The sequence below is a fragment of the Solanum lycopersicum genome, chromosome 6 (assembly GCF_036512215.1).
Source record: "Solanum lycopersicum chromosome 6, SLM_r2.1".
NCBI lineage: Eukaryota > Viridiplantae > Streptophyta > Magnoliopsida > Solanales > Solanaceae > Solanum > Solanum lycopersicum.
Window position 1 is genome coordinate 4,832,026 of NC_090805.1, and position 72,089 is coordinate 4,904,114.

Sequence of the window (72,089 nt, forward strand, 5' to 3'; positions counted from 1 at the left end):
AATCACATTATTACTTCTTACAATGTATTATTCTCACCGACATAAAGTTTATTATTTTCACCAACATATAGTCACTTTAATTCACACTAACCGATTGTTGAGTAATAAATTTCTTTTGTTCATTTACTTCAACACCTAATTTATTATTTCTACCATTTTGTATTTATTACAACTATAGTTATATCTATTTGAACATAGACTGAAAGGCCTTCTCTTCATTTACTCTAATAAATTGATATGAAAATTAGGTTGGATAGGCTTAAATGCATAATTATTTATATTCAATCATAAAATCTTGAAGATCCCGTGAAAAGCGTTCTTTCCATTTACTTTAATATATTGATGAAGTGAAAGTTAGGTTGAATTGGCTAAATGCATAATTATTATGCTAAACAAAATTTTTTTAAACATGCAGTGAAAGGTATGTTCTCTATAACTCCAATAAATTGATGCACTGAAAGTTAGGTTGACAGCTTAGTTGGTAGGCTTAAATGCATATTTCTTTATGCTCAACCATAAAACTTTGAAGAGAGAAATAATTATGTGATAATATAGTTCTATATATAAAACAATCCATAGTTATATTCATTTAAACAAAAAAGCAGATGAAATTGACCTAAAAGTCTTCTATCATTTTCAAAGTAAGTTAAATATTCTCTACTCTTTCTATTTTTAATTTGTATGACTAGATTTATAGTTTTTTATAATTTGTTAACTAGATTTAGGAATAGATATAAATTTACTATGTTCATGTATTGCTAGTTACTTTGTTATATTGTTTTAAAAATTAAAATACAATGAAAATTCAATGATTGTGCCTCCACACTTGACAGGGTAAACATAAGCTAAAATTTTAATTAATACTTTGGTGTTCATATGAAATATTTTTTTTTTCAATTTCATGTAAATCAGAGTGAGTATATCAAATACAATTTTTTTATATTATTATTATATTGTAGAAACGAAAAGGAATGAGTAGGCCCCGAGATTCAAATGCTGAAAAATGGTTAGAAGAGGACATATCGTCCCTCAAAGAAGTCTTACATGATCATGAAAGAAAATATGTGTTTAATGGTTATAGAATCAGCGGTCCACGTTGGAGGGTAATCATTGATGAGTTTTGAACTAAAACTGACAAGCAAGACAATTATGATAAAAATCATATTAAGACAAAATATAGGGCATTAAATAAAGATTTAATGGATTTTAAGGACTAGCTTTAGTCTTGTTACGGATATGGTTGAGATTCTGAAACAAACTCAATCACTTGTCCTTCTGATATTTGGAGACACATGTGGCAGTAAGCTTGTTTGATTAGTATTGTGTAGTTTTCTTTTTCACTATGTGACTTTTTTCATAAAATGTGACATTTTACTTTATATCTTTATTAGGAATAAAGAAAAAAATGTTAAAATATTTCCAAGTTCAAATTTAAAGGACTTAATAACTATAAACTATTGGATGAATTTTTTTGAAAATAAATTGTCACATGTAACCAGTACAATGCATGTTTCACAACCAGGAGTAGGTGAACCTGTTGAAGTGGAGGATGAAATATTTTCTTGTGACAAAAATCCTTTTAATAATGAAAAAGTATATCAGCTTATGAGTGTGAATGCCGATAACGATAATTGCAGTGGAGAGCGGACTGCATGTGACGTATCACATCTTCTTGGCGTAAAGTAAAATAGACCGACAACAATCGAAGGCAAATTTAATGATTTGAAGGACCACATTGAAGTGAAAGAGAGATAAAGAGTAAGCAAAATAAAGAGAGAAACGTAAAACGGGAACAAGCACAATCTTCAACATATAATGAGATTAATATCTACTCTGAGCAAGTTGTGATTATTCAACTGCAAAATCTCATAACTAAGCATAATATTGATAAAAGACAATTTTCATTGGTGGTGCCACACTTTCTTAATCTTAATATTACCAAAATTGTCATTCACTTGAAGAATATCAAGTCCAATGGATTGAGGACTTAGGAAAATTCTGATCAACTAGTTATTAATATTTCGTCAAGTGAACTAGTTACAATTTTTTTAATTAAATTTTGTTAGAAGTGTTTAATCAAACTTGTGGGAGCCAATGGTTCGGTTCAGTAGTTAAAAATGATAACTTTTTAAAATTTTGTTATTCTATAATATTTGACTATTGATTTTCTTGTAAATAGTTAGAAGTCAGTGATGTTTGTTAATTTTTATCTTAGTGTATATAATTTCTAAGATAATATTTACTCACTAATGTATGTCTTTTTTGTACTTTATAGGTTATTCGTAAGAGTAGTTAAAACATATGAGCATATCAAGTGCTAGTGAGTCTGATAGCGACATTGAGGATATTATTTTCTGCGTTGCAGCAGTTGAACATATCAAACAAGTCAAACGAGAACATAGGTTATTACGTCGAACACAACAACATACATCTAGGCCTGGTACGGTGTGGATCAATGACTTCTTTGTGGACATTGCATGCATATTATGAATCTATGCGGTTTTATATATCTTGAAATATTTTGTCTGTTTGTTAGTTCGATCAAACAAAATAACTTGTTGTCAATTGTGCATCGGACCACATGAGTTCAAATTGAGGAGGCTTTGGATATTTTTCTAACCATCATTGCATGAAATGATAGTCAATAGTCGACAAGTAAATCTTTTCAACATCACTTGAAATAATTAACCGGCATGTTAAAACGATTGTCGAGGCAATTATCAAGATGATAACAACATTTATACAACCAAAAACTATGGCAGGTGTACATTTCAAATTCGTCATAATACTCGGTTTTGGCCTTGTTTTAATGTAAATTTTTAAACATATTAATAATTTTATTTAATGGCATTAATAAGTGCACATTTACATTTTATGTGTAAGTTATTAGTATTTAGTTACATATTTTCTATCAGCTTTATTTAAAATTGCATTATCTTGGAAGCACTATATCTATTACTCTTATTAACAATATTATTTTTATGAAGTTCATTCTATAATACTTCCAATTTATTTTTATGTTCACTAAATTAATATTGATGTATTTTTTATTTGGTAGGATTGTGTTGGTGCAATTGATAAAACATATATAGAAGGGGACGTTCCTAAAGGAGTGCAACAAGCATATGATAATCGCAAAAGGAAGAACATCACAAAATGTCTTTTGTGCTTGTGATTTTCATATGTGATTTACCTTTGTTGCTACTGGTTGGGAAGGTACAACACATGATAGTAAATTACTTGAGAATGCACTTGTTGAAACAACGTCACAATTTCCATTTTTGCCACATGGTAACTTTGAATTACATCCTTAGAATAAATATTATTTATTTACACAAAGCTCTATCATTTACATCACACACACTTTTGGTAATTCTTTATAAATTGTTTGTTGGTAGACAAAAATTATGTTGTTGATGCTGATTTTCGAAATATCGAAGGACTTTTAGCTCCATAGAATGGACTGCACTATCATTTATAAGATTACCGAGGAAGTGAAAGAGAGACTCAAAATGTCGAAGAACTATTTAATTATAGGTATTCATCTCTGTGCAATGTGATTGAACGGACTTTTGAAGCTTGGAAAAATAGATTTAGAATAATGAAACAAGGCATGAACCATTATGATATTGATATACAAGTGAAAATTGTCATAGCGTGTGCAGTGTTACGTAATTATTTGCGAGAATATCAAAGTATTGATGAAATATTTATGGTCTATGAGCATGAAAATAGAGATACAGATGATATTGACCAACAAATGACTCAAAGTAACAATGTTGGTTCGTCTTCTTGGTCACATGATTGAGAAATGCAAGTTCAACGTGAGGAAATTGTCCGTACTATGAAGAGTATTATATTAAAGGATAGTATACTACAATTTATGTTTATTATTTTAGTTAAATTTAAGTTAGATGAAACAATTACTTAAGTGGAGAAAAAATAACTTTGTAATAATTTATTATGAAATAAGATTGAATAAACAATTTGGGTTATTTTAATAGTTTTACAACTTATGAAATTTTTATTATGAGAAAATATACAACACAAAAATTTTATATCGCGTGTCCCAACTAAACTTAAATTCCATCTCATAATATCATATCATCATACCATACCATGATTCTATATCATGATACAATATCATGATTCCATATCATGACACTATATCGCATTCCAAACAAAACTTCAATTCCATCTCATAATCTCATATCATGATTCTTTATCATGATACTATTGAATTTTAAAAGTGTGAATGGAAAATGAAGAGTTGCGACTTTTATGAAAGGTTGCAACTTTATAAAAAGTTGTGACTTTTATGAAAAGTTTTGACTGTTATGAAAGGTTTTGATCTTTCCTAAAGATTGTAACTTTTTTGAAGGTTCGTGACCTTTCCTGTAAGGCACAATAAGAACCTTTTTACACCATCCTTTGTTTCTATAAATTGAGGAATTTCCTCTCATTTTAAATATAGAATTTCTGGACATCTTCTACTATTACTAAATCTAGTATTCTAAGTATACTTTACTGCCATTGAGTGGCTCGGTGACACCAGCATTTTGGGTATCACTACACTGGTGATTGAGATCATTCTATCCTGGGAGGACATATTCCAAATCAAACATCGGATACTAGAGGGGAACAATTTCTTTAAGGGGACACTGTGCATTCATTGGGCTTGATCTTCTTTCTGTTTTTTTCAGATTTTGGTATATATTACAAATTTTAGATTTGTGCATTAATTTCTGTTCTTCTGTTCTTCAGTGGTTCATTAAACTTTGGTAACTTCGTATTTCTGCAAAGTTTGTTGGAATTAGTTAGATTCTTCAAACACATATTAACAACAATTCTTCTTTAAGAAAAATATTTCATATAATTATTTCTAATTTTTTTCTGATTTTAGATTCTCTACTATTTTTAATTTTCTAGTTGAGAAAATGTTCTTAAAATTTGTTGTTTTACAAAGTTCTTCAAAGTTTTGTTCTAAGTATGTTAAGAATACAAGATGAACAACAATCTTAAGGAAATTATTATATTGTTGGTATTTCTTGTATTCTATTAATTGGTTGGAATATTTTGATTATGAAAGTAGAATATTAATATATTAATTTTCCTCAATTCGGTGTTTTGTTTAGCAAAATCGAAGTGAGAACGTAACATAAATTTTTTTGGTATACCGGTTAAAGATTACTCCAGGTAACTTTCTTATTATTTATTTAAGGAGAAAAATAGTTTCTAGTTCACCATTTTGATTTTTTATCCTGTGTATCTTCGGAAAAATATTTACAAACTATATGTTGTGTGATGAATTTTTCTTGACAAATAGTTTCCCTTTAAAATTATTTAGCTTGCAAAATGAGAGAGATGCACATTTTTGTTTGATAAAATAGTATTGTCAAAATGTTATAGTTGGAAGACTATTTGAAAAGAAAAACATTTCTATGTGATAAATAAATATGTTTATTATGTTTGGAGACTAAAAAACTTTTGTAGTTTTGTAGTTTTTGTGAATTTGATTATGTCTGATTGTTGTGGATGAAAAACTTTTTTAGTTTTCTACTCTGAATAAATTAGACTATGCAATTGATTTGAAGAATATGAAAACTTTACCTACTAAGTTTGTGTTGTACTTTTGATTTCTATAAATTTCACTGTTATATAGAGACATTCTAAATACTAAGTGGTATATCTATTTGTGATAAAGAAAAAAAGACTAGTGACTTAGAGTTGGTGAGTTTGTGCCTCTATAGAATGAACTTTGACATTATGTAAAGATTGTGAAAGAGAATTGAAACTCCATAATTATTTCGTAGAATAATATTTTCAAAAGAGGTTTCATACTGCCAATGACATTTTGATAGTCTGAGTAAATATGTGGAAAATCTATTTTCAAATGCTTGAAAAATATTTTTGAGATCACATTTAAAATGTGGGGGTTCTTTGCTTATGATCAAAATAAAACTAGACTAGGTGTCTAACTTAATTTTGAAGCAAAAGATATGAAATTGAATGATACTTTTTTATTATGTTAGACCCACAAAATTCTTGAAGTATCTTTGGTATTGTGGTTATTGAGTTTCTCTATTATTAATATATGGTGTGACTAGTAAGAAACTACCAAATTATATATACTTGTTCAAAATAATTGTGTTCTTTTATGAAAAAGTATCACTTAAAGCGTTATAATTTTTCATGAAAATATATGTCTATTATAATAAAAGCATTTTCATAGACATGAATGTTGGTGAATAGTCATTTGTTATGTTTTTGTAGAAGAAACATTTGAACTATATTGCCTTTATTGGAACTGATGAAACTTTGTTGATGGGTAAGCTCTATAACAATCAAACTGAAAGTTATGGAAATGTCCTTCTGACAAGGTGATGACTCTAAAAAATGCTTGTATCACACAAAATTGTAAGAAATAGGAACAAAATATTAGTGAAAAAAAAAGTTACCTCGCGAAGAGCTTTTCAAACTCAATATTTTTATTTTTTCTTACATGTTTGAGTCAAAGTTGGTGACATGAGCATTTGGGGCATGTCAATTACAAAGCCTTGTAAGGAAAACTGATCAATTTAGAATATTTGTCTAACTTTTAGTGCAATAAATAATAATGTCAAATTTGTAAGAAATATAAGTTTGTTGAGCATTCTTATAAATCTGTTGAAACGAATTCTAGTCCATTAGAATTAATTTACACTGACATTTGTGATATGAATTCAACACCATCTCATGGTTGGAAAAAGTATCTTGTTACTTTTATTGACAATTGCATTAGAAACGACTATGTCTATTTGCTGAATGGTAAAAATGAAGCAATTGAAATGTCTAGACAATGTAATGTCGAAGTTGAAAATCAATTGGAAAATGATAAGAAGTGATAAGAATGGAGAGTATAAATCTCCTTCTATAGAAATATGTTTGGAAAGTGGAATTATCCATCAAATTGTTGCTCTATTCAACTCAATCTAATGAAAAACCGAACATTAAAAGAAATAATGGATCGGGTTTTACCACAAAACTTATGGAGGAACAATCCTTGCTGCAAAAGGGAACAACAAAAAGTTGTCTTTTTAGAAAGAATTCAAAGTGTGGGGGTGTATATTGATACGCTCAAACTGTACTTCCCTAAAGAAGTATAAGCGGTTGTATCAAGTAAAGAATCCAAATGTTAGGTTGGGGTCGATCCCACGAGGAAAATGGTTTAGACTTATCTTTAATCTACTATTACTTCTATTTAGTCAAGTCCTTTCCGGAAACAAACAATTAAAAGGGGGATTTTATGTAACAAAAGTAATTAATTAAGTCTAAGTAAACAAGTAGCTAGTTCAAATATTTGATGTTTATCAAATGATGAGAGAAACTAGGGTATAATTGCTCCCCGTAGGTTCATAACGCAGTAACCATAGCTATAACAACTCTTTCCTAGTATCATGCATGCAAAGTGGTAAGTTATTTATCCCTAATTCATTGGTCCGGCAACTAGTGAATTTCAATCCGCACCTTGGTCCGGCTACATGTGTGTACTTTACTAAACCTTATCTGATACCTCCTATTAAGCACCATAATCGATGTATGACTTAGTGATTACTTCGCACCAATCGACACTAGCCTATTAGATAGTGTATATTAAATCTACGTTGATAATTCTTTTCTTATTATCTACCTCCTTGGTACGACAAGTAGCAACAAAGCGAATTCTAACGTTGGCCACCGTTAAAAAGACTTCTAAACGAAAGAATTATCAATACATTCAAGACACTATTCTAGAATTGTTATTTAGCTAGTTCTACTTTGTTAGTTACCCATGATTCAGACAACCCTAGTTGTGGATTTAGTTACCTATATTACGAATTAAACAATTCATATTGATTAGACAAGAATTCATGTACTTACTTTAACAAGTTTGAAGAAAATCCAGAAAATCACTTGAATTAATCAAAATATTGTAAGAATCGATTTTAGAAGGGTGTAATATTTTTCAAAACCCAAAGTTCAACAACCAACAATACAAATCTCAAAATTAACAAAGAGTCTAACCCCAAAAATGAGGTTTTTAGTACTATTTATAATAAAAAAAGTCCTATAAATAAAGAGAAACTTAAATAAGGAAAACTTTTGTCCAAGATGCGTCTCGAGTCGACGACCTCACCGACGGACGTCGGCGCCTCCTTTGGTCCATACTTCAACTCTTTTTCAGCTGCTATCTTCTCCATCATTCTATTAGCATCGACGGACCCAAACGATGGTTCCTCAATGGACCTACGGTCCGTCGATAACCTTCGTTGCTCCATACTTAGAATCTTATAAAAATTAGGTACTGGGGCTACATTCTTTTAGCACCAACAGTTTGCCAGGATGGTCCGTCGATGAGACGACGGACCGTCATCCCTTTGATAGCCCCACACTTAGTCAGAATTCCCCGATCTTTTCTTAGAATCATACATCTTCAAACGACAGTTGACACCTTATGGACCGTCGATGGCTTCGTAGGTCATCACTTCTGCAAATTTCAGTACAGTCTTCAACGTTTTTGTTTTGGACAATTTTTCTGAAAACACATATAAAAGTACATTAAAACTACTTCAAAGAGGTGAGAAGCGGCCAATACATGTTCATCAGGGAAAGTATCATCAATTTCAGCCTTTTCACCCAATTCTTGCGTAGCTTTATCCTCTAGTCGGGACAAGTTATCAGCAATTTAATTTTTTCTGTCCCTTTTCTATCTTTCACTTCAAAGTCAAATTCTTGCAACAGTAATACCCAAAGAATCAACCTCGGTTTTGGATCCTTCTTTGTCATCAAATATCTCAAGAAATAATGATCAGTATGCACTATAACTCTTGTGTCAAACAAATAGGAGCGAAATTTCTCGAAAGCAAAGACCACCGCAAGGAGCTCTTGCGCAGTAACAATGTAGTTCTTTTGGGCTTCATTAAGTGCTTTACTGGCATAGTAAATGGGGTAAAGGATTTTATCCCTTCTTTGACCCAAAACTACACCAAGTGCAACCACATTAGCATCACACATCACCTCAAATGGTTTATTCCAATCCGGGGAAATAATAATGGGCGCAGACACCAATTTCTCCTTCAACTCACCAAATGCGTTAAGACATGATTCATCAAACTAAAATCTACACTCTTTCTGAAGTAACTTACATAGACGATGTGCAATTTTTGAAAAATTCTTGATGAACCTCTAGTAGAAACCTGCATGCCCAAGTAAACTCCTCAAACCTTTTACAAAGATGGGTAGATGAAGTCTTTCTATCACCTCGATTTTAGCTCGATAAACATCTATACCCTTCTCTGAAATGTGATGGCCCAATATAATACCCTCTTTCACCATAAAGTGACAATTTTTCCCAATTTAGCACAAGTTTGCAATCTTCACATCTTTTGAGAACTTCGAACAAGTGATTCAAACAATGATCAAATGAGTCACCAACAATAGAGAAAATCATCCATAAATACCTCAATGGTTTCCTCCACCATATCGGAGAACATGGGCATCATACATCTCTGAAAAATAGCCGGTGCATTAGACAACCCGAAGGGCATCCTCGTAAACGCGAAAGTTCTATTAGGACAAGTAAAAGTGGTTTTCTATTGATCTTCTGGTGCAATATAGGTTTGGTTGTAACCTGAATAACCATCAAGAAAACAATACCACCCCTTTCCTACAAGCCTATCCAATATCTAAACCATGAAGGGCATAGAAAATGGTCATTCTCAGTCCATGCATTCAATTTCTGGTAATTCATACACACTCTCCATCCGGTCACCGTCCTCATTGGAACAATCTCATTTTTCTCATTAGGGACCACATTCATTTCCCCTTTCTTGGGAACACACTGAACAGGGCATACCCAACTACTATCATTGATCGGATATATAAATCCGTCATCCAACCACTTAATAATTTCCTTCTTCACTACCTCTTGCATAGGTGGATTTAACGTCTCTGGTGCTCAATATTGGGCTTCTGATCGGGCATAAGTTGGATTTTATGTGAACAAATATCGGGAGGGATCCCAATAATATCCGTAATAGTCCACCCAATAGCTCTTTTGAACCTCTTCAACACTTCAACCAAACACTCTACTTGTTGCATATTCAAATTTGATGCAATAATTACCAGCAAAGTGTCACATTTCCCCAAGAATACATACCTCAGATGAGGTGGTAAAGCCTTAAGCTTCAATTTTTGGTCCTTCTCAATAGATGGTTTCGCGGGTGGAGACTCGCGATACTTCACATCTAAATCCAATTTCTTTGGTTTGAACTGAACATCACCTCGATCAAGTGCCGCAAACAATTACCCATACTCTTCGATACAGTCACTCTCAAAATTCATTATCACTGCCGCTAGTGCCTCAATACCCAGACGCTCTTCTATCTTTACCTCAGACGAACTCTCAAACTTGTAGGATATCGCAGATACCGATTGGAGCTCACCATTCTGCCTCATGGACCTACAAATATTGAAAGTCGCTTCTTCATTGTTCACCGAAACTTCATGTGCCCTTTCTCCATATCAACTAAGGCACGACCGGTAGCAAGGAACGACCTCCCAAGAATAATAGGCACCTCAAAGTCCATCTCATAATCAAGAATCACAAAATCGGTCGAAAAAATAAATGGCTCCACTTTTACTAGCACATCATAGAGTATCCCAATAGGCCTCTTAACCATTTGATCGGCCATCAGTAGCTGCATCGCAGTGGGCTTTGGGTCACCCAAACCTAATTTCTTGTAAATAGAGAGAGGAATGAGATTTACGTTTGCCCCAAGATCACATAATGCTTTAGCAAAGTGTAACAACTTGATTTTACATTGAATAGTGAAAGCACCCAGATCTTCTTTATTTTGCTCAAGAGACCTTGTAGCAATAACACTATAATGTTGCATCCGATCATCATCCTCAAAACTAACCGATCTCTTCTTAGTGACCATATCTTTCATGAACTTGGTATAACCAGGCAATTGTTCAAGAACTTCTATCAAAGGGACATTGATGGAAAGTTATTTCAACATAGTAATAAAACACCGCTATTTACCATCCTTGGACTTTTTCACCAATCTTTGCGGAAATGGAGGTGGTGGTCTAGGAACGGGGGTCACTTTTTGGGGTGTCTCAGCTTCTTTCCCCGATTTTTCTACCAACTCACCACTAACTTCCTCTACCTCATCATCTCCTCTCTTCTCATCTTCGACACTAGACGGCATACGTGGATCCATGGTCTACTATACCCCCTCGAGTGGTGATTGACATACAATGTCCATCATTTTTTGGATTTTGGACAGTATTGTTAGGATGAGTACCCGATTGGCGTGGGTTCACAGTAGAAGATAATTGGGCTATTTTCAACTCAAGATGTTTGATTGAGATTGCATGTGCATCCACCTTTTGCCCAATATTTGCTAAATCACCTCTCAAATCTTTGGCGTGATCATCACTAGTATCAAACCTTCTCATCATTTTCTAAAACATATCCTCAACACGCTCCATACTATCTCAACCATCCCTAGGAGTAACTTCCCGATTTTGAGGTGGAACATAGAGCCCACTCCGATCGTTTTCGTTACCATAGTTACCCGGTTAAAGTTATTGTCGCTGTTTTAGTTGCCATCTCGAACATAGTGATCCTCTCGGTTGTAATTCCCATAGTTCCAAACTTGATTTCCTTGACCTTGGCGCCATTTTCCTGATTGGAGCCTTGGGCGTTCGGCGGAAAACCCCCCGTTTGCTTATTCACCACATAAAAATCTTCTTCATTTTAGTACTCATCAACCGGTGGTGGTGGTGGTGGTTTAGCCAAATAGTTCACCGCATTTACCTTTTCTGCACTCGTGGTGACATGTTTTAACATCAACCCAAGATCAGTTCTCATTTGATCCATCTATTCACGAATCTCATCTGCGGCTGGGTTATGTAAAGCTTGAACTGCAAAAAGTGATTCTCCCAGTACCCAACAACCTAGCGCTCCAAACTTTATATTTTCGGGATATTTTCTCTAAGTTCTCAGCGATCTTTGCATAAGTACACTCCCCATAAGAACCACCCGCAATCGTATCAAGCACTGCTTTATTATTATCATCTTGCCCCCGATAGAAGTACTCTTTCAGTGACTCATCATCAATGCGGTGGTTTGGGACACTTCTCAAGAATGAGGTGAACCTATCCCAAAAACTGCTTACTGACTCCCCTGGTAATTCCACAAAGTTGTTCACCCTATCTTTGTGGTTTAGCTTTTTAGACACCGGGTAATACGTTGCTTAGAACACATCCCTCAATTTCTCCCCAGTATAGATTGAATTGTAGGGCAACTCAATAAATTAAATTGTGGCCTCCCCCGTCAGTGAGAGAGGGAACACCCTTAATCCAATTACATCCATGTCTAAGGCTAGCCTCCCTACACAACTCTTACACACCGATCTTAGTTTGGCGATATGAGCATGTGGATCCTCAGATGGTAGCCCCGAAAACAAACCTCTAGGGCGGTGAGCATCTGCATCAAGCTACTAGTTACCACAAAAGTATGACTATATGGTAGAAGAGCTAGGACAAGTGACCCATCAGAGTCAGTGATGTTAACATTTCCCCTATAGTACTCTTGAGGGCGTAGGGTGGGAGGTTGCCTCCTCGGATTACATTTACTAGGGTTATCAACAACCAGTCGATTGTGAGCATCAATCGGCGGGGGAAGATGAGGGTTGATCGCATCATTGATATAAGCAGGATTGTTTTGAATATTCATTTTGCAAAATATGCGGTTTAGTTCTAGATCAAGTGGAAATATTGGTTCTCCTCGACTCCGTGTACTTGGCATACACTAAAGCTAGACTTGCGAGAGACAAAAAAAAGTAAAATCAGGAAATTATTGACTAAAATTCGGTAATGTGCTTAAAGTTGATCTAAAAGTCACTTTCCCCGGCAGCAGCGCCAAAATTTAATACACTCAACTATATCTCCCTAAAGAAATATAAGCGATCGTATCAAGTAAAGAACTCAAATGTTAAGTTGGGGTCGATTCCATGAGGAAAATGGTTTAGACTTAACTTTAATATACTATTACTTCTATTTAGTCAAGTCCTTTCCGGAAACAACAATCAAAGGGAGATTTTGTGTAACAAAAGTAATTAATTAAGTCTAAGTAAACAAATAGCTAGTTCAAATATTTGATGTTTATCAAATGACGAGAGAAACTAGGGTATAAGTGTTCCCCATAAATTCATAACACAATAACCCTAGCTATAACAAATCTTTCCTAGTATCTTGCATGCAAAGTGGTAAGTTATGTATCCCTAATTCCTTGGTCATGCAACTTGTGAATTTCACTCCGCATCTTTGTCCTGCTACGTGTGTATACTTTATTAAACCTTACCTTTTACCTCATATTAAACACGATAATTGATGTATGACTTAGTGATTACTTCGCACCAATCAACACTAGCCTATTAGATAGTGTATAGTTTATCTACGTTGATAATTCTTTTCTTATTATTTACCTCCTTGGTAGGCGAATTCTAACGTTAACCACCGTTAAAAAGACTTCTGAAAGAAAGAATTATCAATACACGCAAGACACTATTCTAGAATTGTTATTTTAGCTAGTTTTACTTTGTTAGTTACCCATGGTTCCCACAACCCTAGTTGTGGATTTATTTACTTATGTTAAGAATTACACAATTCATATTGAATAGACAAGAATTCATGTACTTACTTTAACAAGTTTGAAGATTATCTAGAAAATCACTTGAATTAATCAAAATATTGTAAGAATCATTTCCGGAAAAGTGAAATATTTTAAAAAATCCAAAGTTCAACAACCAACAATACAAATCTCAAAATTAACAAAGAGTCTAATCCCAAAAATGAGGTTTTTAGTCCTATTTATAATAAAAGAGTCCTAAAAATTTAGGGAAACCTAAATAAGGAAAACTTCTATCCAAAACGCTTCTCGAGTCGACGACCTCACCGACGGACCGTCGACGCCTCTGTTGGTCCACACTTCAACTCTTTTTCAGCTGTTATCTTCTCCATCATTCTGTTACCATCGATTGACCCAAACGACGGTCTGTAAATGGACCTTCGGTGCGTTGATGGCCTTTGTTGCTCCATACTTAGTATCTTTTAAAAATCAGGTACTGGGGCTACATTCTGTTAACACCAATGGTTTGCCTGGACGGTCCGTCGATAAGACGACAGACCGTCCTCCCTTCCGTAGCCCTACACTTAGTCAGAATTCCCCGGTCTTCCCTTAGCAGCATAAATCTTCAAAGGACGGTTGCCACCTACGGACTATCAATGGCTCCGTAGGTTATCACTTCTGCAAATTTCAGTACAGTATTCAGCGTTTTCGTTCTGGTCAGTTTTCCTGCAAACATAGAGAAAAATACATTAAAACTACTTCAAAGAGGCCTTAGACAGACACTAAACTTAAGGAAAAAACATTGAAAGTACCGTGAAACCACGGTACATCATATATCCAAAGTCCATGTTCCTATTCCTAAAATGATTAAAATAGGACCTGAGACTATGGAATTTAAACTTCGACTTGAATAGTTTAGTGAAAGGTGTAAACGACCTTGGAAAAAATAAGAGGAGAATGTACTTACAGAAGAGATTTAGAGGCGTACTAAATGGCAAAGGATATCTACTTCCTTCAAATATGATTTGTAACATTTCTTGTGTCTTATATAGACTCATTCTTTTAAAAAGATGGTGTCAATAGTCAGATTGGTTCAATCTTGAGCAATTCTATTTGAAGTTGGTTAATCTTCCTAAAGGAAATAAACCTTTGGGTTCAAAGTGAATCCTCAAAAGGAAAATGAAAGTCAATAGATTTGTTTACAAATATAAAGCAAGACTTTTTGTCAAAGGTTTTAGGCAAAAACAAGGTCTTGATCTTTTCGACACATACTCATTAGTTACTAGAATTACATTCATTTGGATGTTAATTGTATTAGCTGTGGTATATGAAAATAACCCCCCTCAAACGGAGAAATGGAGGAAGAAATCTACATGGAACAGCTCGAGGGTTTTATAGTTCCTGGTATAAAAGAAAGTGTAAAAACTTGTTAAGTCACATTATGGACTAAAACAAGCACTCAAACAAAGACATAAGAAATTTGGCCAATCCATGTGTTGACCCCCAATTTTGGTCGACCTTCAATCTTTTAGGAATGCTATTCAATTATAATACGTATTTTTTTTAGGTTTAAAATTTTGGTCGATTTCGCAAAAAATTATAAATATTTTAGTATGTTTACTTTATAAAATTATTGTAAATATTATTCAAATGTTCCAAATTTTTAAGTGATTTTGATTATATAAAATATATTACTATATTTATTTAAATTGAATAGCATTTCTTTAAATCTCTCTTAAATCATTTAAATTTCAACTCATTTTCTTCAAATTTATTTCGATTCTAGTCGCTTCAATTTCAATTTTATTTCAATTATAACCATCCTTTGTTTCAATGTAGCCAATTTTATTGCAATTTTACCCATTCTATTCCCAATCCAATTTGTTTTTAAGACTTCATTTTTTAATCTCATATATCCATTTAATTCATTAAATCTAAGATCCAATCTTATCCCTACATCTTAATTGATTCAAAGGGTCTAAATTAAGCCATCCATCTCTTTTCTATTTGGGATAATGCCCAAGTACCCCCTCAGCCTATGTCCAAAATCTCAGAGACACACTTAAGGTCCTATTACCTCCCTGAACTTATTTTATTAATAATTTTTTACCCCTTTTTGACCTACGTGGCACTATCTTGTGGGCTCAACGATGGTTGACTTTTTTTTTAAACTAGTGCCACGTAGGCTAAAAAGGGATAGAAAATTACTTATAAAATAAGTTCAGAGGTAATAGGACCTTAGTATAGCATAAGTGTGTCTCTGGAATTTCGGGCATAAGTTGAGGGGTATTTGTACATTATCCCTTCCTATTTCAAATCTAAAAGGCCAAACCCCTAAAATTTCATTCTTCCTCTCCCTTCTCTTTTAGCAAGAGGCCGCTTCCCCCCCCCCCCCCCCCCGGGCGCCCAGGTTCGAACATCGCCGCCCCTGCTTCGTCTCCATTTCGAGATTGGAGGTGGCGCTATCTCTCCTCTCTATCACCCCTCGCCTCTTCTTCTTTCTCTCCTTCCCTTTCCCCTCGTCCTCTCCTTTTTTTTTCTCAGTGAAACAGCCACCGGGCGAGGCCGGCAGGCGATGTACGCCTATGCTTCTCCCTCCCTCTTTTTTGTTTTCCTTTTCAGGTGAAGCAAACGGCAGCAGCAACTGCTCCGACTAACAGCGCAAACAACAAGTAACCAGGCGAGCCTCCACGACGCAGTGAACGCCGCTCGTCCTTCTCTTCTCCAACGAGAACAGTCGGCAGACAGAATTCAAAGCAGCGGCCTCTTCTTTCTGGCGAGGATGGACAATGCACTCCGGCAAGAACGAAAGACGAATCTATAATAGAACCATCCAGGTACACATTTCTTTTGGCTTTTGACTTTTTGAACATTAAATCTCCATATATGCCACTGGTAAAACTAGATAATGTGCAAGTTAAGTCGTTTATGTATGCATTCTTGACATTTCAAGGCTCTAATCTGTGTGTGGGCTGCTTACTCTTAGGAATTTAGTATTCTTTCTTTATTCAATTTTATAGGTATGATCGATTTTTAAATAAAATCGATAGCATATCTTGGTTGGTATATCAAAAATTTTGTCACTCCTCATGACTTATTGCAACTAATCCTTTATTATTGTTATTATTATATTATATTGTGTTTGTTATTCTATAGGTTCTAAAAGGAAAATTTTCATATTGATATCGTCTTGATTGAATGAGTTTCGTCTAATATGTCTTCCTTCTTCATTGCCCAATGCTTGGATACATACAGTAAGTACAGTGGTTCCATTGCGAAAAGTTGGAATAGTTTTCTCGTCTTGTTGGTTGTTTGTGTTATTTTTAGTGGTATGATTTATTGATTTATAGTAATTTTTGATGATATTCTTTATTAATCGATTTTGGCGAAAAGAGGAAACTGACTAATTAGCTAATTGATTACCTTATTTGGAAGTTTGAGTATTTTCTTATCTGCTCATATTTGGTAAAAATAAATATTGTTGTGTTGATTTTTACTCTCTTTATTTAAGAAGTTAGTGCTGTAAACTAATGATGTCCCTTAGTTATAGTTGGACGGATTCTTGGGTGATTTTGATGGAATATATTTTATTTGATTTGTTGAAAAGAATATCTTCCTGCTTTAATTATGCTATGCAGATTCTTACTTCTTTATTTTTGGTAATTGTGACTTGTTTAATATTCCTTTTTAAGGAAATACAATTTTCATGATTTGCTTAGTTATTCTATTCCTTTTATGGCGAAGGTCTCTTGACTGTATATACAAGACCCCTCACTTTCTCTCATTCATTCACCATCACATTTTCTCATTGCTTATACTTGAATACTAATAATATATTGCTCTCTACTCTTAAAATAATTAAGATTTTAGTAAATTTTCAAGTGTTTTCTCTGCTATTTTTAATGTGTTCGGATCAAAAGTTGAATTACGTTGTCTCCATTAATCTTTATAGCTTAACTGGTTAGTGTTCTTATTTAGAATTTATATTAATCATGCATTCATGTTTATATGAATTTATGGTGATATAGGAAGCATCGAATTTAGTATTTATATCTTTTTTCTCGATGTGTGATCTTATATGTTGAAACTTGTGTGTTGTTTGTGAATAATTCTATGTTTCCGTCTATGTAGTTATGAACCTGTCTTCATTATTTTGGTTAAACAGATTTGAACTTAAAGTTCAAGGCATTGAAGAGTCACGTAAGGATAGGATTTTGGATGAAATTATCTTTGTTTAATAGTTAATTTTTATTGCATATGTGGTCACCTATTATGTCGGTTTTGTATCCTATAACTCTAACTCTCTCTATCTATATGAAATAAATTTGGAGAACCGTCTGGGGATACATGTACTAACCATTTTCGCTTTCCTTTTTATTTTGTGTGCGCGGATGTGCTAAACTAATTAATTATATTGAACATTCGTTATCTAAAACAAACAGTGTGCTTCTGAATCTAATCACCTAAGTTTTCAATCCAAAATAATTAATAACTGTTTAAGCTTGTTCAATTATAGTCTAAATATTTTAACTATCATTCAATTTTCTTATTTGATTTATATGATCGCCTTTTAAACTTTAATAATAATAAATAATGATGTTGCTGTTCTTTGAATAGAAATCATGCCGATTCAATAACTAAGTTAGATATGTTAACTACTGTGATCTTTAGTAATTCATTATTTTAATCATCTTGTTATGCTATAGTACTCATGCGTATAAAATTTCAAATGGATATAGTTTGCAACTGGTTTAGAATTCATGTTCATAGACTTTCTAATAATTTCCAAACTCGTTATAGATAAATAAAATTAACTAATGTGACTATCTTATGCATATTTAAGAGAAAAATCAGCATAGTAATACCTCTTGATTTAAATTGGAACTGTTTTAAGATCTGCTCCTGGTAAAATCTACTTCATAATATATGAATTTCTGCATCTAATAAAATTGACGGTCAAAAAATATTTTTGCATTAATAATAATCTGCTTTCTAATTTAAATTTCTGCATTGTAATTCTTTTCTACTAAAAAATATTTTTTCAGCTTTCATAATCAATTTGTTAAAATTATTCTAAAAAATAATTTTCTGCATTAATCATAAATTTGTTATTGTACTAAAAAATAATTCTCCGCATTAATAATAAATATGCTCTAAAATAATTTTTTTTTCCTGCTTGCTACTTTAAAATAAACTCTACATATAGTCTAATCTACTATTGCATTAACATGTCATTTTCTGTATAATCTCTCCCGCCTTTTTTTTTTGCTATCCTAATAAAGTTTGCTTGAATATTAATTTTAGCATTATTTATAATTGTCTTGTTACTTCTAATCAGCTAATAAATAAATATCTTCAGCATGCTTCATTAATAAAATCTATGTCCATGTCATAATTTTTGCCCTCTTATAATTAAATTTTCTCTTATAATTTTGTATAGTTGTATGTTCACACACTAGCATTAAATCCTTTGCACAAATATGTGTGTTATAGCATGTCTAATAAATTGTAGAGACGAACTTGAAAATTTACGTGTAAAATGTTGTCCAAATATTTTAAAACCCTACTAGTAGTACTCTAATTGTTTAATATTTTTGTCACTTAATCTCGCATGCTTAAATGATTAATTAACATAATAATGTGATCTTAATTATTTAGTTCATATTATCACATAGCATCACATGTTTAATTAATTAAATTAAAAATAATAAAAATAGCCTTAGTTGTTTAATATTACGTTGTCATCTAGTTTCACATGATTAGATAATTGATTAAAATAATAATGTGATCTTAGTTACGTAATGTCGGTTATCACCTAGTAAGCATGTTAATTAAATAAATAATAAATGAAGTGACCTTATTTGCTACTTGTAACTCCCACATAAATTGCATAGAACACTGTTATTAGAGAGATGGTTGAGGCATGACTTATGCAGATCGTTTACTACTGTGGAACCATGTGCCTTCTCGCATAGAATCTCTTTCATGTCTGCGTCAAGCCAATTCTTAGAAATCGTGATTAGGTCATCCATGTTGCATAAGACCTAGGTGGTTTGACCCTTGGTGTTAATCCACATAATTAGTATCCACCCAATCTTTTAAAGAGCACCAACACTCTTTAGACAAATCGCATACTTATGTGTCAATGTAGTCATAATAATTAAATCAAGTCAACTTTGTCAAAATGGAGTTTAGAAGTTGTTTCTTATTTTGTTTATAGAGTCATGGATGATGTCAACTCCTTTAACCCTCAAATGGTCACAGAGGTGAATTACAAACTTAGGATATGGTGGATGGATATAAAGAGAGACCGAGAAAGGTAGATTCATTAGTTGTTGGGTGGTATCACCTTTCTTATCTTCGTCATACCGAACCCTCATCTGACTAGGGTCTTTCTAAAATTTTGGGACCCTGTAAGGATGATTTTTAAATTTGCAGATTGTGACTTGACACCAACAATTGAAAAGATTAGTGGTTTCATCGATTTGCCATACCATGAGTGTGAAATGATGGTACCATATAAGACATCATCAAGGAAATTTCTAGGAAGTCTAGGGATGAATTCTAATCCAACCTTAGTTTCTTTAGACCTTGGGTGGACTCATTAAGACTTTCTATACTCACAATTTGGCCAAGATGATAGCTACTACACTTTTAGCGATGAATTTGAGAGCTCCATTGAAGAATGGGAAAAATATTGCTTTGATGCCTTTGTCATTGCCCTATTAGGATCCTTGGTTTTTCCTAAAATAAGGGAAAAATCGACACATGTTTAAGGTACGTGGTTCGAGACTTAGCTCAAAGAGGGGGCGATCCTATGAAAATCATAGTGCACATGATCCTATTAGAAATAATGAGGAGCTTGTCAACATGTGTCAACGGTAGAATATTTTTCGAGGGGTGCAACCTTCTATTGCAATTATGGGCTATCGAACATTTCCATAGGGGATCTGATGCGGTAGACATCTTTATTGGTCAAGGCAAAAAGATTGATAACCATTCAAGAATAATGGTAAATTTCACCTCACCTATAGGATTTGTAGACTTGCAGATACTTGAGAGCCACTAAATCTAATTGAAGTTCTATTGATTTTCCATGCCTAATGCCAAAGTAAGAAGGGACGAGCAATATTTTATTGAGTTTATTGGCTTAAAGGGTGTTTAACCATATGTGCCTCTTTGAGTGCTTCGCCAATTCGGGCGAACTCTAATTATACCACTCCGATCTGACATGGAGCAATTTAAGTATGAGTTTAGACTAGATAAACCGTAAGACAACAACATACTTCAACGATGGGAACGAGTGTTGACCATTCCTATGGGTGCACGACATGCTTTATGCGCACGTGAGTATTACATATGGATCCTAATATAGTCGAAAGACCCATAATTGAGTGGGGAAGGATACCACAGTCTCACTAATGAAAGGAAAAACATATGGGCACGCAATGTGTTGAACATAAGACAAGAAATCGCTCCCTATACAAAAAGTCAATTGGCTCCGAGCTCTTGGAATCAGAATCTTCAGGATTTCAGAATTTTGGATGATTTTACCCATGTTATCCCTCTTCCCTTAGTTTATTTCAATTTTTATTTTTCAATTATGATGTAAACTTAATAATAAATGAAAGTTGTTTTTCTTCTAATCTAAACTTCAATTGGCAAATAATTCTTGAAGTAATTGTTGTGCATAACTTACGTGTCGCTTAGGCCTACCTCCGGCTCAACAAGGCTCCTTTGCAATTAGGTCATTTATCTTAAAATAATGTGCTTGATATATAAATTTATACAATGTTGTAACTTGGGTTTTGGTTTGCTTTAATTTTTTGTTTACCCTTCTTCAATGGTTGATGTGTAGACCATGGTTTACCACACACGATCAAAAGACTCTCTTCCTTCTCTTCCGACTGAGAATCGCAAAGAAAAGAGGAAAGTGACTAGTGAAAAGGTTATGTGCAAATTATTGAAAAGAAGTGTCTTTCAGACGAGTTGGTATCAAGCCTTGAGCAGAAAATAAAAAAATTAGAAGAAGAGGTGTTGGATATGTGTGAGTGGGACAAGTTGTTACTCTCCGCCAATCCTACTTTGGAGATAAACACAGATATGTCACCTTCGCAAGTCAAGCCACTCTCTAAAATAGCCCTCCAATTCACCCGACTTCTCATCCTTCTCCAAGTTACCCCATTCTCAAAATCAACCAAGTTACATTCAAATGCCTCCAAAGAACACCCACTTTCCAAATAAACAATATCCTCCCCATCATCATGCTCCTGGATCTCAACATCTTACTCCACACCCACAGAATCCTACTATACAAGATCTTCAATATGAAAAACCTTTACACCAAGTTCCTTGGCATCATGTGCCTCTCATACCATTCCAATCCTTCCATATCAAATGTCTCCGTACCAAAGGTTTCCTCCGTCATTATCAACCACCAGCATATCCTGCTCATGATGTCAAAGTCATCACCCGACCACATATTCGCAAAAATCTCTTCAAGGCTGAGAAGAAGTCCAACAAAATATATACTCCCCCGACTGAGCCTATAGGCCAACTCTACGAATAATTGGTGATGGTCGGACACATCGCTCCTATCAATACAATAAGGATGAATACACGTGCATGGTGGATTGAACCCTCTAAGGTTTGTGCTTATCATTTCAGGAATAGAAGGATATACCATAAAAGAATGTTGTGATATTAAAGACAAGATTCAACAATTGATTGATACCAAGGTCATACGCTTGGAGGACTTTACAACAAATAAGTTCCAACTGTGAACGTGCTGAAGTCTATTTGAACCTGTTTCCAAATAAGGCTTGTGTCATTTAAGTTCAATTTTCCTACGTTCAGACACCCATGATGACATATGGTCAATAAGTTGGGCAGGATCTATTACTCAATTGAAGCTCAAGAAGGTTTTTTTTTGCTTTTGCTCTTTGTAATTTGGAACTACGTAAGAGCTGGTTCCCGTTTAAGAGGGGATACATAGACACTCTTATGGGGTTCGGTCTTACCATAATAAAAAAATTATTTTCCTTTTATTGTGTAAATGGGGCAGAATATTTTAGAGTGTCTCAAATATTTCATTAAAAAGCATTCTCTTTGCAAATCTCGATACTAGGGCAGAATTTTTAGAGGAACTCAAATATTCTATCAAAAGCATCTCTTCTCACAAATCAATAACTGGACAAAGTTTTTGAGACAGTCTCAAAAAGTTGTCTCAATAAGCGTCTTCTGCAAAAATCGAGATAGGGGCACAACTTTTTAGAGGGACTCAAAAATTTCTTGAAAAGCTTATCTTCTCACAAATCAAGACTGGGACAAAATTTTTGAGAAGATCTCAAAAATTTATTGTAATTAGGTTACAATCTGCAAATCAGAATTGTAGAAGTTCTACATTGATGCAGAAATTTTGAGGGGGAACCTCAAAATTTTGAAGACACTTCAAAGGACATTCGAGGGGATGTCAAAGGAGTATATTGTTTCAAATCATGGATACATATCAACCTCCTCCCTTAAACTAACTATTTTTTTTGAATGCAGAAATACATGTACATATACAAAGGCAACTTCAACCTCGCTTGACGGATAACATACCACTATTGAGCCCGACAGAGAACGTTCAACCCTTCCAACAAGGTGAATGTTCAAGCTACTTTATGCCCTCAATTAACTATTGCATGTGCCCGAGATTGCATTGTGTTTGATACTGTATGTGCATGTGTCCAAGATTGCATTATGTTCGATATTGCATGTGCCTGAGAACTGCATTGTGCCCCATATTGGATGTGCCCAAATTGCATTTTGTCCGAGAATGCATTGTGCCTGAGAATTGCATTACGCTCGAAATTTGCATCAAGTTACAAGTATCAACAGATGCCTGAATTATAGATTCTTCACTCATTATTTATTCTTACGACGTCATACTCTAAAGACATCATCTTTCATGGCCTGCAGACATCATATCATGGCCTAAGGATTTAATTTCTGTCTATAATGATCCAAACGTATCATAGTCTAAAGACATCATTTTCATGGCCTGCAGACAACATTTTTATGGCCTCAAAAATTAATTTTGTGTATCATGGCCCTAGACATCATAGCCTAATACATCATTTTCATAGTCTTACGGCAAACATTCATGGTCGATATGGGAAATTGCATCATGTTTACATTTTTCATTTATCAGTAACCGTATATGCTCTTATAACTTTATTTAGTCAGATTACAAGTTACGAATGTGCACACTGCAGACAAGATCAATTGCCCTCTGAACTACCATTTTCGTGCTTACATAGCTATTGCAACAAAGTTCCTACTCGCATTATCGTTTGTCTACTAAGGCTGCTATTTAAACTATTGGATTCAATTCACTATTCTGACTTATGGATTAGCCAGTCAGGCTCGTCGGCATTACAATACTACATTGGCTTTGTCCTCCTTATAATAGGACACCAGGTTTGTCCGCCTTATAATAGGACATCATGCTCGTCCGCCTTACAATGCAACATTTAGGTTCATCCGCCTTATAATAGGACACCAGACTCGTCTACCTTATGACATTTAGGACCTTTCGCTTTACAATAGGATATTTAGGCTCGTCTGCTTCACAAAGCAACATTTAGACTTGTGTGCCTTATAATAGGACATTTAGATCGTCCGCCTTAAAACAACGTCTAGGCTTTAGTAATTTTAGAATTTGCAGGTGTGATCGATCTCTCTTCTGGCTTCTCTCTCATGCTTTTCCCTTTTCTCTATCTTTCTCTTCTCGCTACTCTAATCCTATCCATTCAAGTCGATATCGTGCCATGTCGAATATCTCGCCGCCCTTTCAATTTTCAAGAGTTGTGTTTGCTCTTGAATCTAGAACTAAACACGACTTGATTCTCGTTTAATCAAAGATATGTAGGCGACTTAATACCAAAATCACGATCGTACCCTTTTTAAACTCTATATCGCTTCAATTGATCCCACTGACATCTCTCATCGGTGGGACAAAATCGGCTACTAAGTAAACATTGGTTGCCCGACAATTCATTCTTCATTACTCAACAACCAAGGGGAAGCTGTTGACACCAAATTTTGACCGACCTTTAACTTTTTAGAAATGCTATTTGATTAAAATACGTATTTTAAAATCTAATTTAAGTTTAGAATTTAGTCGATTTTGTAAAAATTATATATATTTTACTATGTTTACTTTATAAAATTATTGTAAATATTATTAAAATATTTTAAAAATTCTTAATAAATTTCAAAGTAATTATTTTATTCAAATGTTCCAAAATTTTAAGTAATTTTGATTATATAAAATATATTATTATATTTATAGTATTTAATTGGATAGCATTTCTTTAAATATCTCTTAAATCATTTAAGTTTTAACCCATTTTTGTTCCAATTTATTTCAATAAATAGAAAGTGCTTCGAAAGGGGCCGGCTACCTTCTTACTGACAGCACAGCTAGGTGCTGGCACTCAATTAGTAGCGCTGGCACGTCACTCGGCTCCTCGGCTCACTTCGGTTGCAAAGACTTTCTCCTTAGGCGCATGTCTCAGCAACACAAAACGAGGGTTTCGCTCGTTATACGACTTGACTCTAAAACCTCGTTACGCCAAAAATAGTAGAGGTGCGACAGCGCTTTGGTAGTGAGTGGAACTTACTTTCTGTCTGGTTAGTAGGAATTTCTTGCCTGCTAATGGATTAGTCCAATTTCAATTTTATTTAAGTTATAACCATCCTTTCTTTCAATTCTAGCCAATTTTATTGCAATTTTATAGCATGAGTCCAGAAGGTGAACAGGGTTTTGAGGATATTGGGATGATGATCTAGATAACTCATTCTCATCGTGGAACCAAAGTGGTCACTCCTAAAATATGCACTCAAATGGAAAAAATAATGCAATATTTGGAAATTATGGAAGCAGGGCCTAATAACGTGGGAGAGTCATCTTCACTTCTTCCACCAACGTGATTGATAACAACATTTAGGCAAAACCTTAGTTTTTTTATCCTCTCTTTTGTTGTACTATTTTGTTAGTATTTAATGAAACTTGGGTCGTTGTTTTCCAAACTCAAGTTTTCACAAATTAATGGCTTGGATCAATATATAATAATAGCGTTATGTTGACATTTAGGCCTACCTCTTGTATAAAAAGTCAAAAATATAGGGCGCGATATAAATTGTTTGTGTGCTGCTTGATATAATTGCTTTGTGATGTGTCATTTTGTCTAAGGTAGAATTAATCCACTCTTGTTTCTTAAAACACCCTATGCATATACTAAATCCACAGCAACAAAGTCCGTCCAAATTACTTCTGATGTGTTGCCCATGTTTCTCTAAAAATATATAAATCTCCTTTATTCTGAATATCTTCGAAATTTCCATTTGTCCATCTAATGAATGTTGAGTTGCTAGATGTTAAACTACATCACGTCTGAATTCCCTGAAGGGATACGTAGATAGCCTATTTATGGCTAGGCCCCGATCTTTTAATTTTTTTATCCTCTCTTGTTAATGAAAGATTTTGAAGATTTCACTTGCTAAAGCTATGAGTGGAAGAAGTTAACAAGACTCTATACAAGTTCACTTTCCTGATTCATTCAAGTGAACTAACCAAAAAAACTTCCCGTTTGAGTCCTCCCTTTCACCCAAAATACATTCGTGGATTAATCTGCTTAAAGCAAAATGACACTTATATGTTTATTCTTGTATCACCTTATTTGCATTTCTCATTATAAATAATAACTAACATATCGACCTTTCAATTGTTTTTCATTAATCAAGTAACTAGAACTAATTTATGTTGAGAAACTGATTGAGCATCTGTACTTCACAAGATCTAAAGTCCATAAAGATTCCTTCCTGAGCCAAAATCTATTGAAAGGAAAAGAAAAGATGAGTGGAAATGGTGAGGACATTGGTTTAAATGAGATCATATTAATAGACCCTATCATTGCTGAGTAGAATGAGTTGATTGCTCAACTGGCACAACAAATTGCTGAAATGAGGGTCGAGATGCATAAGACTCGGGAATTGGCAAATTTGGCCATCATTTCTAACACTCCTCCAAAAAAAATGAAAGAAATCCTTTCCATTTCCATTCTTATAATCCAACACCCGAACATTTCCCACACAATCAACCTACTGTTCCAGTCCAAAAGCCTCCCATCGTCGAATTAAACACAACTGACCAATATCATACTAGCTCTTCATACCAAATTCCTCATCCTTCTCAAAACCTAAATTTTAACTACTCTCAAGCTTCCCTTCATGTACCAAACTTCTCCAAACACTTCAAACCCACCTACTACTCAACCCCTACCTCCAAAAGCCACTTTCCATATTCTAATCCTTACATAACCACAACTTCCATAAACTACTTATCCCCAAGTCAATCATTATGATGATAAGAAAAAGGAGTGGAGGGTCAAAGAGGAGATGACTAAGCAGAGCACGAAGAAAAAAATTATTAAAGATATGAAAGAACTTCATTACACTCCAGATGTTATGGGATTGAACTACGAATACTTGTATATCACACCCAAACTTGGACTTTCCTGAGGGTTTAAGGTACCAAAGTTTGACACTTTTAGAGGAATTGGGAACCCCTTAATTCACTTAAGGGCGTATTGTGTCCAGCTCGTAGGAGTTGTGAAAAGTAAGCATTGTTGATGCAGCTTTTTAGCCGAAGTTTGAATGGAGAGGCCTTGGAATGGTTCACCACCCAAGACATGAATCAATGGTCTAGTTGGAATGCTTTAACTAAAAATTTTATTGAAAGATTTGCTTATAATGTAGAAATTGTTCCAGATCGATACTCTTTGGAAAATATTAGGAAAAAATCTACCGAAATATATCATGAATATGCATAAAGGTGAAGAAAAGAGGCTGCAAGAGTTTAACCTCCCATGTATGAAAAGGAGATCATTGAAGTATTTGTGTGCATCCAAGAGCCAAAATACGATGATAGAATGATGTTGCTCGTTGGAATAAAATTTGGTGAGATGGTCAAAGTAGGTAAGACCATCAAAGATGGTCTTAAGACCGGAAAGATTGCTTGTTTGGCATCCTAAGCCGGATCTTCGGGACTATTGAGGAAGAAAAGAGAGGGTGTTTCCTTTATTTCTCATGCGTCTAATGGAAGGACAAAAAGATCAATCGGGTTTAGCTCTAGAACATCTTCACCCTCCAAAGTCTATCCCCCAGCTCCACAGAATCCCTACCCAATCTTCTAGTCTCCCAGCTCCACATTACCAAAATACCCCTCCAAACTAACAAACTCCACAATCAAATTACCAAATTCTAAACACCAACACCTCCCTGCGGAAATCCTATAAATTACCGTCAGGTACCTCTACCTCCACAAAATAACTATGAACTTTCTCGTCCAAATTTTGAAAGGAAACCTCCCAAAATTTTCACTCCTTCATTAAAATTTGGACTACGTTGTTCGAAAGATTGAAATTTGTAGGCATGTTTCATCCCATTGAACCTAAACCTATCAAAACAAAGTCTAAATTCTTTAGAGCTGATCAGATATGTGAGTAACACTCTAATAGTGCAGAACATACCACCGAAGATCGCATCAACCTGAAGCGTAAGATTCAAGACTTAATTGATCACAAGGTGGTCACCCTTTAGAATGCCTCTCCTAATGTACATAGTAATCCTCTACTAAATCATGGGGGAGATACTATTAATATGATTGAAATAGAAGAGGATTGGGGTGCAGCAAGACAATTGTCCCATCAAATCTTTACAATCTTGAGAAGGATGTAGCCTCACTAAGCATAAGCAAGAAGCCCGAGTTTGTGATAATAAAACCTCATCAAGCTTTTGTTTTGAGACCAAACAAGGGCCTTACTGAGAAAGAATTTGTGATCATGGCCCCCTTACAAGTTTTTACTTCAGTGCCAAAGAAAGGCCTTATAAGAGTTTGTGATTGAGACTACTACCGCCCATGGTATGACTATATTTGGTAGATATTACACACTAGAGGAATTGGCTCAAGGAGGAAACAAGAAAGGCCACTAGAAAAGGCCAATCAGTGAAGCTGAAGCCGATGAGTTTTGGCGAAGAATGCAACCTAAAGAGTATTCCATCATGAAACATCTGGAGAAGACAACCACTCAAATTTATGTGTGGGCATTATTAATGAGTTCACAACAACATAGGAATGATTTGTTAAAGGCTTTGAATGAGGCAGAGTCATCGGAAGCCATTGTGTTAGTTTTAGTGATGAAGAGTTGCCTCATGAAGGGGTGATGCATAACAAATCCTTGCGCATCACAATAAAGTGCCGGGACAAGATTGTGAATCTTTTTTTGATAGATGATGGATCTGGCCTTAGTATTTGTCAGTTGTCGACTCTTAAGCAATTGAATTTTGATCTTGGAAAGATTCATCAAATTAAAGTAAATGTGAGAGCTTGCGAATGGGGTCAAAGAGAAACATTGGGCGCTGTTAGATTGGGTATTGAAGTAAGACCTACATATTTCACTATCGAGTTCCAGGTGATGGACATCACCATTAGCTACAATCTTTACTCGGAAGACCTTGGATCCATATGGTTGGGGTCGTGCCCTCTACCCTCTACTAGTTGATGAAGTTGGTGTGGGACGATCACGAAGTAGTCAATCATGGTGAAAGAAGACATTCGAATGACTATGCCCGGATAGTCGAAAATGTGACTAGAGGTTCTAACTTCTATACAATAGAGATAGTGAATGCTATCGGTGATGATTTGGCTTTACATCCTCTTATGCCTTCTGGTTATAAGATGATAACCATATTGACGCTAAGAAATGGATTTGCAACTTGTTTTGGGTTGGGAAAATATTGCAAGGTATCACTGAGCCTATCCAAATTTTTCACAAAAGGTTCAAAGTTTGGCTTGGATACATCACAATAGCATATGATAAGATGGAAGCTTCTGGTAACAAGGCGATTTATTGGGAATTAGCAAAATCAGTACCTCACTTGTACCAATCTTTTCCACTGCGAGAATATGCCAATGATGATGGCCTCGGGGAGGGAATTGAGAATCTTTTTGAAGAATCTGATGATGTACTTGAGGAGATGATCGAGACATCTTTCATTCGAGATGCCAAACCAGAGGAACGAGTGCCCAATTTTACGTTCACACAGCTCATGGTTCCTTGCTCGTTTTGGTAGACAAAGACATATTTATTTTGCTTATTTAAAAAATTGGTGTTGGTGTGAAAGAGGCTTGAGAGCCACCATTTACGTTTTTTTATCTCTTTAAGTTTTAATTTCCCTCGTGAAGTGTTTTAAAAGCCAGACTGGCCTATGGTCATGGTCAAAGTTTGTACTTTTTTATATCTAAATGAAAGCCTCACATATTGCTTAAATCATTTATTCATAACTTGCAAATTTGTTTTAAATTGTTTCAATCTAACATGACTTGTTTGTGATTTCAGTAAAAATAACTTTAAACCTGCCAATATCATGTCACGTCACAAGCTGAGTAAGCAAAATGAGATAGATGAGAATGAATTCGAGGAATATGATGAAAAGACCATGGTTTCGGAACACCTCGCAGAATATATTGAAACAATTTAAGAATCAAGAGAAGCCAAACTAAGATGAGAATGAGACCGTGAACCTGGGAGAGGAAGAAATTTTTAAAGAAAACAGGATCAGTGTCCATCTCACAATAACTCAAAAAGAAGATCTCATCAGTTTGTTTAAGCAGTACATCGACGTATTTGCCTGGTCCTATGATGATATGCCCGGATTGAGCATAGATATTGTTTCTCACAAGTTTTCGATCAATCCATATTTCAGTCCGATTAAGAAGAAAACTCAAAAGTTCAAGCCAGAATTGAGTTTGAGAATCAAAAAAGAAGTTACCAAACAAATTCAGCCAAACTTGTGAAGGTTACTAATTATCCAACTTGGTTAGAGAATATTGTTCTAGTGCCCAAGAAATATGGTAATTAGATTATTTGTTGATTATAAAGATCTCAATAAAGCAGTCCCAAAGAAAATTTTATATTGCCGAATATCCACATTCTCATTGACAATTTTGCTAAGCATGAAATCTAATCATTTGTGGATTGTTTTGCAGGTTATCATTAGATTTTGATGGATGGAAAAGACGTTGAAACAACTTTCATTACACCTTGGGGTGTTTATCATTACCAGGTAATGTCATTCGGTCTTAAGAATGCTAAATCCATATACATGAGAGTCATGACAGCTATCTTTGATGACATAATCTACAAAGAGATTTAAGTGTATGTGGATGACATAATTATCAAGTCCCACGAGAGTTCAGATCACTTGACCAATTTGAGAAAGTTTTTTGATTGGATTGTCAATACAACTTGGAATTGAATCCTATTAGATGTACTTTTGGAGTATAAATTGGTAAATTATTGGGTCTCATAGTTAGTATAAGAGGCATTGGGCTTGATCCTACTTTCTTCGAACTCTAAGAAAGAAGTTATGAGTTTCCTTGGAAGATTAAACTATATTAGTCGATTCATAGATCAATCCACAGTGGTTTGCGAGCCTATCTTTAAGTTGTTGAAAAAGATGTACTAACGGTATGGAACAAAGATTGTGAAAAAGCTTTTAATACTATCAAAGATTATCTGACAAATCCACCAGTATTAGTACCTCCACAAGAAGGAAGTCTCTTGTTACTATACTTGTCATCTTAGAGAATGCATTCGGGTGTGTATTATGACAACATGATGAAACTGGGAAGAAGGAACGTATGATAAACTATCTTAGCAAGAGGTTTACTCCATATGAGGATCAGTACACTCTATTGGAAAGAACATGTTGTGCTTTCACTAGAATAGCCCAAAAGTAGAGGCATTATATGTCTTCATATACTACATGTTTTATCTCCATGATGGATCCATTGAAGTATATTTTCCAAAAAGCTATGTCAATTGAAAAACAGGCAAAACAGTAGATGCTTCTGAGCAAGTTTGACATTGTGTATGTTACTCAAAAAGCGGTAAAAGGACAAAAAATGGCCGATCATATATGCAAAAGATTAGTTGATGAAGAATATGAACCGCTCAAAACATATTTCCCCAACGAAGATGTGTTGTTCATAGGAAAAAATAGTTCTGAGTCATACCCTGGATGGAGGGTATTCTTTGATGGAGCAGTAAATTATAATGGATCTGGAATTGGAGCGGTTTTAATATCGAAATCTGGTTAACATTACCTCGTTGCGGATAAACTTCGATTTCATTGCACCAATAATATGGCAGAGTACGAGGCTTGCAATCTTGACATAATGTTAGCTATTGAAATGAATGTCCAAAAGTTGCTGGAAATTGGAGATTCAGACTTGTTATTTCACTAGATTCAAGGGGAATGGGCCTTGAAAAATCCAAAGATTGTGCAAAAGATTTTGAAAGTAGAGTTTATGCACAATCCAAGGTTGCAAAATGAATTTGTCGACGCTCTTGCCACTATTTTCTCAATGATCAAGAATCCAGATCAGAATTACATTAATCCTTGAGATAGATTTAAAGGAACAACCCGCTCATTGCTCGCATGTCGAAGCATAACCAGACATAAAGACTTGGTATTATGATATAAAGAAGTACCCGGAGACTTGAATTTATCAAGAAGATGCGACATCCCATCAAAAGAAGGCACTATGTTGATTGGCGAACAATTTCTTTCCAAGTGTGGGAAATCCTTTATAGAAGGACTCCAGATTTAGGACTCCTTAGGTATGTAGATTCCATGGAGGATACAAGACTTCTTGAGGAAGTACATGCTAGAGTTATGGACCTCATATGAATGGGCTTCCTTGGCAAACAAGATCCTCCGAGCTGGTTATTTTTTAATACTATGGAGCACGATTATTGTAGATTTGTGCAAAAGTATCATAAATGTCAAGTACATGGTGATTTGATTCGAGTACCTCCTCAAGAACTTAACGCTATGGGATCACCTTGGCCATTCGTGGCATGGGGAATGGATGTCATTGGCCAATTGAGCAAGCCGCCTCTAATGGACATAGATTTATTTTGGTTTCCATTGATTAGTTCACCAAGTTGGTGGAAGCAAATTCTTATAAATCTGTGATGAAAAAGGTAGTAGTTGATTTCGTTCTTAACAACTTGATATGTCGATTGGAATACCTGATTCCATTATCACAGACAATGGTGCAAACCTCAACAGTCATTTGATGAAGATATACGTTAGAAATTCAAGATTACTCACTGAAACTCAACTACTTATCATCCTAAAATGAATGGAGCCATAGAAGCTGCCAATAAGAACATTAAAAAGATTTTGAGAAAGATTATTGATAATCACAAAGGTTGTCATGACATGTTACCATATGCTTTGTTGGGATACCGAACAACTATTAGAACATCAATCGGAGCAACTCCATACTTGCTAGTATATGGGATAGAAGTAGTGATACCTGTTGAAGTTGAAATACCTTCATTGAGAATCATTCAAGAAGCCGGACTGACCAATGTTGATTGGGTTCGTAATCGGGTTGAATATTTAGCTTGAATTGATGAAAAGAGGATGATCGTTGTTTATCATGGCCAATTATATCAAAAAAGAATGATTCATGCTTTCAACAAAATAGTGAGATCTCTAACATTTAAAGAAGGACAATTGGTCCTCAAACACATATTCCCCCATCAAGATGAGTATAAGGGGAAATTTGTACTAAATTGGCAAGGACCGTACATAGTTCGTAAAGTGTTATCTGGAGGTGCCTTGAGCCTATCAGAGATGGATGGCCAGGACTGGCCAAAAGCAATCAACTCAGATGCTGTCAAGAGATACTACGTCTGAAGATTAGTTTCTCTCTCATCACTTCCCTTGTAGTCGTTTCATTTGCTTGTAATTGCTTATACCAAGTTTTTATATCCTTGTATTAAACTACGTTTGACCTGAATTCTCAAAATGAGATATGTAAGCGGCATATGTTGGCCTCGGTCATTTTCTTATTAAAATTTCCTATTTCTTTTATTCTCAAAAGGGGAACTACGTTTGACTTGATTCTTGCCTCAATGGGCTATGTAGGCGCCACAACGACTCGATCATACACCCATAAAATTTCCATTTCTCTTTATAATTAAAATTGGGCAGAATTTTTGAGAGGTTCTCAAAAATTTTAAAGATACTTTGTCAGCAAGACAAGATTGGGCATGCATTAGGAAAATGCAATTGGCAGAATTTTTAGAAGATCTCAAAAATTCCGCAAGTCTTCCTACCAAGATTTGAGGAATGACAAGACATTTCACTAGGGCAAAATTTTTGAGAAGATCCCAAAAATTTCCAAGTGTTCCTACTAAAGACTTGAGGAATTCCAAGACATTTCACTGGGGAAGAATTTTTGAGAAGATCTCAAAAATTCTATCAAGTACTGTCAGAAGTTCAGAGTTAATCACAAGTAGTCTTCAGCGTGATTAGAAACTCGTGAACCTCAATATCTCTGAAATTTGAAGTCAAACTTCATATTTCAACTTAAAAGGACTTTGTGGATATACGAAATTTGAACCGAAGTGTTCACTTAAGCTTTAAAGTGACATGACACTTGACAGTCACCATCATTAAATTACTTTTCAAAAATTTATTTTTCTTAAAACTTTAGACATATATCAAATATGTTGTAGAAAATATAGGTCTATCTTACGTCTACCAAGAAGCGCGGAGCTAAAAGCAATCAACCAAGGATAGCAGAAGGAAGAGCCCGCAATCAAAGAAGTCAACACATATTAGTTCATTTAAAACTAATAAATTTTATGTGGATGTAGGTTTGCAAGGATATCAAGAGATCATCATATTCAACAAATATGGAAAGGTCTGAAGAGAAAAAGCATCCGAGACTAAAATTTTCTTTATGCAGGAAAAGACATTGATATTCCTGCGATAAAAGGTAGTTAACTTAGTGTTTTAAATGAAAATTTCTTGTTCATATTTCTCAACAAAAATAGTAGCCACAAAGAATATACAAGTGGTCAAGAAAAATAGGTGAAATCATCAAGAGGATGACACTTCAAGATGTACAAATGAGTGTGATAACGTCATATTGCATTTTCTAGCGTCAAAGACATATGAAGGGCACACATAAGATATATCAAATATCGGAGAGAATTTGAAGTGCAGCTTGCCAAAATATTCATTATCACGTTAAAGCTGGAAGAGGCCAACATTGAAGGATATTTGTAAGTCACATCGATACCAAACACGACGATGTGCAATTTCAAAAGGGTCATCAACATTATATTATCAAAAGTGGTAATGTCATTTCCAAGAGGGCCATCAACATTGTATTTTCGAACGTGGTAAGATCATATCAAAGGTGATAATATCATTGCCGAGAGGGTCATCCATATTATTTTTTCAAAGTAGAATATATCATTATCGTGAGGGTTATCATCTACAAATGTCGAGAGAGCCATTATATATTCAAAATTCTAAGAGGGTCATTGCATCTTCAAATGCCAAGACGGATATTGCATATTCCATCGCTAAGAAGGTCATCATCTACAAATATCAAGAGGATTATTACGTCTTCAAATGGCAAGAGGGCCATTACATATTCCATTGCCAAGAAGGACATCATCTACAAACGCCGAGAGGACCATTACATCCTCAAATGCCAAGAGGCCATTACATATTCCATTACCCAGATGGCCATCATCTACGAACGCCGAGAGGACCATCATTTCAACCCGCTGAAAGGCCATTGCATATACAAACCACTGAGAAGGCCATCATATCCAAACCGCAAAGAGAGTCATTGCATATTCAAACTTCCAAGAGGGGCATTACATCTTCAAAATGATTAGAGAGACATTATATTCAAACCATCAAAAGAATCATCAACATATTGCATTAAGTTTATTTTACTGCTTCGATGTTAAAAAAAGAGTAATGTGAAGAATCATGTCACTTATATGATACATAAACTTTATTTGCCTTACGTCATACTAAAGAAGTTGACGTTAAACATTCAAGGAGAGCAATTAATTGCTAACATGGTAAAGTACGCCATCTCTCCATTTGAATTACATTTTTTACACTAATGAGTTTTATCTCAATCTTTGTCGAGATCAACCAAGAGGATGAATTCTCAAATCCAACCACAGTTGTGGACGACATCAAATAGGATGTAGCACAGCGTCGAACTTTTTTCTCAACATCGTACTGGGACAAAGTCCAAAGGGGAGTATCAAACTCTTAGGACGCGAGCTGAGGAGCAATTTCCACCACAACCAAACCATACCCCTATCAAAGGCATGTGGGTTTTCTTTGAGTTTATCAGTCTCAATTTCGCATACGAAAACTTCACTCTTATCGGAAGAAACTTTCCAATCTGAGTGATAGTGCACCAAGAGCTTTGGAAATTATGTCTGTGTAAGTTCTTAATTATGGGTGTGAAGTGCACCATATTCATGGCTAAGAGGTTGCAAACCCCTTTTTCATACTCGATTTATTTGTCACTCTTCCCAACCCAAAGGTTATCATGCATACTAGATCTTCTTTTCAATCGATTGAGTCAAACAACAAACATCCTAATTCTTAAGGTTTAAGGATATGTAGGCGAATTCAACATTGAAAACTTGGTTGTATTCCAACTTCCTCTCTCAAATATTATTCTTGAGCTTTTAAGTTTCTTCATAATTCGATATCAGGATAATTTTTGAATTCTTTCATAACTGTGTGTCTTATCAAGCGTATCGAACTACAAGTGACTGAATCCCCATTAGCTTGAGAGATGTAGAAAACTCGATTTTGGGGTTCAGTCATAATTCATAAAGTCCGTACCAAAATCTCTTTCCTAAAGATGAAATGAGTTCAATCAAAACTGAATTCGTCAATCCTCTTTGTCCAAGTTCTCTTTCATCGACCCGTCCAAAGAAGGGGGCAGTTGTGACACTCAATTTTGACCCTATGCAATTAGAGTTAACTATTGAGCTTCTTCAATTTCAAACAATTTGAAATAATCGTCTTTGAAATATATATATATATATATATATTGTAAGATCTCTTTCTAATTAGTTTCGGTTAGTTCTTCAGAAATAATTATATAATTATACATATTGTCTTATATAATTTTCATCTTTTATATAAATATTTAATAAATATCTAAAAATGAACGTTCACTATAAATACGTATTTATTATCTTTAAATTAGTGAATTTTATAATTTTGTATTTTAAGTATGAACTTTAGGTCTTGATAATTATTTTGTATTGTTTGAATTAAGAATCTCAAACAATTAATTGATAAGTATTCATCTTATTTTTTAAGCAAAATTAATAATCGGACTCAATTTAGCTATATAAAAGTTAAATTTGATTAGAAAAATAATAAAAGTGGCCAAATTTCCAGCCTTCACGCGTGCTTTTTCTCAATTTTTCTCCTCCAAAACACAAAGTTAACACAAATAATCCTAATTTCTTCATCCAACTACACTATCCACCACCATTGACAATCTCACTCATATTTCAAAGATTACAAACCACTGACCCAAATTGTTGACTTAAGGTTAGATAAATCTCACCAATCTAATCCGAATCGAAAGATATCACATCGAATTCGAATTTTTAGGGGTATGTTTTCCTCTCACTCATTTTCTCCTCCATTCTTTCCAATCAACTCTTATCTCCCGCTAAAACGACTATTTGAATTCAAGTCTTTACAATCTCCCTCATATTTTCAAAGATTACAAACCAATTGTTGACTTAAGGTTAGATAAATATCACCATAATCTAATCTGAATCGGAAGATATCACATCGAATTCAGATTTTTAAGGGTATGTTTTTCTCTCACTCATTTTCTCCTTCATTCTTTTCAATCAATCTCTCATCTCCCGCTAAAATGACTATTTGAATTCAAGTATTTGTTTTTGCTATAAATATATGGTATGATGTCATTTAGAGGGGGGACTGGAGACAAAAAAAACAGAGGGAAAAAATGAAGTTGAATAAGAAAAAATTGAGTTGAAAAAAAAGTACAAGTCTTAAGAGTGGAGAGGGGAGAAGTTTGAGACAAGAGATTTTTACATTCTAATAGATAGAAGTTTATTTTTTTAAATCGAGAGGACGAAAAATCGGAACTTTTTTCTCTCTCTTCTAGCTCAAGTTAATGTAGCAGTGGTGTAAAGGCTTCACGGTCAAGCTCGTTGTCTTGTACTCTTTTCCTTTGTATACATGACATAATGAGTTCATTCATGGACTCCCAAGTCTCTCATTGTAACCTATCGGGCTCCTTAGTTCAATACATCTCCTTTGAGCCAGCCTCCTCAATGTTCGAAGAAATTGGAAAGTGACATAGTTCTCTGAAAGCTGAAAAATAGGCTATATACATTAAATATACACTGATATACAACAAGTCTGTACAAAAATTTTTTTGGTTAAAATCCAAAAATTCCAGCAAAATTGGCCTAAAAAGGAGGCCCAAATTCAACTTCTTCCCCTTGCTCTTAATTGTGATTATTTATTATTTTGTTTATTAGCTCTAACTTTAGAATTAATATTCCCTCAAAAGATGAATTATATTCTTTATGTTAGTAAAATCTTTTATCAAGTCGCATACTGTATTTGAAAATCTTTGGTCAATTTTTTTTATTCTACAATTAATTAAATTGTTTTAATACTTTAGTTAACTAAAATTGGTTCAAATTATTATTTTAAAAATTATTAAATAAATTTTAATCAACCTAATTTCGTAAAAAATTCTACAATTTAATTCAAATATTTCAATTAATATGCTCCTTAGAAATTAAAAATTATTCTCTGTTTAATTATTTAAACCATTTTCTAAAAGTTAGTCAAAATATATTTAACCTAAGTCGTTAGATAACCGCACGTTAGCGGCTACTTTAAGTGTTGATACCTGGTCATAATAGAAATAAGAACCTCTTACCCATTTTCTCTAAAATTTAAAGGTTTATTTGTTAGAATTTTTTTAAATTAAGTTTTTTTAATTTCTTTAAAAAAAATTAAGTGGCAACTCTTTTCTAAGTATTTTTTAAAAAAAATAAAAATTTATACTTAGAACATTTGAAAAGAGTGATTTTATTAAAGATAGTAAAATTGGGGCATAACATGCTTACCTTATTTGGAAGTTTGAGTATTTTCTTTATCTGCTTATATTTGGTAAAACAAATAATTTTGTGTTGATTTTTACTCTATTTATTTAAGGAAGTTAGTGCTGTAAATTAATCACATCCCTTAATAATAGTTGGGTGGATTCTCGGGTGATTGATGAAATTTTTTTATTTGATTTGTTGAAAAAAATATCTTCCTACCGATTCTTACTTCTTTATTTTGGTAATTGTGACTTGTTTAATATTCATTGTTAAGGAAATAGAATTTCCATTATTTTGCTTAGTTATTCTATTTCTTTTATGACGGTGGTCTCTTGACTATATAAACAAGACCCTTCACTTTCTCCCATTCATTCGCTATCACATTCTCTCATTGCTTATACTTGAATACTAATAATATATTGCTCTCTAGTCTTAAAATAATTAAGATTTCGATAAACATTCAAGTGTTTTCTTTGTTATTTTTATTGTGTTCTGATCAAAAGTTGGATTATGTTGTCTCCATTAATCTTTTCTGCTTAACTGGTTTGTGTTCTTATTTAGCATTTATATTAGTCTTGCATTCATATTTATATGAGTTTATGGTGATATAGGAATCATCCAAATTAGTATTCTTATCCTTTCTCTTGATGTGTGATCTTACATGTTGATACTCGTGTTTGGTTGTGAATAATATTATGTTTCTATCTATGTAGTTGTGATCTTTTCTTCATAATTTTGGCTTTAGAAGGTTTGAACTTAAAGTTCAAGACATTGAAGAGTCTCCTAAGAATAGGATTTCAGACGAAGCTATCTTTGTTTAATAGTTTATTTTTATTGTATTATATCGTTACCTATTTTGTCATTTTGTAATAGATTTGGGAAATCACCTTAGGGGGGTTAGGGGGGGGGGGTGAATATATGTGCTAACCGTTTTTTGCTTCCTCTTTATTTATTTGTGTGCGGATGTGCTTAGACTAATTAATTATTTTGAACATTATCTAAAACAAACTGTGTGCTTCTAAATGTAGTCACTAAGTTTTCGACCCAACATAATTAATCACTGCTTAAGCTTGTTCAATTATAGTCTAAATATTTTAACTGCCCATCCAATTTTCTTATTTGATTTATATGATCGCCTTTTAAACTTAAATAATAATAAATAATGATGTTGCTGCTCTTTGTCTCACTTGCTCAACCAATTTCCTTTTAATATAATATATGAATATTGTTATAATTTGTTTCGTCATCTTTAGATGTCGTGCCTATAAGGTTTAAGTTTTTTATATGTATATACCATTTGAGTATAGAAATCATGCCTATAGGATTCAATAACTAAGTTAGATATGTTAACTAATGTGATCTTTAATAATTCATTATCTTAATCATCTTGTTATGCTATAGAACTCATGCGTATAGAATTTCAAATAGATATAGTTTGCAATTGGTTTAGAAATCATGTTCATACGCCGTCTTATAATTTGCAGCTCGTTATAGTTAAATAAAATCAACTAATGTGACTATCTTATGTATACTTATGAGAAGAATCAGCATAGTAATACCTCTTGACTTAAATTAGAACTGTTTTAAGATCCGCTTCTCGTAAAATCTGCTTCATAATATATGAATTTCTGCATCTAATAAAATTTATGGCCAAAAAATATTTCTGCATTAATAATAATCTTTTTTCTAAATTAAATTTCTGCATTTTAATTATTTTATACTAAAAAATATTTTTCAGCATTAATAACCAATTTGTTACTATTCTAAAAAATAATTTTCTGCATTAATCATAAATCTGTTACTGTTTTAAAAAATAATTTTTCCTATCAATAATAAATCTGCTCTAAAAATAGTTTTTTTCTGCATGCTACTTTAAAATAAACTCTACATAATAGTCTAATCTACTATTACATTAACATGCCATTTTCTACGTAATCCCCACCCTTGTTTTTGCTATCCTAATAAAGTTTGTATGAGTATTAGCTTTAGCACTATGAATAATTGTCTTGTCACTTCTAATGAGCTGATAAATATTTTCAGTATGCTTCATTAATAAAATCTATGTCCATGTTATAATTTTTGTCCTCTCGTAATTAAATTTACTATTATAATTTAGTATATTTGTATGTTCACACACTAGCATGAAATCCATTTCACAAATATGTGTGTGATAACATGTTTATTAAAATGTATAGGCGAAGTTGAGATATTACGTGTAAAATATTGTCCAAATATTTTTCTTTTTGTTTGGTGTCTAGCTGGGCCTTATATTTTATTTTGTCTAAACCACCCTACTAGTAATCTAATGTCTCTTGGACCTTAAGCGGGGACGATAAGCACTATTTTAGGATGAAATGGATTGAATGGTGGGGTAGGGGTAGTTGGCCCTCGAAGATGATGACATCCACCCAGGCTTTAAAAGACAAACCTTGATTTTGTCTGTCCCTACACGGAAGCCTATCAGGAAAAAAAAAGAACTCGAATTCTGATCCAAAAAGTCTCTCTTAGAGTCTCCCTTTCCTTTTATCCTTTTATTTATTTGTTTTAATTATATTTATTCGGGGTAGCTTAAAATACAATAATAAAATGGTTTGCTTAGATAATTGTGCAATTTATGTCTCCTCGCTTTTCTCTTTATTAATTGCTTGACATTTGTTATGTTTATTATTGATTCACCTAGTTTGACATGATTAATTAATTTAATAAAAGTGATCTTAATTGTTTAAAATTACTATCATCTAGGCTTACATGTTTAACTGATTGATAAAAAATAATAATGTTACTCTAATTGTTTAATATTTTTATCACTTAGTCTCGCGTGCTTCAATAATTAATTAACATAATAATGTGATCTTAATCATTTATTATTATATTATCACATAGCCTCACATGCTCAATTTATTAATTAAAAGGGATAATGCCCAAGTACCCCTCAACCTATGCCCGAAATCTCAGAGACACACTTATACTATACTAAGGTCCTATTACCTCCCTGAACTTATTTGATTAATAATTTTTTACCCCTTTTTAGCTTACGTGGCACTATTTTGTGGGTCCAACGATAGTTGACTTTTTTTTTCAAACTAGTGCCATGTAGGCTAAAAAGGGGTAGAAAATTACATATAAAATAAGTTCAGGGGGGTGATAGGACCTTAGTATAGTATAAGTGTGTCTCTGGGATTTCGGGCATAGGGTGAGGGGGTACTTGGGTATTTTCCCTAATTAAAATAATAAAAATAGCTTTGATTGTTTAATATTACGTTATCACATAGTTTTGCATGATTAACTAACTGATTAAATAATTATGTGATTTTAGTTATGTAATGACGGTTATAACCTAGTTAGCATGTTAATTAAATAAATAATAAATGAAGTGACCTTATTTGCTACTTTTAACCCCCACATAAATTGCATGAGACATGGCCGAGACCCACATTTGTGGACTTCGAGGGATGCCTAACACTTTTCCCTCGAGGTAATTTTGACTCTTACCCTGATCTCTAGCTCGTTGACCTAAGTTAGACTTAGTTATGTTAGATAGATGTCCTAATGCGTCTTAATTTGTTAGGTGGCGACTCTTCAAAACCCGAATCCCAAAAGAGTTTTTAGGACGTCATCAAAACCCGTTTTGCAGAAAATATGAGGCGCGACATATTAGCAAATGGATTTAAGAATGATGAAAGTGATAAATGTGTTCACATTAAAATCACAAGGTCATTGTTTGTATGTATATTGGTGATATATTGATCATCAATAGAGACACTAATGATATAAATGTTACTAGACATATGCTAGAAACCAAGTTTGGAATGAAATATTTTGGAGTTGTTGATGCGATCTTAGGTATAAGAATCGTTAGAACTCCATCAAGTTTTGCATTTTCACGGTCTCATTGCATTGAAAAGGTACTGACAAGTTCAAATATTTGGATGTCAAATGTGATCTTTGCATTTCAAAAGAGTTAAAGCGAAAGTGACTCACAATTGGATTGTGCTACAGTATTGGGAAGTATGATGTATATCATGAAGTGTGTGCGATCAGATATAACATTTGCTATTAATGAACTGAGTTGGTTCACAAGTGATCTTAATCAAACTCATTAAATGACAATAAAAAGAGTTTTGGAGTATTTAAGAAATACTTAAAAGTATGTTTTACATTATAACAGTATTGAAAGGATATAGTGATGCATATTGGATCACCGGACAAATGAAGTAAAACCCACGAGTGGATATGTATTTACTCTTGGTAGAGGAGCAGTCTCTTGGAAATATTTCAAAAGAGTCGCTAGCTCTACAATGATCTTTGAAGTAGGTGCTCAAGATAATGTCGGTGAATAAGTTGAAAGTGTGACATTCCGAGAGCACACCTTAGAGGTTAGGGTCAATCTCGACTCATGACACGATGTACTTGACCTATCAGAGGTCTTGTACAAGCCCTTTTGTATCGTTCATCGTATATATACATATGAAAAGTAGTGCGCAATTAAAACTTTTCACAACATTCTAATAGTCTTTAAAAATCACTTTCATATAAAACTCATAGGAAATACTATGTCTCATTTCATCAAATCCTCAACACGAGAGTACTTGGGACACGACCCATACAATAGAAATATAGCACTAGTAAGTCTATTTCAATACTTCAATAAAAGAATCCAGAGACATCTATGTCCTCGAGTCAAATGAGGACATACTTCAACTTGCTTGAAAGATCCTATAATCCAAGTTTCGCTCCCAAAAGCACCTTCACCTATGAATCACTTTAGAGATAGATAAAAGCATGGAACTAAAACAACCACATGTAATAAGTATGACTCAAAACATAAAATCATGAAAATGGAAATTTATTGGAAATATGTTCTTTTTGATTAAAATATCATAGCATAAGCATAATAACAACATTTAACACCTTAGAAACACATAATATAACACTTAAGCAATTTATCACATGTTTGAAGAAACATTACAGTAAGTTAATTCACTGTTACAGTGAAGTTCCTCAACTTCACATTGGACACTTCCTAACATGAAATCTTCTCACTAAAATCTATCCTAAGATTCACTTAAGTAAGACAAAGAGAGACCACTCATACACCCTCTCTAGGCACACCTAAATGATCCTTAAGACCACCTATAATGAGATATACACACTTACAATACACTGAACACATGAATATGAGATCATCCTACCAAAGTTGATTCTAAGGATCACTTGAGTGAGTTGTGAAGTGACCGCTCATACAATCCCTTCATACATACTTAAGAGATCCTTTAGATTACCTAGAATAAGATAATTCTAACTTAATAAAAGAACATACATGTAATATGACATTCGCCTTCCAAAGGTTATCAAAAGACTTACTCAAGTAATTCAAGAAGAGAATGTACATTCTTGACCTCTTCAAGATTACCTGAATAATCCTTAAGACTATCTAAGTTTGGATCATGCCTATTTAATCAACCATCTTTCCTAACTAGAGACATTATTAAGACTTATCTAGGTAAGATACGAAGTGACCATTCATATGCCCCATTCACACCTTAACTAGACAACCCTTAACTACTCTAGGTAAGTACTTATTAATTTAACATGCTTTTCTAACAAGTCATTACATTAATTAGTTTATTTAATAGACATTCATCACATGAGGACATTCAATTAATGGTCTTGGAGAAGACCTAGGACTCTCACTAACATCTTCAAAGCCTATTGTGCAATGTCTAGATAGCGTCCAATACTACCACCTAAACTTCATAGAACTTCTCCAATACTAGTAGGTATCTCATATGATGAGAATAAGCAATAATCGACATAGACCATGGTAGCTAAACATGGAATCCGGAGTTGTAACCTACTCCAACGGAGGGTGTTCTACTTGCCAATGGTAGAACTTGGACACAACCCATGTAGGCACATGGTTAAGGAATATAAAGGGTTCCTTTAAACTCTAGCCTCACTCTTAAATAGAGCTACTTCCCTCACCATACTCACTCAGTGCTAGACTTTGTTCTCATAGAGTAATTCACATCAAAGATTACATGAAGAGGTTCCATATCTAGTTCATAACCCAATCACATTCACCATACCAAACACCCTAGTCCTGCCTTTAAATGGAGAAGAAAATAGCTTAATGACTTTCCTAAGGATGATTTCATGTTGTTCTATCCAACCAACCTTAAGTCCACCATTCATACGAGAAGAATACAAGTACAACTTTCGACTTCAAGGATCATAACCTTACCACTAAGTTGAAGGTTTCACATAAAGGACCTTCTTAGCATCATTCAAGGTCTCATGTCATTCATTCATACAAGACTAAGAGGCTTTAGCATCCTAAGTCAAGACATATCATATTCACATTCACATTCATACATGTATTAAGTAAGGGACACAAGTCTACCACACAAGACACATCAATACTTCACTTTAGCACATATTGCATATCATTCTAGAAGAACATAGGAATAACCATTATTATCAATAAGTCACCCTATACACTACTACAAGATCATAAATATAACCATCATAGACACATATATTCAAGTAGGAAGAATCGTGTATCAACTCTTAGACTACACACACATAAGGACATAGTCATAGTCTAACATGATCACCTAACAACAATAGAAGAACACATACTTTCACCTTAATCACAAGTAGATGAATATAATCATACTTAGCATAAATAATTACCCAAATCATCATAATATATCACGTAGTTGCCGACAAGGCCATGATCATCATAATTCATAAAGTAACGCCGACGAGGCCACATCATTCACAAGTAAAGCACATAGCACCACCACCATTAGTGGACCATGCCAATCACAACATAATTCAAGAGATACATTACATAAAAGAAGGAGAATTAGGGAAGCGTACCACCAATCCACTCTCACCACTTCAATCCATAGCTAAATCATCTAATTCACTACCAAAAGTCCTTACCCATGACCATGATCATCAATTCAATATGAAAATCATAATAGTCAATGAAACTAGGTAAATTCAATATACATTTATCAATCTAAGACAACCTAGTCATCAACTCAATACAATTCTTACATCATTCAATAGCCTATAGAAAACTACACTAGAATTCATAAGCATTAAGACAAATTCAAGTCAACCACAAAGTAGTCAAAAACTAAGGTTCATGGATTTCATGGGTTCATAGATTAATTATGTTAAAATCATCTAATAAAAATTTTTAATCAATATACATTGATTTAAAACCTTTAATGCAAGAATCCATGGATAGATCATAAAATCGGACAAGTTCATCTTTAGAAAACTTTAGAATCTCTTTGAATTTTGGGATCCTTGATGAATATAGTTTCAAGGATAAAAAATCATACATCAATGATGTTAATCCACTAAATTGATGAATAATCACCACTCAAATCTCCAATCCAAGCTCTTCCTTGAGTTTTGGCTTCAATGGAGTTTTAGAGAATTTCTAGAGATTTTGGGGTTTTGATTTGGAAGAATGAATTTATATAGGTATTTAGGACTTATATATCAACTTAAAATACCTAAAATATCCCAAAGTAACCACCCAAACCATTATTTCGACGTAGGGTAAATTCACCTTCAACTTAATAGTGAACCGGCAAAATTGTAGGGCTATCAACGACTAGTCCATCAAAAGACCGTCTCCCCAGCAACGGACCGTCCTGCTGGTCTGTAGTTTGCGTCAGAGAATTTTCCTTGTATGAAAATCCTCCCACGCCTATGTTTCAACCTACACCCCTCACCTACGGGTTGGCGATTGACCTACTAGTCGTCGATTGCCATTGTAGGTTGGGCTGGTTTTGACAGTTTTGGCTCAAAGGTTCCTCCCTCAAGGACTCTTGGTTGGTCCTTGGGGATGTCTTCCCTAACGTTTCCAACCCGAATATGTTCGTATACGAGTTTAGTACCTCCCACATCAATTTCATCCAAAACGAACACACAAAATTTGATGAAACATGCCAAGACACACAAGGTCGTTTCAAGGCAAACCTTTCAAACGTTATGAACGTTCTTGGACGTTTGATCTCCAAACTTCATGAAACTGACACACTGCCTATAAACACTATAATAACTCATATAAGGACCTTATAATCTCATAAACACATAAAACACACTTGAAGCACATAGGTGACTAGTCGGCGAACGTCTTAGTCGTCCCTTGACGTTTAACTTTCAATTCACCTAATACTTTAGACACTTCCTCAATACCACATTATAAGTCAATTTAGGACCTTAGATCCTCATGAAAAACATTTTAGGCTCTAGTTTCACCTATGTCGTGTTAGAGGTATTACAGAAAGACTCTGAAATTTCTTGATATATATTTTTTGTTGTCTCAAACCACTGACGTTAGTACAAATATACTTTGATAGTCAAGATGCAATAAATAGGGCATGAAGCATGATGTATATAGCAGAAAAACTCATCATATAGGACATATACATGATACCGTTATAAAACTACTCTCTAGTGGAATTATCATAATTTACTATGTAAAGTCACAGGATAATGTGTCGAATCCACTTACAAAAAGGCCTAACTAGAGAGAAAGTGTAAAGATCATCTGAGGGACTGGGTTTACGGCTTAGATTGGAGAACCTAAGAGCTAGATTCAATGAGAACAACAAAGTTTTGACTGACGGTTTTACATTGTCAACCAACTCAATCCATTCTCATAATGAAGAAAATGATCATGAACAAGGATACAACATTAAGGCTTTTTAATTAGTTAATAAAGCTTAATGGTTTTAATAATTTACTAAGTGTGGCAGAGTTGATCAAATAGTGTATCTACGTGATAACATGGTTAGAAATCACCTATGTGAGTGTGAAGTGTAAGTCTCTTCAAAGAAGATGATTGTCAAAAGCTCATCTCTCTATACACTCATGAAACAAGAAGGTGTTCATGGCAGAAAAGAACACAACCGTAAGAACCATAAACGGTAAAGGTTTAATTGTGTGAAATATGGTTGTCTAGGTATACACCAAAGCTCGATGGTTCAAAGATATCGCATCTACCGATTGATCGAGTATATTCGACATATGTTCAATACGGAAAGTCCAAGGGAAACCTAGTTATTGAGATGCAATTAATTCTTACTTTTAAGTACACATACTTGTCCGTTTCTATGTCTTGTAGTCATTCCCCATTCATGCGGGTAATTATTAGATTTTAAAAGTGTGAATGGAATTTGAAGAGTTGCGACTTTTATGAAGAGTTGCGACTTTTATGAAAACATCTGATTTTATGAAAAAAGTTTTGACTGTTATGATCTTTCTTAAATATTGTGGGTTTTGATCTTTCTTAAAGATTGTGACTTTTCCAAAGGTTTGTGACCTTTCTGGTAAGGCACAATAAGAACCTTTTTACACTACCCTTGTTTTCTATAAATTGAGGAATTTTCTCTCATTTTTAATATAGAATTTCTAGACTTCTTCTACTACTACAACTAAATATAGTATCTAAGTGTACTTTACTGTCGTTGAGTGACTCGCTGGCACCAATGTTTTGGGTATCAATACATTGGTGATTGAGATCATTCTATCTTGGAAGGACATATTCCAAATCAAACCTCGAATCTAGAGCAAAATAATTTCCTTACGGGGATACTGAGCATTCAGTGGGCTTGATTTTCTTTCTGTTTTTCCAAATTCTGGTATGTGTTATAGATTTTAGATTTGTGGATAAATTTATGTTCTTCTATTATTTACTGGTTCATTAAATTTTTGTAACTTTGTTGCAAAGTTTGTTGAAATCAGTCATATTCTTTAAACACATATTAACAACAATTCTTTTTTAAGAAAAATATTTCTTATATTTTTTTATTTGTTTCTGATTATAGTTTCTCTACTAGCGTTAATTTTCTAGTTGTGACAATGTTCTTAAACTTTATTGTTTTACAAAGTTTTGTTCTAAGTATGTTAGGAATACAAAATGAACAATAGATATCATATCATGATACGATATTACATGGTCAATCAAATTCAAATTTATTAAAAATCAAAAAACAAAAAATCAAAACCTACAATTAATGATGAGGTGAGTTAAAAAGCACACAATAAGCTTGTTAGGAGAATGAGGTAAGCGCCGAAGGAATGTGAAGAAATTTCGGTCCAACATAAAACGACAAGCACCTTCCTATTGTGTACAGGATAAGCTGTGCGAACCAAAAACCATGACAACAACAATAATCCACAGTTTAACAGTATATTGCCCCCTGTTTTCTCATCTCCCCATATTCATTTGAAATCAAAATATAATAGGAAGGGTATAAAAGATATATTTATCTTGAAAATAAAAATAATATTTTTTATTTTAAATTATTTTTAACAGTACATAGTTATATTATTATTGACCGGTTGATGAGTGTTGTCACTCTATCTATCTATCTATCTATCTATCTATCTATCTATCTCTCTATCTAGATAGATAGATAGATAGACAGACAGATAGGCAGATAGATAGATAGACAAAGTGACAAGGGTAATAAAAACACAATTCTCCTATTATAAAACATATGGGTTTGTTCACACAAAATTAAAAGAGATGGAGAATTTTCAAGGGATAATTGGTCAACTGGGAAGACAATGTTATTCATTTTTTTGTTTAGGTGTTGTGCTTATTACAGTTTTCATAGCCCACTATGTCTGTCCTCATCAAGAAATTAATGACCAGAACCACCGTCTTCGCAACAAGAGGCACCTCCAAGCTTTGCATGGTCCTCCACTTCTTCAACGCCATAGCTACTAAATTAGCTTGTTGGTTACAAAGTGAATTATTCATATATTAAAATAAGTATAATTTATATTACCCTCTATAGCATTGTAATGTCTATGTATAACATTCAGCACGGATGGTGTTTGATTATCAGTTTACAATAGTGCTTCAATTATTCAATATATTCATTTTTGTTTCAGTTTAATTGTTTTGTTGTAGTTTGACATTAAGAAAGTAAAAGAAGTTCTGAATTTTGTATATTAATTAAATTAAACATACGTAGAATACACTAGAATATCTTTTAATTATGTAATTTTAAATATCTAAAGTAAAAAGTTAAATTGTCAGAAAAGTGGTTTAATGGACCCTCGTACCTGTAAGTGTTTATACTATGGATCCTTTTACTTTACTTTTTAATAATTGAATCCTTAGACTCAATTCAAATAAAAATTTTATAACTCGTTTTATCATGTGTGTATTTTACTCTCCCTAAAATTGATGACATGTCAAATCCATATCATCTATATCAATTACATGTCATAATTATCTTTATTAAAAAAATTTAAAAATTTATTAACCAAAATTAATTGAAAAAGAGTAAACCAATAAAATCAAAATTTATTCCTTAGGATAAAATTTTGAAACTCCTACATCTTCTCCCCTATTCATACCTTATAATAGTCAAAATCTATCGAAAAAACTCTTACCGGAGAGACTACCTATACTCTTTTCCTCATTTTTCATTCATCTCCGTTGTACATCCTCACCATTTTCCTTTCCTCCTCCTTCAACTATCACAAAATTATCAACCTAATTCGTTGCCGCACCGCCAGATCTAGCCGAAAATCTCTTCGTTGTCGTAACTAGATCTTCCAACCCTCACCTGTCTCATTCTCCCCTCCACTTACTAGCACCGTCTCTTTCCATCTACAACAAATCAATTGTCTCCGATGAGCATCATCACTACAACAAAAATATTTTCTAGCGCCAATAAATATATACATTAATAAAGAGTGTTAATGTCTTTACCTGCATTACTTAAGTGTCATAAGAACTAAAGTCATTAAAGACTTAAGGGACATATACAAAGAGTGTTAATTGCCGCTAAAAATATGATCATTTTTTATCTAGGGCACTGCCATCGACCTCTTCCTCTACTGCTGAATCAATGGACTCAAGGAGGTTTCAATGTCAAGATCTCTTAAAATGATGACAAAAGTATGGAAAGAAAAAAGATAGGGGCTGTACATGGAGGTGGTTGCTAATGAACGTGAAGTGGGTGAAGATCATGGAGGATTTGAATCAATTTTCTTATTGTTATATTTGTTTCCTAATATTTTTAAAATTGAAATATAGTACTCACTCGTCTTAAAGTGTGTGAAGTCACACACTTTCGCCAACTCAATCATCTTAAAGAAACATAAGATTTGTCATTGGTCATAGGGGTTGGATAAATTGTATTTTATTGAGTTTAAGGGTCCAAATGATGACAAAGGGGTCAGTAGAAGAGTGCATAATAAAAATTGATACAATTACAAGGGTCCAACAGACCATTTCGCCAAAAGAAAAATCACATGATATTTAAAGCAAACTATAAAGAAAATAAGATAGAAAAATTGAAATGATGGAGTATGTAGACACATAAATTGTATTGGATTAAATTCATAAGAAATTTGAATTAGATTCATGTTTATTTGGGGTGAATGATTAATTTGGGTTTTACAAATAAATTAGTTCATCTTATTAAATTCAAATCTAAGGTCCATTTCACCTTGAAGTCCAAATCCATGTCACATGTCACAGTGACTAGGCATCCAAGACAACCAAGTTGACGTCACATGTCCAAATGAGGTGGTTTGAGTCTTTGTTTCAACGCCACCAAGTTTGCATCAATTGAAGTTTGGAGTAAAATGTTATATCAATTTTACTAGACAGTATCTTCCCACGCGCAAACCGCGTTGCCGAGGCATTTTTGCACGGGCGCGCACTGAGACTGTATCTACTGCATTCCTCCATAGTTACATGCGAGCCTAAAGCGTTTTACTTACGTGCATATAGGTATCTAACTCTTAAAAAAATCCAAAGACATAGTTTACCTCCCTAGTTCATAAATTACCCTAAATAATAAGTTTTCAAGAAACTCCTTCTTCCAAGGTAATCCATCATCCAAGGTAAGATTTCATCATAAAATTTTATATGTTCTTCATCTAAACACTTATTAATATCTTCTACTCGTGGAATTCATGTGTTATTAAGAAAATCCACCTACAAGATTTACGAAATAAATTTTTGACATTTTTTCACTTAACGATCTCACCTTTCTCAGGAATTTGGAGCGTATAAGACATGTAAGGTTAATCATAGTGATGGACTGAGTTCGTCCTCATACCCTACATCTACTTTCTATCAATAAGAGATAATTTAGGGTTACATCTTTAGTTTTGATAATTTTTGATCAGTTGTTGAATTTTGAGTTTATATTCTTAATTTTTGAATTTCTATATGCTATCATATTGTTCATGACGATTATTCAGCATGAACTTTAGTATTTGAGTCTTCATGGAGTTATTATTAAGAATCTTTTTAACCTAATAATTGTCTTAAATTGATTTTTCTAAGAAAACAAAGAAGAGTTTTAAGTAGAGCTTAAAGAGAGATTTTTGAGTAAAATTTAAGGGAACTAATTGATTCTCAAATATATTAGTTTTAAATTGATAAAGAGAACTTTGTTTTTCATAAAGAGTTGTCAGAGATACTTCATAACAATTACCTATTTTAAGAGAACATTTTGAGCAATCGCCTCAAACTGAGAAAGAGTATGTATTATACATTTGAGCATAAGTATTGATCACAAATATGTGGATGAGTTGAAACAACACACATTTCTTATAAACGAACATGGATAAAGATCGTAATTTTAGGCGATTCCTTATTACTTTCAAGCAGAGCGGATGTTCTATTCTTTGGCAAGGTATAAGACAATTTTTGCAGCGTGAATGAGACGTTGTATCACTACATTGCTCATAGTGATGGTTATAAGTTAGAGAATCTCCCAAATAGAATTAAAAGTGTATTTTAATCATATCACTTAATATGTTGAGTTCAGAGATGTTTAAATGATTCCACTCATGTATTTCTTTACATTCAGTTGGGTATATATTTATATCTATTGGTGTCCTTTAAGTTATTTGTTATTAAACTATCTTACATACGCTTACATATAATGTATTGATGTCATTCGACTTGCATCTTTTATGATGTAGATTCAAGTACTTAGGATCCTCAATAGAAGTTTTGTTGAGATCACTACATCTGCTCGTCATCTTTGAGTGCGGTCTCCTTTGCTTCCGGGGGACCCATCTTCTATGAGTTGTTCATAGTAATTTTTTTGAGGTGTTATGGGTATTGTGTTGACACCCATCTTTATACAGTAGAGACTTCATAGATAGACACTTATGGAGAGTCATTCACTTTCAAATGTTTTATTTAAAACTTATATGTTTTATACTCAATATATTCAGAGAATTTTGAGATTCAGTGAACTATTGTTAAACATCTCTTTCAAATTTATATTTGTGTATGCTTGAGTTAGTCTTTCGTTTATTATTCAATCGAGATAAGATTTCATTTGAGAACAACAATGAGTTGAAATGATATATTTACAAATATATTTAATATTTTTTGAGCTATAAAACGCCTAAAAAATTAAGATAACTTTTTAAAATTTTGATATAACTTTTGATTTTATATCTTTTGTCTTCCATTTAAAAACACATGTCAACAAGAACCCATTGATTGAGTCATTACTAGAACCTACGCTTCAAAGTGTTAAGGAAGCGCTCAAAATTTTTAGGGGAAAGAAAATGACTGACTATTTTATTTCTATTTAATAAAGAAAGAAAGAATTGCTATAAATTAATAAAATTGTATAATTTTGAAATACTAAATATTAGCATTTTTAATATAATTTTCTCACCAGAGACACAACTTAACTAAGTAAGGTCATATTATCTCCCTGAATTTTTATTTTTTTATAATTTTGTGCACCTTTTTTGCTAGTATGGCATCCAAATATCTCTCACCGTCTCAATTGCGTAGAGCCACGGAGTGTGTCACGTAAGACAAAAGGTGTACAAAATTACAAAAAAAAAAGTCTAGGGGGGTAATAGAATCTTAGTTTAGTTAAGGTGTATCTTCGAAATTTCGGTCATAGTATAGGGAGTACTTGTACATTTTCCCTATAATTTTATAACAAAAGTTTTTTTAAAAGAAAATAGGTCAATTTTAAAACACTAAATATTAAAATAATACTCTTTTTCGTTTAAAAAAGGATTGACTAGTTTGAGTTAAAGAAAAGAGAAAATACATTATTACCCATCAAACTTGTACCATTTTTTGAAGTAGACACTTAAAGTTTACGGGAGTCCAATTATCCCATTCAACTATTTCGAATAATTTTAAATACACCACTTTTACAATATTTACAATTTCATGACCAGTGCGTATATTTCACCCCCAAATAAAATAATATGCTTTTTATTTTTCTTACTTGTTTAATAGTGGATCGGATAAAACCCTGACTCACTCATAACCCTTAAACCTTTTCAGAAAATTCATTTCCATCTTTTCCAATTTATTCAATTTACTTTATTTCAAAAAAGAATTCTGAATTTCTTTGAAGATATGTATTTATGTAAGTTTTTTGTGTTATTTCTCAGTGTTTTGGTGCTTAATTTCAAATTTTTTCTTCGTAAATTAGTTTGACCCTTTTTAACTTTGTGGGTATTCCGAAATGAAGACTAACTTGAAATCTATAGTGAATTTCACTTTTTTTTTTTTGAATTTGTTCGGATAGATTCTTTGATACTTTTGATCTGGGAAATCTATATGAATGGAAATGGTTCAAATTTCTTTGTTGAAAGGTAAATTAGGTGCTAAATTGATCATGTTATATGTCGTTGTTAAGTAGATTTTTTCTAATAAAAGGCCTTAAGATGGATTGCTAGAACTTGATGATAGAGTATATAATAAAAAAAATTCGCTTCGCATGCTAAAGAATCAACTTTTGCTGTTGAGAAAACTTTCAACAGCCATAATGGTGGTCTGGGGAATAAGAAATGTGAGTCTCTTTTCACTTTGGTCTAACAATGTCATGCGTCAGTTTTCCATTGGTTTAGACCTGCAATTTTACTCTTTCACGCGCTTTTCTAATGTTAAATTACAATTGTCGTGAAAATGGGTTAAAATGACGTATTTTTATTGTCGATTTAAATGATTTCGTGGGATAATAAGACCTCTGTTAACTTAAGGTGTCTTTTTCAAATAAAGGGTCTAAATTTGATCGGGTGGTTATGTATTTTTTATAAAGAAAAAAAAGAATAACTTTCAATCTTGTAACATTTAAATTATGTCAAATATACATAAATATGAAAAGAAACTTTTTCCTACAAGAAAAAGGATTAGTCAATCGAAATCCTTTTTCCTAAAAGGAAAATCCATTTATGGTAAGAAATCAAGGCAAACAATACCCAACAAATCTCCTTCTTGACCTGAATTTCTGACAAAATAAATTTGTTCACCTTCTTCACATAATCTTCAACAGATTGCATCTCTTCTCCATAATCTTCTCCATCAAATCTATGCCTCAACATAGAGAACATCTCGGAAACAATTTCTCCAACAAAAATATCCATTACTGTCGAAAAGGTTGCGGCTAGAACTACACTCGTCAAGATGAACACCTCTTTCTAACCTGGTTCAATCATCAATTATCAAACCACTAAACCTGAATCCATTATTGAATTGACTCTGATACCACTTGTTAGACCAAAAATAAGCAGGTGTAAACGCAAAGCTAACAAAGAAAACCTTGAAAGAGCACGAGTAAGAAGACAAACAAGAAACACAAAAAGACAGAGATTTAGCGTGGTTCGGTCAATCGACCTACATCGACAAAGGAGATGAGCAATCTATTATAAATATGAGAGTACAAAATACAGAGAGAAACAACCTCAATTAATCACTCAGAATACATGGGAGGTTCACACAAGTGATAACGTATCAAGCTTGTGAACCACAAATTCTCCCCCTAATCAAAAACTTTGATTTCTCATAAGGTGTCGGCGGAGTCCTAAAAGAAACATCCGCGGATCCCTGGTCGGCATCGTTTATGGTTGAGACTAGGTTTCTAGTTAGGATAAAAAATAAGTAGGTGTAACGCGGAAGCTAGCAAAGCAAACTCGAAAGATCACGAGTGACAAACGAGAAATATACTAAAAGACACAAAGATTTAACGTGGTTCGGTCAATCGACCAACGTCCACAAAGGAGATGAGCAATCCACTATAAATATGAGAGTAAAAAATATTGAGAGAAACAACATCAATCAATTCACAAGGAATACATGGTAGGTTCACACAAGTGATAACGTATCAAGCTTGTGACCCACAAATTCTCCCCCTAACCAAAACTCTCAAAGTCCTTAAGACTACATTGTGAATGTTGATTAAGTTAGAAGGAACATTCCTCTATTTATAGCTCTATTTTGTAGAGCCTAAACCTTTTCCTACAAGAAAAAGAACTAGTCAATCCAAAACTTTTTTCTTAAAATGATAATCTATTTAGGGATAATGCCCAAATACCCCCTCAACCTATGCCCGAAATCTCAGAGACACACTTATACTATACTAAGGTCCTACTATCCCCCTTAACTTATTTTATTAATAATTTTTTACCCCTTTTTAGCTTACGTGGCACTATCTTGTGGCCCAACGAGGGTTGACTTTTTTTTTCGAACTAGTGCCACGTAGGCTAAAAAGGGGTAGAAAATTATATATAAAATAAGTTCAGGGAAATAATAGGATCTTAGTATAGTATAAGTGTGTCTCTGGGATTTCAGGCATAGGTTGAGGGGATAGTTGGGTATTTTCCCATCTATTTATGGTAAGTAGGGCAAATAATACCCAACAATTTGATGGGGTCGTTATTAATTTTCTCTAAAGAAAATAAAGAATAAATTCCAATCTTTTGATCCTAATTTAAATTATCTCAAATATACATAATTATCATATAATTTTGTGATCTTGAACATACCCTTATGAAAATCTGAAATTAAAATATTGGTAGAAGGATCGTCATAACCCCTGGCTACTAAAGTCATTGCTTTGAGCCATATTTAGAAAATAATAGTGCTTAATACATATATTTTTTTGTATATGTACATTTTTATTTCATTAAAACAAAACAGGTAAGAAGTAATTATTTAAAAAGTGTTTAATTTCTACTTTTCTAAGGGAATGCAATAAATTTTGGAAAAAGTGTACATTATTTATTTCCTAACAATTTGATCATTTACCATTTATTCATTTTCTTTATTTATTATTTTATTAAACTCTCTCCTAAATAATTTTTTGAATTATTGTTGCTTAAAAGTTACAAAGAACAAAATCATTTTTGGTATGTTCTTCAAAATTTGAAGAAGTGCAACAATCAGTAGGTTGAAAGAATATAATAATATTTTGATATCTTTATATCAACTATCAAATCCTTGAATCAAGTTTTATTATTCCAATTTTATTTATAAGTTTTCTTAAAAATTTGTAATTGTTGATATTCTTATTTCATAAATAATTGTGTTATAGTTATTATTAAAATTTATTTAATTCAAATACGTAATTTAGGAAATATGATTTCGATCTAAAAAAAGAGAAGAAAAAACTTGAAAAATTAAATAAATCCCAAAAAAAAGCACTTGATAGATTTTAATCAAATATAAATCTTGATTCGAAAAACACTAGGGTTGGAGGAAAGTTCTTCAAATGAAAAAGTCACTAATAGAGTTGAGTTAGATGATAATAACATGCAATAAGAAATCAGAAAAAAATGATTAAAAAAATGTGGCATAGTTCCCAATAATCAAGAACTCTTAAGCAATTTAAATAGTTGCATCCCCAAAAATAAATGTGACAATAACTTTTTTGAAAAAACAAATAAATAACAATTAAGGCCTCTCTTTAAAATTTGGCTTTAGGCCTCTGATATTATTGAATCGCCCTGATTGTTAAAAAAAAGTCATTCTTTTATAAACAAACTAAAAAGAAAAGTATGTTATTATTTTGAAACAAATGGAGTAATTACTTGAGATTTATAACAAGATTATGTATATTATAAGAAAAATTTCAATTAATATTTCTAAATATTTTTAAAATTTGAATAAAATATAAATTTGTTGTAAAATTAAAGTAAAACAAGACAAGAAATATAAAAGATGATAACAATTGAATAGGTAGACAAGAGATGAGAGTTTTTCTTATTCAAATCTTCACCTAACCTTCAAGTTTATATAGTATGAACTATTATGCCTCTTTATCTATTGTAATATAGATGCATACAAAAGGTTAGTCATAAATATGGTATTAACATGAATATAATGGAGGAGGTTATAAAAGAAAAAAATTACAAGACTAATGTTTATAAAGTTGGAGGTTATGGAGGTTATGGTTATCTTCATAATGGAAAAAGTAATGGAGATATTGACTGAGTAACTTCTTGGTGTAGTGGACATTCACATTATAATATTTTATAACACTCCCCCTTGGATGTCCATAGATAATGTGTCTCGTTAAAACCTTACTAGGAGCAAAAAAACACGTGGGAGAATACACAGTGAAGGAAAAGAGTGCACAAATTTTTTAGTATGCTTTAAATGTTGCCTCATTAAAAACCTTACTAGAAAAAACCAATTGAAATAAAACCATGGTTAAGGAGAAGAGTACAATGCACTATTTTCTCCCCCTGATAAAAACTTTACTTGATATCTCAAAAATAATGCATTCCAATCTTGTATCACAATTTCTCAAATATTAATATTGACAATCTTTAAATTTACAAGATTATCACTTCAATGGGCCATTGAATGTCTATCTCACCATTTTGTTGAAGATCATGTGCGAAAAGGACTTTTGGTTAAATATGTTTTGTCCGAGCTCTTTGATTGTATCCTCCCTTCAATATATTTTTGTATATGGTGGCTGGAATATTCTTTGTCAAAGGAAAATCACATATTTTTTGAATATGATAGATCATAATTCCAACCAAACACACTCCCAGCTGACTAGATCAATATTATTTCTGCATGATTTGAAGAAGTGGTTACCGATGTTTGATAACGTCAAGATATTGTTGTGCCTTCATATGGAAATAAATAGTCCATTTGCGATCGAGCTTTATGGGGATCAAATAAATATTACGCACCTACATAATCAAATCAGTTTTGACTCGAAGATTGATCATTTCAATTTCATTGAAGCTCGTCCTTTATCCAAAAGAAAATCACACATCTTCTTTGTGTTGAGTCACTTGCTTTGTTAGTTTCTTATCATAACTTGAATGATAATATGATAATCCTTTCACATAAAATTTGTTATGTATATAAAATATTTGCATAACTAACAATTTATAAGCGCACCAATTACTAATACGTGACATTTTTAATCATTTTCATAAAGTTGAAAAGATTTTTTCTTTGTGTTAAGCAATCTCAGAATCATTAGGTACTTAATGGAATCGTTTTACGACCTGTTAAATCCTTCAAAAAAATTTATATAATCTTCATGGTTTAGATAGACAAGATAAGTAGTGATTATACATACTCAAGTATTTCATCACTAAAATAAGTCTCATTGCATCTATCAATGGAGAAAATATCTCTATTTAAAAATGTCAGGACTTCTACGAAAATCCTTTATGTCACAAGTCAAAAATTGTATTCTATATTTTACGATTATACTTTCGCACAATGATCATTTGTGCCCCACTGACATATACTTTGATCTACGAACTATAAGTTCAAAAACATTACTTTTCTAAGTGAAACAAAATATACTTGAATAGTGCATTTTATTTGGCTAATCATTTATCTGTCCACATTATATGACAGATTCAAATTTATGATTCTCGTAACCACTTATAGCATTGAGTGATACTTTACATCAAAGATACCGTCAACAATCATTTTAATTCGATTTCAATTCGACATAATATATCTAGATCTTTTCATTTATAATCATTTTCAGGTACATGAATCTTTGACAAGATTTTATGAATTGTTATGTCATAATGCTCTTTTAAGGAACTTACCTCATTATCATGACCATTTTGATACTTTTCTCCTCTCCTTCGTCAAGGAATTTTACTTTTGAAATCGATTTGTCTATCACACTTATGACGTACCATAGAATTTGTCCTTCAAGGACTATTTATTGAAGCATTTGCAGCTTAATTTAAATATTGGGTCAACAAATACATCTAGCAAATTTATTGTAACATTTTGCAAATGAATTATCTATCTTGAACTTCAAGTTCACATTTTTTTAATGAAGATCTTGATAATTCACCTCACACATAATTTTCAACTGCTAAACACATCTCCCCTAATATTAGGAAATTTAACATTTACCCCCAACCTTATTTGGGAATCCATCTTTGTGCGTGATGGAGCAATAAAATTCTATGTGCACACAACAAATTTTTAGATGGAAATTATTTGGTTCCTGACCCTAAACCAATTGTAATGAGAGAACCTTGTTGGCTTGATGCATACATGTTAAATAAGTTCATCTCATACAACATTTTATTTGAGAGATTTGTTCTCATAATCAATGTCTACCTATAATTAAAGACAAACAATTTCTGTTAAATCAATTAGTATTATCACAATAATTTTATAGTTTGGAAATATGCTCTTAATTTAACAATTTAAGCAAACAACATTACAAAAATCAATTTGTAAATTGATACAAATGCACATGTGACCGTACCATAGATGCATCTATGAAATCATGTCAAAATTTATCTTCAGTATCTCAAACATCTCGTAGAGGTGAGATGTGACATTTATCCAACAATACATGAACATGTTCTTATCCATAAGAACACAAGTCACATTTTCTTGAAGAAATGGATCATAACTATTTGACACGCTCCATAATTTTTTATTAGAAACTCATTGTCATGTTTTCGTATTTATCAAATTTATGTGACTCGCCTCAAAGCACTTTAAGAGGTCAAATGTATCAAATGTACTGCCACTTCATATTCCTTTATTTGATGGGTGACTTATAAAACTTTTCAATTTTGGGTTGCACCAACAACAATGTGCCCAATAACTTCTCATACCACTTTGATTGACAAAATTACCTTCGCATTTGAAGAACTATTTTAAGAACTCATAATGTTCTTCCTTTTAATTATCATAATGATGATCATTCACATTTTACCACTCCCATATTTATATATTCAATCATTTGTCATGTTTTAGACATATTATGTACTGCTACCACATCCACATAAGAGAATGGAGCAAATTAATTGGGCAAATTTCATGACTTTCAATAAAAAATATAAATTTTATGTTAGTCATCATTATATCATCACTATAGTGTTAGGGCTTAAACCCAGTGTCTTATCCATATAAAAACATCTTTGGTCATAAATCAATGTGACTTGAACCTGACTTCTTATTATCATGGTGAACCGAGACTTTAACTCGATATCTTATCTACTTTGTGTGGTGAAACCTGAATTCACCGTCTTGCCCTCAATCAATATCTTAATAAACCAAACACATTACCAAAAAAATAAAAATTGAATATAATAAATATAATCTGAATCTGACTTAAAATTGAATAATTATATGTTGGAACCATATAAGTCTCAAGTTAAAATAAATTAAAACATTTTAATAGTTGTTATGAAGATTATCATACTTTACTAACCATTTTAATATAACCACAAAACAAGCTTTGTCAGTACAAATAATATATAGGCAGAATGGTCTGGTGGACCCTTATACTTGTATCAGTTTGTATTCTGGATACTTTTACTTAGCCTTTTGTCATCTGGACCCCTGAACCTAACTAAAATGAGATTTTTAAATCCCTCTGACCATGTGTCTAGCTCACTCTCCTTCACATAAATGACATGGCATATCCACGTCAGATATATTAATGTTATTTCATAAATATTTTTAAAAATTATTAACCAAAATTAATTAATAAAAAATAAAATAATAAAATCTTGATTTATTTTTTAGAGTATTATTTCACCATTTTTTATTCAACTTTTTCTTCAACTTCATTACTTCAATTTCATGTTTTGCATTTTCATATGTTTTTTTGTGTTTTGTTTGATCTATTGATATGTTTGTTTAATGATAGAAAAAGTGGTGAAGATCTTGGTGAGCTATAATGGAAAAATATGAAACCTCCATACATTCAATATCCCAATTCACTGCCAAAATCCTTGGAGAAATTTCATGCCAAACCAACTTTTTTTTCCCTTCTTCATAATCATTTTCAGCCATTTTAATCCCAAACACAACCTTTTGTTTTTCTTCTTCAGAATCTATTAACATCAACTTACCAAATTGGAGTACTAAATCACAATAAATCAGAGCACTAAATCGCAATCGCCGGAGACCACTTTTTCACAGTGGAGTAAGGTGGGAGAGAGGCAGCACCAGTCAATGTAGAGAATAACGAGGTGGTGAAGGTGCGAAGTGATGGCAGTGAAGAGGTTTTTCGGTCAGATCTAGTGATGGGATAACTTAGATTGTTGATTTTGTGGAGGTTGGAGAAGGAAAGGAAAATGGTGATGGTGTGCGGTGGAGATGTAGACAGGTAAGGGAGAGAGTTTATAAATTTCGCCAGCAAAAATGGTGACGACAGTGGTGATGGATTTTTCATAGATTTTGGATGAAAATGGTGAAAAAGATGGGATATTTAGTGAAGAAGAAAGAATTTTTAATTAATTGTTTTTTTTAAAAAAATAAATTATTTAATATATAATTTTAATTTTTTTAACTCAAAAATGTCATTCACTCGCCTTAAGGAGTGTGAAATCACACACTTTCGCCAACTCAGCCATTTTAAAGCCACATAAGCGTGGTCAATGGTCAGAAGGGTCCGATATATTGTGTTTTATTAAGTTTAAGGATTCAAATGATAAATAGATTAGTAGAAGGGTTCATAATACAAACTGATACAAGTATAAGGGTCCAGCAGACCATTTCACCTAATGTATAAGATATGAAGTACACCTTGCAATCGAAGAATTATAGGATAATTCATAAAAATCAAAAAATGAGCTATTCGTGCTAATAACGTGTTATAAAATTAAAGTAAAAAAAGACAAGATGATAGCAACAAAAACAGGTAGACAAGATATGAGAGTTTTTCTTATTCAAGTATTCACCAAACCTTCAAGCGTATACAATATAAATCCTTGTGCCTCTATTTATAATGTAAAATAGAGACATACAAAAGATTAATCATAAACATGATATTAATATGAATATAATGAAAGATGTTATGAAATGATTATAAATTTCGAGATCGTAAAAGTTATGATTATCTTTATAATAAATGAAAATAATGAAGATATAAATTCTTATATGATCTTACTAACAATATTTTATAACAAGATACAAATTTTTATATGATCTTACTAACACTTGTCAAGTATTTCTAAATCAGACATATTTTATGGAGTCTACAAACCACCCGAAGTATTTTATTTCGGTGTACAGTATGCACTCATGTTTATCCACGTAACCACCCGCCTAACTAATCAATACTAACACCTCATCTTTATTGCCCCTAACTTTCTATTTAATTACACTTTCACCCTCTCTCTCATTTTCCTCAAATTTTTCATCATAATAATCACACTCTTCAACACTTTCTCCGCATAACCAATAATGGCACGAGGCTCTTCTTCCCAATCCACATCCTCCTCTACAACCCGTCCGGGTACCGCCGCACCCCGTGGCTCCGCCGCCGCTACAGCTGGTATGCGCCGACGCAGGCTCGGTGCTTCATCCTCTACCGCTGGCGGTGGTGGTGGTAACCCTGTAGTAGGCTCCGGCAACGCTAGCAACATGCTCCGTTTCTATACCGATGATTCTCCAGGTCTGAAAATTAGCCCGACTGTCGTCCTTGTGATGAGCCTATGCTTCATCGGATTCGTTACTACTCTCCATGTCCTCGGCAAATTCTACCGCTACCGATCTGGCTCTGGCTCTGGCTCTGGAGCCTGATTATTCGTGTTTGGATCTTTGATTTCGGAACACACGTCGTACAGGAAAATTTAGTCTGTTTGTTGTTTTCATTTTCGGTTTTTCATTTCACCATCTTTTGCTGGCTCTGTTTCCGTTTTAGATGGCTAAATTTGACTTTAGGAATATGATAAAAGAAGCTTCCAATTAAGGGAATTTTGAACGTTTACATGTGAATTTTGTTTTGTCCAATCAGTAATGCATAGTTTTTGTTCAGAAAAGGATTATTAATTCGGAATGTCGATCCATTTTAGCTATGTTTATTAATTTAGCTTTTATGTGCTTGTGAATATGTTAGCCATTTTTTTCTCAAAGAAATGCAGGTCCTGAATCATGAAGCTTTGGTTCATATGTAAGTGTGATGAGTTATGAATACTGTACTTGAGAACCAGAACAGAGAGGACTTAAAAAGCTGGTCATAACTAATTTGGGATTAAGTCGCAGTTGATTGATGTGATTGTGTACGAATTGATTTTGATTTAGGTGGATTGATGAATTGAATAAGGCCCAGTACAGCCATCATAATCCGACTTCCCAGAGTAGTCCTCCTACTCCTTCAAAGTTCATCATCCTGATGTGATTTGAAGATGGATCTGCCACAAGATTGTGATAGATAAGTTTGCACCCTTCTCTTGTTTTTTGGGTAGCTTTCTGGTTTCATGATATTGTGTTTTTCTAGTTGGTATGGTTTTGTTATTCCTGGAACTTACTTCAAGTAAGTTTTTAGCAGAAGGATTGTGTAATCTGGAAAGCTCTATCCATAGAAGTATTCTGTGGGTGTGGGTGCATTGTTCAGTTTTCTGTGCTAAACTTGCATGCCTAGTAAATCACTTTCCTTTTCTTAGTGGAAGGTGATTGAATAGCACATGGTTAGAGTATAACATGATTATGGTTTCCATTTGCTTGTTCAATAAGGCTTTGCAGGGGTTTTCTTGTTTTAGGTATCACCAAAATGCAGAGAGCACTAGTAATTGTTTGTAGTTATAACATGGTTCTAATTGATCTTGGATTGGCACAGATTTCTCTTGGTGCATTTTATAACGATATCAATGAGCTGTGGCAATTTACAACTGTTAAAATCTTGAAATTTCTAATAGCTATTCTCCATATGATATCCATAACTTCTCTTCAATGAAATCTCTCTCGCCCCGCCTGTTCGTCTGACTAATTCAGGTTCACGTAGAATAGACCTGACCCCTAACTATTGCACTCTTTCCTGGTCTCCATTACCCCGAAAATCCTTTTTCATTGCTCTCAGCGCATCAAGTCGAATAGTGAAGTTTAACAATCTTAAGCAGCTTTAAGGTAAAGATGGCCTTCAGGCTCATAAGCGCTAGTAGTCTGGTCAATCAAATCTATCTCATTAGGCACCAACTGTGTGCAACCAGCTCTGTTCAATGAGTAAAACTAGTTGAAAAGGAATGCATAGTTTTGTTCAGAAAAGGAATATTAATTCAGAATTTCGATCCATTTATTCATTTGTTTTTTTATGTTTTTCATGTACTTGTGAATATGATTCAGCCAATTTTTTCACAAAGAAATGCAGGTCGTGAATCGTGTATCTATCTATACATGAAGATTTGGATTCATATGTGAGTGATGATTTACGAATACTGTACTAAAGGATCAGAATAGAATGAAATGCAGAGGACTTAAAAGCAGCCATAACTAATTAGGGATTAAGTTGTTGGTGATTGATGTGATTGTGATTTAGGTGGATTGATGAATTGAATAAGGCTCTTTAGAGCCATCCTACTCATTAAAAGTTCATTCTAATGTGATTTGAAGATGGATTTGCCACAAGATTGAGATAGATATGTTTGAATTCTCTTTTGGGAGTTTTCTGGTTTCATTATATTGTGTTCTTCTCTAGGTGTATGATTTTGTTATTCGTGGAACTTAAGTTGTTAGAAGAGGGGTGTGTAATCGTAAAAACTTTATCCGTAGAACTATTGTTGTGAGTGCTTTGTTCAGTTTCCGTTTTGCTTAGCTAGCATGCCTAATGGATTCATATCTGTTTGCCTGACTTCTTGTTTTTTTCCATAGCAAGAGGGTGTGCAATATTCAATGATGCCTTTCTTTTTCTTGTTGGAAGGTGTTTTAGAGTATTAAATGTTTATGGTTTGCATTTTCTTTTGTTGAATAAAGCTTTCTTGTTTTATCAGTGACCACTTTTAATTGTGTGTGGTTATAACAACATAGTTACTGATTGATTTTGGAGTGGCACAGATTCTTCTTGAAGCATTTTACAAAGATATGAATGAGCTATAGGTATTTAAGTTTTGGAATTCCTCATAGCTATGGGTATTTACACGATTAAAGGTATTTTAAATTTTTTAGTTTGGAAAAAGGCCTAAAACAACTTCGAAATATTGGAAATGGTACAAAAATAACATTCATCCACCCATTGGCTCCAAAATATTTTTCTCATTCATCTATTGATCACTTATTTAACAGTTTTAAATTTAAACTATTTAAATATTTTTAAAATATTTGGCGCTCAACTATTAGTTATGATTTAATTTATTAATATCATTTATGAACAAACCATTATCCACCCAATTAATAAATCAATTTTAATATAAAAATTGTGCTAAAAATACTACTAAAACATGACGAATTCCTGAAAATGATATCAAATTACCCGAATGGAAGCGTTAATTAAATTCACGTTGAGTCGCCTATTTAGAAGGTTACTTTCAAGCTTAAATTTGAATTTATGAATAGATGTAAAGAAGTTGTACATCCTGAATAATTCATGTACTTTTTTAAAATATAATTTTATAAATATTTATTATTTAAATATTAAAATTTTAATATAATATTTTTTTTGAAAAAAGTTATCTATTAAGTAACATTACATAATTGAGACGAAGGAATAATTAAAATAAACATAGTTAGACTTTTAAGTTTATCGGTAATTTTTATTTAGACAGTTAAATTATAATATGTTTTATATGAGAACTTCAATGTATATATGATAATTTACTTCTATAAATATTTTCGCCTCAATTTTTAGAGACACTCATTGGCAATAGTTTTCTTGTTGTTGCATTAGGAATGGGGCGGATTTATTAATTGGTGAAGTTTAATTAGTAATGTGTGAATAGTGAATTTGCTTATAAATAATATTAATAAGTTAAATTATAACAAATAGTTGAGTGTCACGTATTTTAAAAAATATTTAAATAGTTTAAATTTAAAATTGTTAAATAAATGGTTAATTTTAAACCCAAAGGTAGATTACAAGGGTATGTTGGAGCCAATAGATAGTTGAGAATGGTATTTTGGAGCTAATAGATAGTTGAGAATGATATTTAGGAGAAACTAAGTAGATGGAAGATAGTTTTGTATCATTTCTAATAGGGCAAAATTTATATATAGCAAAGAAAAAATTGATAATTTTATATTTTAGCAAACAATACAAAATTGTGTTCCGTAGCAAACTTTTAGTTTGCTACGGGTCTTCTTTTCTGTATAAATGATCCATTTATACATTTCCAATTTAAAAAGAAAAAAGAAAACGCGGCAGATAATTAAGAAAAATATCCCACAATTCACGCGAAATCAACTTCAGTTTTAGTCTACCTTCTTCTCCTTCGATAGAAGTAGCTCCATTGTAGGCAATTCAAAAAATTGATCAAGCTATTGAAGGTTTTAAGCAATCAAGCAAGATAAAAAAAATTTAGAGATAGAAATAAGAGGTAATTCTGATTGTGTTTTTTATTTTGTCGACAATGGTGTTTAAAATTCAAATTTTTATTTTTTAATTTCATCAAATCAGTTGAATGTATATTGAGATGTGAATATTTGTCCGTAATTGATTTGATTAGTTATTTTGAATTATAAAAAAAATTGTGAAAAAATTGTTGTTAATTTGGAATCAATTATTTGAGATTTGCTCCAATCGTAGAATTATTTGAATTTGTAACTATATATGAGATCTGATTTGAATTATGCAACTATTATGTTTTCGTTTTATACATTACATCTTAATTTTGTTTTTCGAATTTTCATAATATGTATATGTGGTTAACTGTATTAGATTGTTGTTTGTATGTTCGAATCTATCATATATTGTGTTATTTGGTAAATTGTATAATTGAATGGAACTGTTGTCTATTAAATACGAATTTGTCCATTATATTCATGTCCTGTTTTATTGTTGCTATTGAATTGTATACTTCTATAAAGCTATAATTTTGTGTATATAGAGTTTTTTTTTTTTGTATAATTTGAAAATGTGCATAAGCTTAAAACAGAAGTTTATATAGTATGTATAAGTACATATATATAATTTGATTTTGTATACAGAAATTCTGAAAATGGTTTCACTGGCTATATTGGTTATGCATTCTGGTAGATGGGATAATGGCAATTGTTACGTTGATTATACAATTGAGGGGTGATTTTTAAAGAAAGGTCATCGTATAATAAGTTGTATAATGTCATTGCAATTCAACTAGGATTGATATGAATGTGAATAAACTCAAAATTGAGTATAAGATTGAAGAAGGCAAGACACCCATGTTGATTCACAACGACATAGGTATTAGAGTTTATATTATGCTTAAAAAGTCTGGAAATGAGTTCAACAAGTATCCACTGTGTATTAACAAACTGCCTAGTATAATTGGTACCAATGAACTGTGTGGAAGTTCAAATCAAGATAGTGATACGATAACATCTATTAGCATCAATGAGAATGATGAATTTGATAATAGGCAGCCTGCCTATTGGTGAGTTGGTAGAGCCGCTTCATATTTTGGTGTCAGGGAGCTGCGATTGAGTTATTTCAGATCCTTGTAATAAGTTCGTGGAGGTGACCAAGCGTATAAGACCAAAGACATATTGAAATATGTGATGGAAAAATATGCAATTGAAAAAAGATTTCAATATAGAACAATGATGTCAAACGCAATCAGGTACCTGCTTTATACATACAAATATGTAACCGTATAAGTATTTGTATATTAATGTGTTGTGCTGTTTTTACTAATGTAGTTATACACTGGAGTGTATTTCTGATGAATGTAAATGGTTGATGAAAGCATTTAATGTCAATAAGTCTGGTATGTTTAGAATAAGAGCATTTAATATAGACCATACTTGTCCTTTGAAGGATAAAGTGTATTCACAAAAATATGCCACAAGCATGCTGATTAGAGGGATCGTTAAACCCAAACTTGTTGATCACAAGAGAAAATATACACCTTCTGATATTCGCAGTGATTTAAAGATATATTTGGGAGTTGATGTAAATTACTCGTTGGCTTGGAGGGCTAGAGAAAAGGCTCTAGTTTCATTGAGGGGGACTGTAGCTGCATCTTACAGCAAGTTTCCAACATATTTGTATATGAAGAATATTACATGTCCAGGCTTGCATATACGTCTAAAGAAGATAGATAAAAATGAGTTCTTGTATATTTTTGTTGCATTGAATAGTTTTATACAAGATTTTGAACATTGCAGGTCTGTAATTGTTGTGGATGGAAGTCACCTAAGAGGACCGTATAATGGAACATTTGTTGCTGCAAGTACAACGGACGGAGCAGGTATGATTCATTTATTTTTTATTGTTCAATTTTTATCAAAATATTAATGTGTGTCTAAATTAAAATGCATGACACATTCTTCCACTGTTATATGGTATTATTGATTCGGAAAATGATGCAGCTTGATTTTGATTTTTTCTACAACTAAGGGAGGCTTATGGTGAAATGATTAATATGTGTGTAGTGTCAGATAGAAATGAAAGTATCATAAAGGCAGTGACTCAAGTGTATAGAAATGTGCCACATTATGCTTGTATGTGGCACTTGTGGGGTAATGTAGAGAAGAAATTTAGGAAGGCATCAAGGAGCTAAGTCCTGTGTATTATACAATGGCAAAGACTTGCAACAAAGTTGAGTTTGACAGGCTGATGGATACTGTAAAAAAAGTTGATGTAGATGTTAAAGAGTATTTGGAGCTAGCTGGATATGATAAGTAGTCAAGGTGTCCTGCAGAAACTCATCGGGGATGGGCTATGACGTCTAATATTGCAGAGAGTATAAATGTTGCCTTAGTATCTTCAAGGAAATTACCAATATTCAATTTTCTGGAAGAGGTCATACTGATATTTGGGAGATGGAATCATGACAACAAACACGAGGGAGTCTGCACATTTACTCCGTTGATTGGAAAAGCTCAAAATTTACTAATCGAATATGAAGCAATGAACACACGAATTGGGGTATGTTTTATGTATATATATTATTAATTAATGAGTTATGCACACGGATAGAAATTGTATAGACTTATACATATACATGAATTTATTTGTATTACTAATTAATGAGTTATGCACACGGATAGAAATTGTATAGACTTATACATATACATGAATCTATTTGTGCGAAACAGGTTGTGCCGTCAACTGAATACATATACAATGTGACTGATGATGGTAGGAGTTTTATGGTCTGTTTAAAGAATAAAACATGCAGCTGTGAGAAGTTTCAATATGAAGAAATTCCTTGTGAACATGCTTGGGTTGTACTGAAGCGCAAAAGTCTAGTAGCCCATGGATATTGCTCAGATTTGTATAAACCAAAGACGATTTTGAAGATTTATGAGATACCAATCTATCCATTGCCTTCCTCTTCAGAATGGGTCATACCTGAAGCCATAATGTATGATGAAGTCCGACCTCCAAAATTCAAAAGACCTCCCAAAAGGCCTAAAAATAAACTCCGTTCAAAAACTAAACGTGAATTGCTTGGACTAAAAGGAAAGCATACATGTAGTACATATGGATTTGCAGGTCACAATAGGCGTTCATGTAGAAATAGACCTCAAGAAGTTTAATAAGTTTTTACGATTCTATTAAACTTTAAAATTTGATTTGATATACCATTGAATTTTATTCTGAAGTAGTTTTATATTTAAACTGTATGAGTTAGTATTTTAAATATGGAATAAAATTGGTATGTCTTATTAATTGTGCTAATCATTTTTCTTTATTTTGTCTTCATGCTATTATCAGGAATTAAGTTTGTGTCTATATTGTTCATTATATACAGAAATACTTTACGTATAAGTTCAATTGAACAATTATATACAATTGTAAAAATTTTACAATTCATAAGCTTGAAAAATACATAGTTGTATAATTTGTTGTCTAAGCTGAATGTATATTTATATGTTATAAAATTTGTATAATTTTAAAGATATTTAACTGTACACTTATATAGTTAATAATGAATTAACAATTGTATAACTGTCGATTTTTATACAGTTAATGTATAAATATATGTTGTTGTTTAAGTTGAAAATATATGTATACTTTATGAACTATTTTGTAAGCCTTGAAATGTATGTGTGTGTGTGTGTATATATATATATATATATATATATATATATATATATATATATATATATATATATATCCAACATAAATGTAATCCTAGTTTTATATTGTTAGTGTATAACTATAAATTGTATAAGCTTATTTGTAAATTTAAAATTTCCAAACAATTGTATAATAGTAATGTATAATTATACAGTTCATAATGAATTTACAATTGTATAAACCGTCAAGATTTATACAATTAATTGTATAATAATACAGAAAGTAAAATAAACTGTTGAGATTTATACAGTTAATATGTATAGCCTCATTATTAAAAATTGTATAATAATCATTTTGTATATAAAAATACAAAGTAAAATATACACATAGGTTTATACAGTTAGTGTATAAATATATATCGTATAATGTAGTTTGTATAAGTATTAAATTGTAAACAAAAATAACGAAGTGAAAGACTTAATTGAACAAACAAGTACATTACAATACAAAAACATAGAAGTTCACAAGTTGTTATGTCTTTTGCATATTCAAAAATACATAAATCTAGTATTGCAGTTCTAATCAATTGTGATCATGTCATTGATTCAACGTTCCTATGGATCCTGACTGGCCTTTCTGGTGCCTCACTGTCACTGGTGGCATCAGCTTGGATTTTTTGCACTCCATAATTCCACAATAAAGACGCGTAATACGGGTTAAATCTGGATCAAATGTTGGAACCAAATTTCCCTTACTGATATGGTCTGCATAAGCAGCAACATATAGTCCACAATCACTGAAATTATACACAACAGCTTGTATGATCAGTGTAAAATTAAAATTAAAAATTTGATCAAGAGTAATAATAAGACTTACAGGCTTCCTCCATGTTGTTGTGTTATATCATTGACATGTATAATTTCAAAAAAGTCAACTTCAGAATGCGACTTGTATTTCGGATGTGACGATATGTTAATGCCTTTCTTCCTGCAAAAATCAGACTTAGATAAATACATGGAAATCAGTTGTGCATATTTCTTGATCTCATTTGAAACTGACGAATCGTGTAGTGAACCACCCCTAAGATAATCATTGATATATATATATCTCATTAAAGGACACAACGATAAGAACCCAATGAAATATCTGCTCGATGTTAACAGGGATAAGGAT

The 72,089-nt window shown here is 32.9% G+C and overlaps 1 protein-coding gene and 3 long non-coding RNA genes across 4 annotated transcripts; all 4 read left to right on the forward strand.

Annotated features, from left to right (window-relative positions):
• Positions 1–544: 544 nt before the first annotated feature.
• LOC112941625 (uncharacterized) lies at positions 545–4,800 on the forward strand. Its single transcript, XR_003247046.2, has 3 exons — positions 545–641; positions 2,276–2,440; positions 3,059–4,800. It is a non-coding gene; the product is annotated as an uncharacterized lncRNA (long non-coding RNA).
• An 11,185-nt stretch (positions 4,801–15,985) lies between these two features.
• Positions 15,986–18,006, forward strand: LOC138349105 (uncharacterized). The gene is made up of 2 exons (XR_011221658.1): positions 15,986–16,497; positions 17,826–18,006. It is a non-coding gene; the product is annotated as an uncharacterized lncRNA (long non-coding RNA).
• Positions 18,007–30,486: 12,480 nt separating this feature from the next.
• LOC104647790 (uncharacterized) lies at positions 30,487–35,687 on the forward strand. The gene is made up of 3 exons (XR_741818.4): positions 30,487–30,623; positions 30,759–30,835; positions 34,450–35,687. It is a non-coding gene; the product is annotated as an uncharacterized lncRNA (long non-coding RNA).
• A 27,482-nt stretch (positions 35,688–63,169) lies between these two features.
• LOC101245464 (protein transport protein Sec61 subunit beta-like) lies at positions 63,170–63,804 on the forward strand. The gene has a single exon (XM_010323579.4). It carries the CDS (start codon positions 63,227–63,229, stop codon positions 63,563–63,565), a length of 339 nt encoding a protein of 112 aa, XP_010321881.1. The 5' UTR covers positions 63,170–63,226; the 3' UTR covers positions 63,566–63,804.
• The last annotated feature ends 8,285 nt before the right edge of the window (positions 63,805–72,089 follow it).

Bases quoted from the DNA above. Each gene is read 5' to 3' on its own strand.
- LOC101245464 (XM_010323579.4), top strand. From the start codon at position 63,227: ATGGCACGAGGCTCTTCTTCCCAATCCACATCCTCCTCTACAACCCGT.